The 72,089-nt window shown below is 46.2% G+C and overlaps 1 protein-coding gene across 1 annotated transcript; it reads right to left on the minus strand.

Moving 5' to 3' along the window:
- Positions 1 to 52,953: 52,953 nt before the first annotated feature.
- LOC147710207 (uncharacterized) lies at positions 52,954 to 54,553 on the minus strand. Its single transcript, XM_086919331.1, has 2 exons — positions 54,302 to 54,553; positions 52,954 to 53,940 (listed from the first exon to the last, which is right to left on the minus strand). Exons 1-2 carry the CDS (start codon positions 54,551 to 54,553, stop codon positions 52,954 to 52,956), a joined length of 1,239 nt encoding a protein of 412 aa, XP_086775457.1.
- Positions 54,554 to 72,089: the final 17,536 nt, after the last annotated feature.

Raw genomic sequence — 72,089 nt, forward strand, 5'->3', positions numbered from 1 at the left:
GGATGGGAAGTCCCAGGCAGCACGCGGGGCGAGGAAGGCGAGTCTCAGGGCCTCAAACAGCAATCCCCAGTCTCAGGCCCCCCACGCTGGTCAACAGAGATCCTGGCAAAAAAGGTATGGCAGCAATGTATCTCCTTCTAAACAGCGTCTAAATCCAGAGTCAAGGGGATGGCGGGCTGACAGCAATGGTGAGAGAGATCAGGTGGGGGTCACCACTGGGACAAGGTGCGGCAGCGATATATTGACGGGCAGTGAAGATAAGAATATAGGTTAGAGAATCAGCAACTCTGAAGACATTCCAACAATGGAGAGGCCGATACTTGGCCCTGGGAATTCCCAATTGCGTCCAGTGTTAATACCTGGAGCACCGACCCTGCACATCGTTTACATTTTCATTACTCAAGATCGTAGACCCTTGAACAGGGGCCGAACTTGGCTTCCTGAACTCCCTACAGTGCACCCATTGTACCTTTTGGAACGCCCCTTTCTGTAGCAATAATTCAGTATCGCAAGGAGACTCGCCTTATTTGAGCCCTGATGAAGTTCTCCAAGGGAGAACGAAACACTTTGGCTGAGTGTTATGTTCCCATTTCGTGAGAATTATTCAATTGGAAATAAAGACTTCTTTGAAACTTTATAATGATTCTCTGAACTTCACCCGTGCTTCATTTAGGATCCGACCCACAGAGGCATCACTTGACGGCTGGTGTCGGGGCTTGTTTTGCAGGATCTATACTAAATTTGAAACAAGCGTGAAGTGCAGAATTAACAGTCCACCGTTCAACTGTGTCTCTTGAAGATAAGAATACAATTTATTTAAAGAGAGTAATTGCCCCACCCCTCACTATCCATTCACTGTGGCACGAGGAGTATATTCTAGGGCCTCATTAAATCAGAAAGGTCTCTGTGAAGGCCAACCTCATCTATATCGAGTCACCCATTCACATAATTGTAGATCCAAAGTGGATTCCTCCTAGCGGTTCAGCGCACACACTGCCCCCATTCATCGACCTGCCTGCATCTGCACACCCGGATGTATGACGTTACAACGCATACTATTACAACTACCTACCGTTACAACGCGACCATTACAACGCATACCATTACAACGCATAGCGCTTTGAGGTGCTGGATAGTGGTAAGTATAATTTACTATTCTAACTCCAGTCCCCGTGGACCCTAGGGAAGGTGTTGGATAGTAAATTATACTTATTCCCTATCCTAGAGCGCCCCCCAGCGCAATGCGTTGTAATGGTATGCGTTGTAAAAGTCGCGTTGTAATGGTAGTGCGGAGTAAAAGATGCGTTGTAACGGGTGTATACCGCACACCCAACCCCACAGCCAAGTTCCAAAGTGGTCGGTGCAAAGGACCTGGGTGCGGAAGACTCTTGCAGACTTCAAGGGCCTAAAGACATCTCTCCCATGGGGTTGACATGGAAATGCCCTGTCTCTTCCACTTTGATCCGTGCTGCCACCAGTGCAAGTCCCTTGCAGCAGAGTGAGAGGACAGTGATAATTGTATCCAAGAGGGTTGCAATTTGAGTCCCCTACTGACCTTAATGATCTGTGTGTCATATCATTGCACAAGAGGTTGACGGATCACTGAAATAATATCGACTACCAAAATATCGACTACCCAAAATATCGAGGAAAAAATATCTACAACCAAAATATCGAGTTTGTATGTACAAACAGGTAAGTACAAAAATATCGAGTACAAAATATCGTTTACAAAAATATCGTTGTAAAAAATATCGACTTTACTAAAAACAATGTTTAATTACATTAATATAAAAATTTAATTACTAAAATATAATTAACAATACTTAAAATAACTTTTAATAATTAAATAATTAATGAAAGTAAAAAAATAATATTTTTTTAATCATATTTCTTAAAACATATATATATATAGTAACAAAATTTAATTAAATAATAGGCAATATTGTATATGTACCCCAAAAACCCAAAAATGACCCTGAACCCTAAAAATACCCCTTTACCCAAAAACTAAAAACTGACCCTGAACCCTAAAAATACCCCTTTACCCAAAAACTGAAAACTGACCCTGAACCCTAAAAATACCCCTTTACCCAAAAACTAAAAACTGACCCTGAACCCTAAAAATACCCCTTTACCCAAAAACTAAAAACTGACCCTGAACCCTAAAAATACCCCTTTACCCAAAAACTAAAAACTGACCCTGAACCCTAAAAATACCCCTTTACCCAAAAACTAAAAACTGACCCTGAACCCTAAAAATACCCCTTTACCCAAAAACTAAAAACTGACCCTGAACCCTAAAAATACCCCTTTACCCAAAAACTAAAAACTGACCCTGAAACCTAAAAATACCCCTTTACCCAAAAACTGAAAACTGACCCTGAACCCTAAAAATACCCCTTTACCCAAAAACTAAAAACTGACCCTGAACCCTAAAAATACCCCTTTACCCAAAAACTGAAAACTGACCCTGAACCCTAAAAATACCATATATTATTTAATTACAAATTAATTAATTATTACTACCAATTAATAAATTTACATATTTAATTAATTATAATTAAATTACTTCCCACCCTATTCCCCTATAAACCCACAACCCGCTACAGAAAATACATTATTTTAATTTACATAATTAGAAATTAATCAATTAAATTAAATTAATTACCAATTAAATTTTAAATAATTAACATATATTATTTAATTACCAATTAATTAATTATTACTACCAATTAATGATTTTACATATTTAATTAATTATAATTAAATTACTTCCCACCCTATTCCCCTATAAACCCACAACCCGCTACAGAATAAAATTACACAATAATTAAAAAAATCATTAATTAAAAATAATTATAAAATTAAATGACACTTTTCACACATATTATAACATAAAAACACTATAAATAATTAAATATTATTTTAAAAACTATATTTTTTACTATCTACATTATATACTTGGATATTTTCACTGTCTATATTACTTACAGTCGATATTACTTCACTTACCTTAAAAACGATATTTTGGCTGTCGATATTCTGTCTAGTCGATATTTTGTCCAAACGATATTTAAAACTCGATATTCTGTCCAAACGATATTTTGGAGTCGATATTATGTCTGTGCACCGAGGTTGACAGTGAGTCACAAAACCAATAGCAACATCTCATTATTCTAAAATTGTTAGGTGTACACACACATCTCTCAACCCCCTTTAATACTGAACCGTAACACTCTTGCCCTTCTGAACTAGATGTCGATACATAACTCTGCCAATTCCCTCAATTCCAACATGCAGAGACCTCTGGAAACCCAGCCCTGGCAGCTCTACCAGTGTATTAGAATCCTGACATAAGTACCTCTCCTAATCACGTGATTGAGCCATCACAAAAGCTGCAGATGGGTGTTAAACGTCTTTACCATGACCAAGTGGTATGCCGATTCAGTGCAAGCCCAATCTGGGTCATCCCGTCTTGGTTTTGCCGCTGTTGGTAAGAATGTTGTGTCTGTGTGTGGAGACACCGGTTTACAAAATGCTTTGGGCTGTTTACAGTGAGGGAACAGTGGCGGTCATCCTGTGCCAGGGGGCAGCAGTCTGAGCCCTAGATGTTCGGTTGGCTTGTTATCCAGAGAAGGAAGTGGCCAACAGACTTAAAGTGGGTTTCAGTGATGGTTTTACATTGATATATCAAGGCCCGAGGCAACCGCGTTGGTCAGCGCCAGACAGTGGCGAAGAATAAACTAAGGAAAGAAGTGGCGGAAGAATGGATTGCAGGCCCATTGTGGACTGGTCAATGCCACGTTTGATGGTGGCCCTTTTGGGGGTAGTTGCAAAGACGACCCCAGGAGAATATTGTTTAATTCACCATTTATGGTGGCCAGAGGGGGCATCAGTGAATGTCTGCATTGCTCAGAAAGATGCAACAGTGCAGTATGCTGCAGTGGTTGATACTGTTACCTTTGGGCAGGAAAGGCAAAATCTGACATTAAGTCGACATTTCACATAATGTCAGTTCATATAGTATAGTTTTCTTTGCTGAGGATGTAATTTGAATTGGCAATATATGTAGACAGAGATTTGTCCATAGGATGTGCACCTTCTTACAATGGGGTTTGTCAAGAAGAACTGGTCGCAAACTGATTTCACGTTATCTGGATGAATTATTGTTTGTTGGGAAGGGAGGTTCAGGTAATGGCTAGCAGCAGAAAAGGCAGAGGGCCGAGTACTGCATTGATTTTTTTTAGAACTATTACAAAGAAGATGCAGGCGAGGTTGCAAGGAGACAAAGTGCAAGAGATTGTTTTATTGGTAGAAGAGGTTTGCAAAGAGCGGAAACTGGTGCTCCATTAGGCTAAATGTTTGTTGGAGCCTCTCAGTTTTGCATGCAGAGTGATCAGGGTTGGCAGAATGTTTTGTACAAGGTTGGGCTTTGCCATGTCAGGGGTGGATTTACCGCACCATAGAGGGTGAATGACAGTTACTCTGCGGGCAGATCTGCCTGTAAGCCAGCATGTTGTTTAGAATTAAAAGTAAGCATGTTTTTGCATAGGACGAGACAAATTGACATGCACAGTTTTTTTCTGAAAAAAAAGCCCTTGGTTGTGGCTTGTTCTGGGATAGCTGGCGGTGTGCAGAACAATTACTTTTTGACTGGCTGTTACTTTGGTGGTGTGTGTAGTGTGGATGATGATCAGAGGAGTAACATTCAACGTGGTTTGCAAATCAGTGCTTTAGTTGTTTAACAGAATTTGAAGGACTTGGGGGTTTTGCGGCTCTGGCGGAAGGTTATGTAGGGTTGTCTGCAGGGTTGTCTGCATTTCAATTTTGATTTTAGAGCAAAGCATGTCCCTGAAATGAGCAATACAAATAGGGGCCCCCTGGGGTAAATGTAGCGCAGACAAGCAGGGGAAAGTTAAGATCCAAATTCAAAAGAAAGAAGTCTGCCCTATATATTTCAATTTTGAGAGCCTTTAAATTGAAATATATAGGGCAGACTTCTTTCTTTTGAATTTGGACCTGAAATGAGCAATGGCATTGCTGACACTTTATCTTGTTTGCAGTGGAAGAGTTTTTAAAGTTTGGCTCTAGTAGAAGAAGAGATGACTGGGGCAATGAGCATGCTGGAACTTGTCGAACAAACTGTATCAGTAACTACTAGATGACACTACTACCAGGCTTGGTGGGTGTTTAAATATGGTCGAGGTAGGAAGAAAGAGGGTGATAAAGATCTAACAAGGACGTTATACATTTTCGATTATCGTAGATTGGCAGGGACTTATCAGCTGTTACCATTGCTGGGAACCAGGGAGGTTTGTCATTCGTGTTGAAGTTAGGGATATGACCCGTTAGCTGGGGAACTGGTGAGGCGAGTACTAGCGGGTTGGTCAAAAGGGAATGGAAGGAAATCTAAGTTATGGAACCGATTTCATTTCACTTGTTGATAAGGTTACTCTGGGTGTTGGGGTTTTACTGTTATGAGGATTTTGAAGTTGAAATATTTTAGTCTTTACCTATTATGGATGTTTTTATGGTCTGGATTGTTGGGCTATTATTATAAAATTATTTGATAAGTAAAGCTCCCCCCCTCCCTCAAGCGCCTTGAGACCCTCTGGGTGAGTAGTGCGCTATACAAATTTAAACTTGACTTGACTTGACTTGGCTCAGGGAACAGACCAGGTGTAAAAAGACAAGCGGTGGGGATGGAAGATATGTTTTTGAAAATATTGATTAGGCGTTACAAAACAGATCAGAGAGGGCTAAGGATGGGTTGTGTTAAAGACTGGGCTTGTGACAGAGGCAGGTAGACTTTTGACAATTTGTACAATTTCCAGATGTGTTTAGGAGATGAGGTTGTTTACTCTACTGATGGTGAGAGAGTGACTGGGGCAAATCTTTTGGGAATATTGATAAAATCACTGGTTGACTCGAGATTGAATGTAGGGGGCTTTGGCATGCGTTGTTTTCAGACTGGTGCTGTACCTGATGCGTCAAGGTTGGGACCTCAGACTGAGGACATAAAGAGGATTGGGAGATGACAGTCCAGGTGTTGTTAGAGGTACATACGAGGTTAGGACTTCAGACTGAGGACATAAAGGGGATTGAGAGATGACGGTCCATGTGTTGTGCAAAGTACATACGAGGGAGTAGGGCTATCTGGTTTTTCAGGCATGGTGGGTTTTGGTGATATCATTTTTAGGTCTCGCCTAGGGAGTGCACATGCGTTGCTCTAGGAGATGACCTTTAGAAATTGTTCAGCTCTTTTCAAGCACTCATGCTTGTGCTGGCATCCACCTTGCGGGAGCGAGCAGCGGCGCACATGCTAATTGAAAACAGATGACCTGCTCGCTCTCGTGGATACCAGCACAAGCACGAGTTCTTGGCTAGGCTTGTTTTCTCTTGGTGATGGTTTGTTAAAGAAGGCTGCCTTTGAACATTGCAGTGAGCCTTTGTTGTAGATGAAATGTGCACAAATCGCTTTTACATTTTGCAGTATGTCTATGTTTGTTTTACCCCTCCGCAATCCAGCGCTTTCCCTACTGTTGCATTCATTGGAGTGGGAATAGTAATTTTTACCCCTACGCTATCCAGCGTTTTCCCTACTGTTGCACTCACTGGAGTGAAAATAGTAAATTGTACCCCTAAGCTATCCAGTACTTTCCCTACTGTTGCACTCACTGGAGTGGGAATAGTAAATTTACATCTACGCTATCCAGCGTTTGCCTACTGTTGCACTCACTGGAGTGGGAATAGTATTTTTTACCCCTACTCTATCCAGCGCTTTCCCTACTGTTGCACCCACTGGAGTGGGAATAGTAATTTTACCCCTAGGCTATCCAGCACTTTCCCTACTTGTTGCACTCACTGGAGTGGGAATAGTAATTTTTACCCTCCCGCTATCCAATGTTTTAACTATTAATGTTTTTATTTTGTTACTAGCAGCCGGTCCCGACGTTGTTCGGGTATGAATTGCTGCCGGCCAGTAGTATATTGTTTTGTAGGATTTCGTTTTGATAGCATTTCTTATGTGACAGGCCTGTGAAACGCTCTGATTCACAGTCACTGCTGATGCACTTAAGAGTGCGCGTTCAGTAGTGTGTGAACTCGAGTTTCTCTACTTTATTTTTCCTTGCAATATTATATATTGCGCGAACTCGACAACATGGCATGAGCACAATTTACATTACAGAAGAACACATTCATTTGTGGTAGGCACGGGGAGACAAAGCGATTTGCCTGAAATCACATGATGTTGATCTGATGCCGAGATTCGAACGTAGCTCCCCAGCTCCAAAGTTCGCAATTCTAGAACTTGTGGCAGGAGGTGTGTCTAAAAGTGTATGTCGGTTCTGGCCATCAATGAGAGAGACCTGTACATTTTTCAAATCGGTGGTGAAAAAATGTGAGTATGTTACTGGAGATGTGGGCCGCCGTGCCACCAATGTACTTACCGAAGAAAGGTAAACACCGATTATTACGCAACTTTCTTTCCGCATACCATCACTCCACATACTTTCATTACGAAAGTACCATGACTCCGCAATGTCATTATAACGCATGGCATTACATTTTATATGCTTTTACCACGCATACATTTACAACGAAATTTGTTGTAAATGCATGAATGGTAAAAGCAGGTTTTTTTATATTTGGATAAGGTAAGTATGGGTATAGGGGTATGTGTTTTGGGGTACTGAGGTATATCTTTTGGGGTGTTTGGGTATTTTAAGGGTTCAGATATAGTTTTTGGTTATGGGGTACAGGGATAGTTTTAGGGTTTAGGGATAGGTATAGGTTTTGGGGTACAGGGGTATTTTTAGGGTTCAGGGCTAGGTTTGAGTTTTGTGGTATAGGGGTATTTTTAGGGTTCAGGGGTAGGTTTGGGTTTTGGGGTACAGGGGTATTTTAGGGTTCAGGGGTAGGTTTAGGTTTTGGGGTACAGGGTTATTTTTATGGTTGAGGGCTAGGTTTGGGTTTTGGGGTACAGGGGTATTTTTAGGGTTCAGGGGTAGGTTTGGGTTTTGGGCTACAGGGGTATTTTAAGGGTTCAGGGCTAGGTTTGGGTTTTGGGGTACAGGGGTATTTTTGGGTTCAGGGGTAGGTTTGGGTTTTGGGGTACAGGGATATTTTTAGGGTTCAGGGCTAGGTTTGGGTTTTGAGGTACAGGGGTATTTTTAGGGTTCAGGGGTAGGTTTGAGTTTTGAGGTACAGGGGTATTTATAGGTTTCAGGGCTAGGTTTGGGTTTTGGGGTACAGGGGTATTTTTAAGGTTTAGGGATAGGTTTGGGTTTTGGGGTACATGGTATATTTATAGGGTTAAGATGGGTTCGTGTTTAAGGGTGTTGGGGTATTTTAAGGAGTACGGGTGGGTTATGATTATGGGGTGCAGGGGTATTTAAAGGGAGCAGGGTGGACACACTGAGCTGGAATGTACAGAACCTGGGAAGAAAAAACAATGAAATATTGGGCACAATGCTCGCTTTTTTTCCCGTAATCCCGTGCCCCGCACATGCCCACGCTCCCAGCACACGCCCACAGCACACGATATGAGACATGGCATGAAGGGCGGAACGTACCACACGCCCCCAGCATTTGTCACGCCCCAGCACATGCCCACAGCACAATGCAGACACGCCCACAAGGGACTACTTTGCTGGCACGGTTCTTTTACCTTTTAAATGTATATGGTGGGCGTCTGCATAGCCTATGTCCTTCTGCTGCAACTGCCCTTTCCAACGCTGTATTGGGTGTTGTGATTGGTGCTGTGGTTCCTGAGATTACCCGCCTCAAAGGTTTGGGCTCTCTCTTTATTATATTAGTATAGATTAAATGTATGTATTTTTTTTAAATAGTTTAATGTTTTAATTAAATATAGAATATTTTATTTTAAATTATTTATGTTTTTATTTTATTTTTATATAATTAAAGTTTATAAATTAAATAAAGATAATAGTTAATAAAAAGCATTTAAGTAAATATATCTATACTAGCAGCCCGTCTCGACGTTGTCTGGGTATGAATTGCTGCCGGCCAGTAGTATATTGTTTTGTAGGATTTCGTTTTGATAGCATTTCTTATCTGTGACAGGCCTGTGAAATGCTCCGATTCACAGTGCACTGCTGATGCACTTAAGAGTGCGCGTTCAGTAGTGTGTGAACTTGAGTTTCCCTACTTTATTTTTCCTTGCAATATTATATAGCGCAAACTCAACAACATGGCATGAGCACAATTTACATTACAGAAGAACACATTCATTTGTGGCAGGCACGGGTATACAAAGCGATTTGCCTGGAATCACAGGATGTTGAGCTGATGCCGAGATTCAAACGTAGCTCCCCAGCTCTAAAGTTCGCAATTCTAGAACTTATGGCGGCAGGTGTGTCTAAAAGTGTATGTCGGTGCTGGCCATCAATGAGAGAGACCTGTACATTTTTCAAATCGGTGGTGAAAAAATATGAGTATGTTGCTGGAGATGTGGGCCGCCGTGCCACCAATTTACTAACCGGGGGAGGGTAAACACCCATTATTCCTCAACTTTCTTTCCACATACCATCACTCCGCATACTTTCATTTCAAAAGTACCATGACTCCGCAATGCCATTATAGCGCATGGCATTACATTTTATATGCTTTTACCACGCATACATTTAAAATGAAATTCGTTGTAAATGCATGAATGGTAAAAGCATGTTTTTTTTAATGTTTGGATAAGGTAAGTATGGGTATAGGGGTATATGTTTTGGGGTACTGAGGTATATGTTTTGGGGTGTTTGGGTATTTTAAGGGTTCAGATATAGTTTTGGGTTATGGGGTACAGGGGTAGTTTTAGGGTTTATGTATAGGTATGGGTTTTGGGGTACAGGGGTATTTTTAGGGTTCAGGGCTTTGGGGGTTTTGGGGTACAGGGGTATTTTAGGGTTCAGGGGTAGGTTTGGGTTTTGGGGTTCAGGGGTATTTTTAGGGCTCAGGGGTAGGTTTGGGTTTTGCGGTACAGGGGTATTTATAGGGTTCAGGGCTAGGTTTGGGTTTTGGGGTACAGGGTTATTTTTAAGGTTCAGGGCTAGGTTTGGGTTTTGGGGTACAGGGGTATTTTTAAGGTTCAGGGGTAGGTTTGGGTTTTGAAGTACAGGGGTATTTTAAGGGTTCAGGGCTAGGTTTGGGTTTTGGGGTACAGGGGTATTTTAGGGTTCAGGGGTAGGTTTGGGTTTTGGGGTACAGGGGTATTTTTAGGGTTCAGGGGTAGGTTTGGGTTTTGAGGTACATGGGTATTTATAGGGTTCAGGGCTAGGTTTGGGTTTTGGGGTACAGGGGTATTTTTAGGGTTTAGGGATATGTTTGGGTTTTGGGGTACAGGGTATATTTATAGGGTTAAGATGGGTTAGTGTTTAAGGGTGTTGGGTTATGATTATGGGGTGCAGGGGTATTTAAAGGGAGCAGGGTGGACAACCGGAGCTGGAATGTACAGAACCTGGGAAGAAAAAACAATGAAATATTGGGCACAACGTTCGCTTTTTTTCCCCTGTAATCCCGCACACGCCCACGCCCCTAGCACACGCCCACAGCACACGATATGAGACATGGCATGAAGGGCGGAACGTACCACACGCCCCCAGCGTTTGTCACGCCCACAGCACAACGCAGACACGCCCACAAGGGACTACTTTGCTGGCACGGTTCTTTCAACTTTTAAATGTATATGGTGGGCGTCTGCATAGCCTATGCCCTTCTGCTGCAACTGCCCTTTCCAACTCTGTATTTGTTGTTGTGATTGGTGCTGTGGTTCCTGAGATTACCCGCCTCAAAGGTTTGGGCTCTCTCTGTATTATATTAGTATGGATGTACACTTTTTTGTGTTTATATATTTATAAAATTAAGTTTATTTGTTATAATTAGCTAAAATATATATTACATTTAATTTGTTAATATTAATAATATTATTTAATTAATTTAATTTGTTATGTTATTTTTAAAAGTTGATATTTTTCCATCTATATTTGTCACATCGATATTTTTGAGTCGATATTATTGTACTTACCTGTTTAAGTATAGGGAGTCAACAATTTTGTTATCGATATTTTCACATCGATACTTTTTTTCATCGATATCTTTACTATCGATATTTTAACATGGATCCTTCTCAACAGCCCTCTCATGCATTCAGTCTTCTGTGCAAAACCAGGCACAAATTTATTATAAAACCCTGCCATGCCTAAGAATTTCATGAGCTCATCTTTGCTTCCAGGAAAGTCAAATTGAGAAATGGTGTCAACTAAGGATGGTTTTGGCTTAATACCCTACCCTGAGACCAAATGCCCCAAATACTCTATCTCGCTTACATCAAACTTACATTTGTCCAGTCTCAAGGTTAGACTTGCTTCTTGCAGCTTGAACAATACTTCGGACAACTTTTTGTCATGCTCTTGCAAGTCTGAACTATGAACTAGAACATCGTCTTGGTAAATTTTTATCCCTTCAACACCTTTCAGAACACTCTCCATCACCCTCTGAAACACTGAGGCTGCAGAGATTAACCCAAATGGCATCCTGAGAAATGTATAAGTTCCAAACGGGGAAATGAAGGCCATGAGATCTTGACATGAGGGATGAAGTCTGACTTGATGGTAAGCCGTGGTGAGATCCAATTTTGAAAAATGCTTAGCACCACCAAGAGAAGAGAGCATCTCTGAAATGTTTGGTAGAGGGAAATGATATGTAATTACAGATTTATTCAGTTCTCTCAAACCAATACACAATCTGGCCTCCCCATTAGCCTTATGGGCCATATCCACTGGAGAAAACCATTCTGTGGCTTCAACTTCTTGTATAATCCCATTCTTCAATAACTTGTCCAATTCCGTTCTCATCTTACCCTTCACCAACAATGGGACACTTCTAACTTTAGCTACTCTTGGTGCGATATCCGATTTCAATTTAATTAGGTGTATATAGTTTTTGGGACAGCTTAAATTGCTATAAAAAATGTAAGGACATTTTGTAGGCCAAGTCTCACCAGAAAGTAAAGTAAAGTTTTTATTGCACAATTATTTAAAATCATTGCAATATGCAAGAATACAAAAAGACGATAGTAAAAACATTTGAGGCTGTTGAAAACTAAAACAGTGAATGGGTGGGAAGGGAAAGTAAAAAGACAAGGAAAGTAAAAAAATCGATTACTTGCAGGGAATTAAATTCAGGCTTGCACAGAGGGAAAAGTCATAGAATTAATTTCGGTAATGAATTTGACAAAGCGGGTCGCCATTTGAGGCGAATCCCCCCTCATGCATTCCTCAAGTGCTTCTTGGCATGTCCTGATACCTAGAAGGAGCCAAATTGGTCTCAGCCAGAAAATTCTTTGTGGCCGCAATTGATGACAAATGCACAAAATATGAATTAGGTTTTCCTCTCCCCGTTTGCAAAACCGACATTGGGAGGAGGCTCCTATCTTATATCCTTGCCCAAACTTGTATGCTTTCAGCGGAATTAGGCCAAATCGAAATCTCATTAGCTGGTGTTTAATATACGGTTTCATTGCTGATGCAAGATAGGATGGAAGGGTTTTCGGAGCGTATAATTTGGCGGCCCAGGTGCCGTGAGAAAGCTTAAGTACCAGTTGTGTGTCCGATTGGTTTGAAAGGATTTTTGCTTGCTTGATTAAGAGATTTCCTTTCTTTTCGTTGGACAGAGAAGAAGACCATATGTCCCCCGCTTCGAGCAATTTGAGGCAGAACGTTAGGTATTTATTCCATGATGTAGCGGGGTTGTTGAGGACCAGCCATATACAGCTCTTTAGCGTATGAGAATTTGCTTGTTTCGCTTTTAATCAATATGTAACGAATCTTGCAGCCATAATCCAACGCATGGAGGATAGAGAGAATTGTTTCCGTATTTGGGCATGGGAAGTCGAATTTGGCAATCAAAAGACCCGGCGGTAACATGATGATTGCGCTCTATCAAGCCAGTTATTCAGTTTGTCCTTGAAGATGATTGCTCCAAAGGCAATTGTGGGCAGAAATTTTGCATTAATCAATTTTATTAATGGGACAAAATCCTGGGAATGTAGAGCGTTCTTTGTTCTCATAAAGACCCCCTCTAGACGGCGAGCCACTGTCAGCATCTCAGTTGTATGCACCGAGCATCTACCTTTGTGGTCAATCCAGACGCCTAGATATTTATATGTAGGGACAGTCTCCAGTTGTTTCCCCTCTATGAACCACAGGAGCTTTTTTGTGTTCGTAGGTGAGACTGCCATCGCCTTGGTTTTACCTACGTTTATCTCGAGCATATTGTTTTTACAATACTGGGCGAGAGAGTTGAACAGCCTTTGGAGGCCCACCTGAGTTTGGTCTAACAGAATCGTGTCATCCGCATACTGCAGAATTTGGATTTTCCTTTGGCCGATTCCTGGGGGGAAGGCTATTGATCCAGTTAACCATTCGGGAAGGTCAGCGAGGTACAGATTGAAAAGTAATGGTGCAAGAGTGCACCCTTGTTTAAGGCCTCTATTTGTATAAATTTTATTAGAGGTGGTCCATTTTGATGTTACTCTGACCTTTACCCATGTGTCCGTATGAAGGGCTATTAGCGCATTTAGTAGTGCCCGCGGAATTCCCCATTTTGACAGTTTTTCCCATAGTTTGGGACGGCTAACACTGTCGAATGCTTTGCGGAAATCAATAAATCCCATGTACAGGGATTTGCCTTTTGCAGCTATGGTAGTCTCCATCAGGTGGACTATCGAAATCAGATTGTCTTCAATGTGGCAGCCTTTTCGGAAGCCAGTTTGGCTGAGGGGGATTAGATTTTTCGATTCCGCCCATTTTGTAAGTTCTTTCAACAATATGCTTGCATAGGCTTTCCCGTCCACATCGAGTAGAGCTATCATCCGGTAGTTATCGGGATCGGAGCGCGAACCTTTTTTATGGAAAGGTACTAAGAGTGATCCTTGCCACGTATGCGGGATGGTACGTCCCAGTATTGCATCTTCAAATAGCGGAGTCAACAGCAAAGCCCATTTTTGTGCAGCAGCTTTAAAGACCTGCGTTGGGATTCCATTGGAGCCTGGAGCACCACCAGAGCGCATTTTCCTTATTACCGCAGCTATTTCTTCTGTTGCTATCTTGATAGGACAGGGCGTGTCTTCCTCCTCGACTTGCTGGTCTAGTGTTAGTTGAACGCCCCTACTGCCAATTGGTACGCCCAATGTTGTATACAGCTCTTTGACATACTTCTCCCAATCAGCAGGGGAGATATTAGTTGCAGTCGGAGGTTTGGCAGCTTTGGATGCCTCATTCACCCAATTCCAAAATTTCCTTTGATCCTTGGTTTTAATTATCTCGAAGGCTGCCGCCCAGTGAAGCTCTTCTTCCTGTCTTTGTAAGGCGAATCTGGCCTTCCTATAGACTTTTCTAGCCGCTGATATATCGCTCTTCAGAGATTTGTATTGGCTTTCGCTGTACGTATGGGCTCGTTGCAACTTATTTAGTTTACTCATTGAGAGAATTACAGCTTGTTTTTGCTCCAGCAAAGTAGTCGAAACCGGAAGCACCTGTGGAGGGCTACTTGTTATTTTTAATGCCAACTGGTCTCTGAATTTACTCAGTCTTGTTTCCCAGGAGAGACCTGCCAAATAGTCAGCCCCATCATGGCAATGTTCGGAAAGAAGATTATCAATCTCTGCTTCAAGTATTTCACAATTCTCCTCGGACCATCTCAGTTTTTTTACCTTCCAAAGGTTTGATTCCCATCCAATCAGGGGAATTATTGGGCGATGTTGAGGCCAAAGGGCGATGTTACATACTAGGATGGCATGATCGCTGTCTACAGATGGTGTTACCAAGAACTGGCGCACCAGATGAAAGGCGAGAAGAGATATCCAGATGTAATCTAGAGTAGCCATGCGGAAAGGGGATATATGAGTATAAGCTGCAGGATTATCGGTGGGAAGCCTTCCATTAAGAGCACGCAGACCAGATTGGTTTAGTTTTGTTGCAAGTCTCATTCCGCTAACTTCCTTCCGTTGGTATTGAGACTTTATCTCCGGAATTGCCCACTCTTCATTCCCTAGTGCTATTTGGAAGGATTGGGTTGGGTCCAGGTCCATTAGGTTGCAGTTGAAGTCTCCCATTATCAACCACAAATCATTTGGAAATAGAGCTTCCAGATCCTCTATTATGGGAATCAAAGTATTTAAAGTTGCCTCCCGGCGAATTTTTACAGGATGTAGATAGACGCAACCGAGGATGATATTTTGCCTTATTTTCCCCTTATCGTGGCTCTTGATCTCGATACTGAGAAAGATATAATCACCCTTCCCATTATAGAGTGTCACTAATTTTGCGTCCAGTGTAGTCTTTACGGCGATCAACACATCCCCGGATGCATGGCCACCTACTGCAGAAGGAATAGCAAAAGATTCGACTGCAGTGAAACAGTGGCTGTGCGTCCATTGGGGGAGTTGGGGCGTTGCCCCACTAGCCATGGACGACCGCCGCTGGTGCCAGCAACATGCATAATAAAAGATCAATTTAATAATTTTTGTTTAAAATAAATCCGAGCGCACAGCGCTACAGGGCCGGGACGAGCCCGACAGAATCGGGCATTGCGTATGGAAGTGGGCCGTGGGGGGCGGGGCTGCGGCAGAGAGTGAGTGACAGCGCACAGGCAGGCAGCCAGAGAGCGTAAGCAGCTGCAGAGGGGTCGGGGTGACTACGCATGTGACAGCCAGGAGTACTCATTATTGAGACTGGCCTGCGTATGCGTAGTACCTATTAGACCTCGCCCCCCCCCCCCCCCCCCCCCCCTGTAGCACTGAGAGACAATGGCAGGGACCCGGGACCTCGGTCTCAATATGGGCAGATTTTCTCCTGCTCGTAGTCCAATCCTGGCGCAGTGGCGCTGTTAAGCCTGCGCCAGGATTGGCTGAGTAGACAGCAGGGTCAGGATCATGGTGCCGCGCGTGGGTGTTTGCTGCTCGTTCAGTAATGGCCAATCACATATGGCTATATCAAGCCATGTTGAGGTGATTGGCTATTTCTGAAAGCTGCAGTGACGTGACCGCGTGTGAGCACCAGTGCCAACTGAAAGTCGAAGGAAGGTTCTAGAACTAATTAAGTCCAGACCAGTACTGAGAGACCAGTCGATCCAAGCGCGTGACGGTGACTGACTCCTGAGTCCTGACTCGTCGTCGTATATCGTATGGTAAATTAATGTAAGTAACGTTATTACAGTACTGTTGTAAATGCAGTTTTGAGTTTAGTCTTTTTTTACACCCTCTCCTGTCCGACCTGTCGCACTGCAGTGCAGGCCCATTTAGTAGAGATAGTGGGCCTCAGCTCAGCCCATCTGAAAGGGCACGAAGGAAACAAAGCACAAGTGTAAGGACGCGGGCAGAATGGGGTTTGACGCACAGGTGTGCCACAAAAAGCAGTAACATTGATTTATATCATATGGCTTCTTCTTATCTGTATTTTACGCGATTGCAAACTCCCCGTACAAACAAGCTACACAGGTCACTCACTGCTCCGCAACACCTGCCGTATCAGACCACATAAACATTTTACAACCCAACACAGACTCTTGTTATCTAAGACTCGTTGAGTTCAGAGTTTACAAACACAATGACACACGCGACACGCCTTTAAAAGACGGCCATTAAAATAGACTGTATAGCTTTATGACTGCCTTCAATAAGCTATTTGGGATGCCCCATTTGGACATTTTTTGGCGTGAGCGTACCTGAGGCACTCAATCAAATGCAAACTTAGGGTCTACAAAGAAGGCAAAAAGCTCAGTTGTTCTGTTTTGGACTTTTCTACTAAAAGTACAATAATGTCCCCATGTCGGCCCTAAACCTGGTTTGCATTTGAGGAGAAAAGCTTGTTGTCTTTTATATATGATTTGATATGCTCAAGTAAACAAGATGCGTAGAGCTTTGCCTCTACGTCTATTAGTACTATGAGCCTATAGATTGTTGGCATTGTCGGATATCCGCTTTTAAAAATTGTTTGAAAAATGCTACCTTTCCATGATTCTGGGATGCGATTCATGTGATATAGCTCATTAAAGAATTGTGTGAAATATGGGCCCAGTAGATTATGTTTAGTTTAAACAGAGTGTTGGGGATTCCATTTGAGCCTGCTGCGCCTTCTAATTTTAATTTATTTATGATTTTTGTCAACTGTTTTATATCCACCACTGGAAACAGATTTTTCTTACAGTGAGTTGTGTTAATGTTATCCCTTTTGTCTTCATCGCGACCTGTCTGTCTTACTAAAGCTAGACCTGTGCTCACTTTGGATTCTCCATCTACCCTGTCCCACTTCTCTTTCGTCTCTGGTTCTGCATACATTTAGCGAACATGTGTTTCTCATGTGGCTGCTTTAATCCCTGCTTTTTGTTGTCTGCCCGAATGACACTCCTTTTATTAAATGTCAACATTTTTTGCTGTTCGGTTGTTTGCTTGATATGAGAAGTGTGTCCCACAAGTCCGCTTGTTGTCTTGTTTTTACTTTCATACAGTTTTTCTTACATTGAGTTCTTCGTTTAAGTAGTCTGCTCTTCTATGGTCTTATCCCTTGTTTTAGCTGCTTTATGATTTTTCTGGATCTCACAATATATGCTTTTTTTTGATTTCGTAACTCACTGCTGTGCCAAGATTGCATTCCAGTTCCCCCATTGTGTTTTCCGCTGTGACTGCGCTTGAGTGCCAGATTTTTTGTTTGGGAATTTTTCCAATAACGCATTGTTTAATGAGTCCAATGCCTTTTGTCGTTCTCCTTCTAAATGCTTGTTTTCCTGATTTATTAGTTCATTTTTTAATAATTCAATGATTTCGGCACATAGATAAACCTTTAGTGATTATTCCAATGAGCACACCAATTAAATAATGTTATCACCTGGGTGGGCCAACAAGAAGATATGCATGTGCAAGGGCCGTTTTAAACATTTGGGGGTGAGTGAGATTGAGCTAGCTTACAAACTTATTGGAACATTGTGAAAGGCACAGCCTGGACCAAATTTTGCAAAGAAAGATGGCTACCCAAGTGGCCAATCAATGAACAAACCATTGTTTTTTTAACTCTTAACATGCCATAGGAAGGTGTGAGTACCTCAAGACACAACCTTGATGGACCCCTTCAATCTTTAGGAATCACTGTAAGATGAGGGTAGCACAGTGGCATCAAGCACAATGGTGGTATCTGTGAGATATGCTAGAATCTAAGGTCTCGCAGCATAGTCTACAGATAGTCACTTACTCAAGCCTGGACGAAGGGCCCCCTGAAGGTTGGGGGAATGCCCCTGAAGGGGTGGGAGCCCCCCTGTATCGCAATGACTTGTTACGCCCCTGAGGTAGTGTGCAAGTGTGTTCAGTGGAAAATGAGTACAAAGCTGTCCCCTGATTAACGATCTGGGTTCAATCCCGCGTCCCTATTACAATATACTACATACTACAGTGAGATGCTTAAGATGCTCTGAAGAGGAGGTTGGTGGCAAGGCCAGGAATGTAGAGGCAAGTGAGTTTATCTGGCTCAAGTTATCATGGATTTGGAAAGGTTCTTCAAGTTTCCTTTCCCTGTTTGAGAGAATACGTTGGAATGTCTGCAGTAAGTGTGAAATGGTCAAGTGGACACCCAGAGGATGATTAGCGTTGATAAGGGGCCTGGGGAACAAGATGTATCTGGGGCACGTGACAGTTTGGCTAGTAGAAGTGTTCATCCGTGGAAACTGTCTCTCGATTTTATGTACACTAATATCCCCGAGTACGGAATCACTGACACAATCTGATGCACCACCATTTCAATATAAAACTTAAAACTGGAGCACCCCGAGGAGAGCAGAATATTGTTTCTATTATGTTTTCAATCTAGAATTGATGGGCCTATAGTAGGTATATGAAAGTATGAGTGAGACGTGGGCTATAATAATCCGACACTAGGGCAGTGGAGTGTTTGGGTAAGGGTAACGTAACGTTGCCGCCTTGTGCCGTGGTCCGCGGAATAGCAAGTTTGCCATGGTCACGCTGCTTTGTTACGGCGTTCCAAAGAAGGGAGCGTGTTTCGCCAGCACTGGTGGGAATTGTGATAAGTAGAGTCTTTTGGCAGTGTAAGAAGCATGCACGAGGGGAACAATTGACTGGGCTCTACTGGGCTGTATGGGTGGAGAGTTGACACTGTTTAGCCTAAGTAAGAAGCTGCCACTAGTGGGCTGTGTGAGTACTCGTAAACAGTGTCAGAATGTGTACTAGTGTATACCATGAAGAGTTCTAGCAAGTGGGCAGTGTGAGAAGCCAGCATTGGTATGAGGTGTAAGGAACAAGCATTAGTTTGCAGCATGAGTTGCTGGCACTGGTGAACGGTGTGAAGGCCTGGCACTGGTGGGAAATGGGGTTAGATGGCAGTACTGAACAGCATGAAGAACTAACACTGGCAGAAAATGTGAGGAAGTTCCACTGGTTGGCACTAATATGCAGTGGGACGAGATTGTACTGGTCAGCAGTGCACATTCACGTTGGTGCAAAGTGTGAGAAGCTAACACTGGTCAGCATTACAAGAAGCTAGCTTTAGTTGGACATATGAGTAGCAGGCACTTGTGAGTAGTGTGGAAGCCACCACTAATAGACAGTGTGAGAAACAGCCACAGATGAGCAGTGTGAGAAAAATCCACCGATGGGCTGAATAAGCAGCAGGGAATTTTAGGCAAATTGCATAGGTAAGAGTGTTTACTGGTGGGAAATGTGAGTAGTTGGCAGTTTACAAAAATAACACTGGTGAGCAAAGTGAGGAGCAAACGTTAGACAGCAATTTAAGTTTAGGGCACTCATGAACAGGTGCCAAACAGGTGTTAGCATAAGGGGTGCAGTTTCTCTCTCTTCGCAATGTTTTCGCCCACCGTCTAAAGCATTTGAATTTTCCAGCACTCTTACCTGTGGCTTGTAAATAGATTTGGGCAGCCGCTATTCGAATTTGTCAGCCAGTATTTTCATTGGCATAGCCTACAGGTCGCGCCTTTGGGACCTTATAAATGTTTAGCCATGCAACACTTGTTGTTGCACCAAGGATATTGTTAATGTTTTTCCTAGAGAGAGATCAGAGTTTTGTGTAATGAAAGTTTTGACTCATGGAAAGGTAGCGGATAAGTTTAATGCGCCTGCTGCAAAGAACATGTACCTGATGCAGATCACAAAATGCTGTAAATAGGTCAGTGAGTCACTGCATTTCTCAGTTAAATCATTTTGTCACTTGCAGTTCGTAAGTAAAAATCCTAAAATACAACAGTGAACTATTGAAAACTGCAAGGTTAAAATTGTACTGTTATGTCCCCCCCACCCCCAGTCTTTGTTTGATTACCCTAATGTCTCAAAAATAATTTGTTGTATTTTTATTTCCTGCACCTGGTAAAGCCTGACAAGCTGAACCTTCACCTAACCTTTTGGGCAATTTTTGGAGAAAGAACAAGAGGCCCAACCTCCTTGCTGCTCTTTCATCCCGGCTATGACCCAGCAAACAACCGTGTTCAAGGTAAGGAAACTGATGATACTTTTTTGTAGCTTGGAGATAGGGCTATGTTTGTGGTCACTCACTCTACATGGTGGTTGGGGTGGGTGCACATTCTGAACATTGTACCCTGACTGGATGGAATTTAGTAATACTGAGCCTGCCCTTAGCCCTGTGCTTTGGGCAATAACGGTTGTTAAAGGCACTATCTATCCTTGCCTTGTTAAAGGCCCTCAAACTGTGTCTGTTTCAGTGCCACTATGGCACACAGAGGAAGCAGGCAGTCAGGCTGTATTTTTTTACCTATCCTGTTGTCCAAAGGGGAGCGTTATGTAGGAGAGTAGGGTCTGCTTTCCTATGGTCACCCCATTTCTTTGCTTTTTGCTTTACTGGTTTATGACTTAGAAAGGCTGTGGGCCTGCTAATCAGACCCACAGCACAGCTGTTCTCTCTCTAAATTCACACAATGTACTTTAGGTGCATTACCAATTGGGTATTGGGTCACTCTTGTGTGTCCCTGTATAGTGTACCATAGGTACCCAGGGCATAGGTGCACCCAAGGCCTACCAGGGGCTGGAGCATGTATTATGCCACCCCTGGCTGGCCATTCAAATGAGCTGTTGGAGCTATATCAGTTGCTGTCCTGCACAAGATATATGTATTTGTACTGAAATTTGATATTATTGCACCAAATCTTATACGTTGTACTTTGACTATTGACAGGCTTCTTTCATATTGGTACGGACAGCATCGGCAAGATGAATACGGTACAACAATTAATTACACGGTCATTCCATGCACGCCCACTAGAAGATAAACTACAGATAAAGAGGTTAGGACCTCATCGGCCTGACCTTCAACTCCAACAAGTTACCAAGGACAGAGGAAAATGTTACAATCGTACATTCTCAAAAACCTGGTACACAAAAGCTGATTGGCTTACAGGGTGCCCTTCAAAAAACAGACTGTTCTGCTTCCCCTGCTTGCTGTTTAATGGTGACTTTCCTTGGACAAAAGAAGGCGTGTTAGACTTGAAGCATCTGTCTGAAAAAATAAAGAAGCATGCACACACAAAAAAGCATATGGAAAACGTGACGAGACTGGGAATGTTAGCAGACGCACCGATTGAGCAGCACATCAGCGATGCATATCAACAAACAATACAGAAATACAATCAAACAGTTGATAGAAATAGACACATACTATCAAAAATAATTGATTGCATTCGTTTCTGTGGTGCTTTCGAACTGGCATTGCGAGGCCATGATGAATCGGAATGGTCCACAAATCCTGGAATATTCATGGGTCTTGTAGATTTAGTAGCAAGCATAGACAAGGAAATAGAATCACATTTAGCAAGTGCTACAGTCTTTAAGGGCACCTCTAAAACGATACAAAATGAACTCCTGGAGTGTATGCTAGAAATTATGAGAACAACCTAAAAAACCTATGGGTCTATCGTCTGAGAAACTTGTCAGGAATAGAGCTACTGGCTCAGCCACCGATTGGTAAGAGTTCTAGCTCAAGGCGTCATACAGAAGATGGTTAACCCTGTGTTAGCAAAGTGAATAGCTATATTGGATTCCCATCAATATCATGTATGTTCAATATTCTCATGTGGTCCTCCGTCCTTGGTCTTGTGTCTCTAGATCATTGAGACAAATGTAGTACCATACACGGACTCATAGTTAACACATGCCAACACTTGGACAACCATAAGAATCTGATCAGACGGGAAAGTGCAGTGCAGAAAGAAAAGTGCGTGAAATATTAAAATAGGATAGAGAATCTCATTCTAATTTTTATTCTGTCAAGACCTCTTCCTGACTAAAAACAAGGAGCAGCGCAAAACAATACTCCTGCAGTTTAACAAATATCTGCATAGGGGCCGACATGTTTCAGCCTTAACGGGAATTTGACCCTAGGCTTTCTTCAGGGCCTCTGTTCTCATAACAATGCGACTGCGAAAATAGTGTTGGTGCAAAACTCAAAAAAGAAAATATTACTGTGATATATTTTAAACAGTAAAGGATATAATTCTCCAAATACTGTAGCTTCACTCCTCCATGACACCTGGTAATTCTATTAGATCTGTAGAGGAAGAAACAAATAAAACACAGAGAAAACCATCTATAAGCGAAGGACCATTCCTGCACTTAATTGCCTTAGATATATGTCTAACTTAGATACATATAATCACTCACCCAGTGTGCCCGGGGAAGAGACCTCACCTCGTCCTGGACCTGGCTCAGGCGTAGTGAGACCCCGCTCTGAAAAAGGAAAGTATACTGGAACTGAATATAGGCTGCAGGACTAGTTAATCCTGTGCAATCCTACTTCCTACACGTACCAGTGAGTTTACTCCACTTTTCAACAAAATCTATGTTACTGGGATCCTCATCTCTGGGACATCACCCCACACACTCCCATCAACTACTCCTCTCATTAATCCTTTGGTAGTATGTCAAAGAGATCACTAGACACTAGCAGTGGTCAGTGTCTCTCTGTCCATCTATCTCTAAACTCGGTGTGCTGCAGTGGCTTCTAAAGACTAATGAAAGAGGCCCAATGTGGCTCCTTACCTGTCCGGCGTTGTCTCTGGCAATAGCTGAGACAGGGGGAGGCAAAGAACCGAACTACAGCCTTCCTTATTAGTGGTCACAGGATGGCCTGTCCACCAATCAGGTGTAGTAGCATGTCTCTGTCGCTGTCTCTCTATTTTGCTTCATAACTGAGCAATGTCTCAAATATCATGTAATTGCTTCTGTATTTTAGATCCTCGATATGTGTCTAAACGAGTCAAACAATAACAATAAGCGAATGATCGGCGATGAACCGCAATCGCGTGATCTCGCGATATTACTATGGACTACAGAATGACGTCATAGCGTCCGTTTTTGTAGTTTGATCAGGCGTGTTATTATTTTACCTCTGCTGTTCTTGAGTAGATAGCTCCGATCATGCTTGAATTATTGCACATTTCTAGCAGCGCATCAGAAACTCTCTACTATATCCATTCAAGTGTCTCGAGGGTTAAAAACCCGGTTCGTTATGGTCTAAATCGCGTCATGTCGCGTTTTAACCATAGACTCTAAAATAACATCATGTTGCTTATGATCCATTAGCAGACGTTTTAGTCCCTCCCAATGTCTCCGATGTTTCCAAGCTACAAGTAACAAAGGGACAAAAGGAACTGGAAGCCTAATGATCTTAGTCTCGGAATTATCGCGAGACCTGTAAGAACTACATGATGACGTCATCGCGACCTCTCCTGTAGTTCTATAATAGATACAATGTGGTCAAGGCTCCGAGCATGGTTGGGGGCCTGAGATTAACATGGGCACAAATCCTCTTTAGATAGGTGAATGATTACCCCTCGAGAGGAAAGTTACTTATTCCTTTATATTGTTTGTCCTTTGATCTCATGTATGCTGTTGGATCAGTGGGGACAGTGGAGGACATCCAAAGCACCTATGTAACATCACTCCATGTATCACAAATATGTGCACTGTGTGTCAACCCATCGTAAAATCAATGTTCTTATACATGAGACCATGACTTCTGTATACTGTGCATTCCCCACTCAGAAAACCAAGCGTCTCCTACAAAGAATGAAGAGGGAGTGCTAGTCCTGCTCACGTGCAATACCGATTGTATCTAAGAATCTTAGTATGGTACCTACTGTTGGAGTGTAAGAGTAGTCACCAGGTTCACTTCAGACTCAGCCAGGGGATGTCATCGTTGAGCCCCCGTGTATCTGTACATAGTTTAAAAACCCATTTTTGTTCCTTCCGGAAAAGAAAGTTTGTCACGTCTGTGACATATGATGGTATGAAGGGTTTCTCAAGTACGGTCCATGTGAAGTCTGTTTCTCCGTGATTCTTCACCAAGAAGTGTTGTGTCAACTTTGAGATGTTCTTCTTACATCGGAAAGTGCTTTTGTGCTCTAGCATGCGTGTCTTTACTTTCCTTGTTGTCATCCCTATGTATTTTTCATTGCAAGGACATGTGATTTGGTAGATTAAGTTCTCACTATTACAATTTGAAAATTGTCGCAGTTCCCATGGTCTGGTAGTACCAATGTCAATGCTGGTGACACTGCAGGTCAGGGCACACATCGAGCAAGTGCCACACGGGTGATGCCCTTTGATAGCAGGTAGGTCCCATGGGGTCCCTAGTTGTCTCTTAGCTTGTTCTCGAGGGCGAGTATGCACTAGACAGTCTCTCAAACTATTGGCTCTCTTGAACGCAAAAAGGGGATATTCAATCTTCTCTTTTCCACTATTGAGTATCCGCCAATGTCGTCTTATGATTTTCTGCACACTGTTGGACTTGGTGTTAAAGGTGCTGACCAGAGTTAACCGATCTTGAGAGAGTAGTAGAGGCTTCGAGTAATGCCTCCCTATTGTTGTTCGCCGCCCGTTTCCATGACCGCTTTATCAACTTCTTGGGGTAATGTCTATGTATCAGTTGCTGTGATAGAGCACTGGCATGAGTATTGAAAGTCTCTGTAGTGGAACAGTTTCGCCTGAGGCGCAAGAATTGACCCACAGGCAAGTTGTCCCGCAAAGATTTTGGATGTTGGCTTTCATATAGAAGAAGTGAATTCCTTGCCATGGGCTTACGGTAGAGTTCAGTTTCTAATCCAGTTTGTGTGGTGTAGATGGAGAGATCCAGGAATGCTATTCTATCTTTGCTGGTCTCGATGGTGAACCGCAAGAACTCATTTTGTGCGTTCAACCACTCATGAAATTGAAGCACTGTGTCAGTTCTACCTCTCCAGATTAGTAAAACATCATCAATATAGCGTTTCCACCACAATATTGATGCGAGGAAAGGATTTGATGCTGCCAACACTGTTTGTTCTTCAAATTTGTGGACATATAGATTCGCCAGCGATGGAGCAAAAATACTGCCCATGCTGGTCCCCGAGATCTGTAGGTATAGGGGCTCCTCAAATTTGAAAAAGTTCTCCTTCATAGCCATGGTAGCCAAGTCCATGATGAAGGGGACCGGGGTGATGGAGTCAATTTCAGACTCCCCCAGGATGGATCTGATGGTAGCTAGAGTCTCATCCTGGGGGATAGATGTATACAGAGACTCAACATCCAATGAAACCAACAGATCTGTTTCTTGGTTGAAATCTATGTCTGTTATTATTCTCAAGACGTCAGCTGTGTCCTTTAGATAAGTGGGCATAGTATGCACTATGGGACATAGAAAGTGATCCACGAATGCAGAGAGTGGCTCAAGGAGAGATCCCTGGCCTGAAATGATTGGTCTCCCTGGAGGTGGTCGCTGTGGCTTATGCACCTTGGGTAAGGTGTAGAAATAGGGCGTGATTGGTGCTTGTGCTTGAAGGAATTGTGCTTCTAGGGAGGTTACCCAACCCTCTGCCAATTCCTCTTCTACCAGTGATTTAATTTCACTGGTCAGTCTTGCCGTTGGATCTGAGGTTAGTACTTGGTATGCGGTCCTGTTGTTAAGTTGTTTCAGACATTCGGTCCTGTAACTTTCCACATCTTGTATTACGATGGAGCCCCCTTTATCTGCTGGCTTGATAATGATGGTTCGGTCTTGTGTCAAGGTTCGGAGAGCTTGTCTCTCTTGTCTTGATAGATTCTTGAAACCTTTAGTTTCATTAGACCAAATTTTCTCTATGTCATCCTTGACAGCCTGCTCGAATGTTAATACTTTTGATGGGATAGAGTGGATGGGAGGACAGAAGGTGGATTTTATCCTTAGGCCTGTATTCACTTCTTTTTCTTGATTGAGATCATCAGTGTATTTGTTCATAAAGAAGTAATGTAATTTCAATTTGCGAAAGAACTGGGCTAGTTCGGTTTGCAATAAAAAAGGGTCTCCCTCCTCAGTGAAGACAAAGCCCAAGCCTTTGTTCAAAATGTGCTCCTCTGTCTCCGTTAGGATCCGCTTGCTCAGGTTCACCACTAAACTCGATTCAGATGTGATGCCTATTCCTGTGCACCTCTCCTCTTCTGGCTCCTCGTGCCAGCATGAGGTCCCTCCGTCTCGTCCCAGTGTACTTGTGCTTGGCCTTGCGCTTGTGCTTGTCCGGGTCTTCCGGCTCACTGGTTAGAGGCGGCAGACCCGAGAGCAGAGGACAGCCCGGGACAAGGGTTCGATTCCCGGCGCGGCAGGTTTCTTGACCAGGGTCAGCGGACTCGATAATTCTCTCGCCTCGGTGCCCACTCTGATCAGCGATCACACTCGGCAACTCTGGGCATTAGCTTGCCTCATCTTCACTAACGGCCCCACCAGACCGCCGGGGATGCCTGGTCTCACCCTGGAGATACTCATTAAGGGACCATCTCTCAGGGAAGCCAGGAAGGGTTTCGCAGCGGTCGAAGCGCCTTGGGACCCTCCGGGTAAGTAGTGCGCTATATAAATGCCTATACATTTACATTTACATTTACACAGGACCGTCGGGGGCCAAACCGAAAAGCGGGTGGTTGGAATATTGAGGATAGCCCTGAAACTGTTGTTGGAAGGGCTGTTGGAAGCTGCCCGGTGGCCCCCATGGAGCAGGTGGCCACCACGGTTGTCCTGGCATCATCTGTGGTCCCGCAAAATTTTGATATCTTCCCGCTCTTCGTTGACCTCTACCTACAAATGGGGCGGGTGTTGTCCCTGGATCGCTGCCTGAATCTGAACTGGATCCTGAGTAATTGGACCCATACTTTCTGCCACTACGGTTGTAATCTGGTGCTTTGTAGTTGTCACTGGTGTATGGGTACACTCTGTCCATTTTAAATTTTGCCAAGTCTTTCTGAAATTTGTCCAACTTGGACTGGAGGATAGTATCTCCATAGTCCTTGATATTCTTATCTGATTCATCCTTCTGTTTCTTAAAAACAGATGCAGTAACTGTAGCCTTAATTTGTCCTTCCAGGACTTGTATTTCTATCAGGAATGTGTCTGCTACCCGCTTGGCTGTGCTGATGATTAGTATCAGCCAATCGCGGTTGCAGTTCATCGCCGATCATTCGCTTATTGTTATTGTTTGACTCGTTTAGACACATATCGAGGATCTAAAATACAGAAGCAATGACATGATATTTGAGACATTGCTCAGTTATAAGGCAAAATAGAGAGACAGCGACAGAGACATGCTACTACACCTGATTGGTGGACAGACCATCCTGTGACCACTAATAAGGAAGGCTGTAGTTCGGTTCTTTGCCTCCCCCTGTCTCAGCTATTGCCAGAGACAACGCCGGACAGGTAAGGAGCCACATTGGGCCTCTTTCATTAGTCTTTAGAAGCCACTGCAGCACACCGAGTTTAGAGATAGATGGACAGAGAGACACTGACCACTGCTAGTGTCTAGTGATCTCTTTGACATACTACCAAAGGATTAATGAGAGGAGTAGTTGATGGGAGTGTGTGGGGTGATGTCCCAGAGATTAGGATCCCAGTAACATAGATTTTGTTGAAAAGTGGAGTAAACTCACTGGTACGTGTAGGAAGTAGGATTGCACAGGATTAACTAGTCCTGCAGCCTATATTCAGTTCCAGTATACTTTCCTTTTTCAGAGCGGGGTCTCACTACGCCTGAGCCAGGTCCAGGACGAGGTGAGGTCTCTTCCCCGGGCACACTGGGTGAGTGATTATATGTATCTAAGTTAGACATATATCTAAGGCAATTAAGTGCAGGAATGGTCCTTCGCTTATAGATGGTTTTCTCTGTGTTTTATTTGTTTCTTCCTCTACAGATCTAATAGAATTACCAGGTGTCATGGAGGAGTGAAGCTACAGTATTTGGAGAATTATATCCTTTACTGTTTAAAATATATCACAGTAATATTTTCTTTTTTGAGTTTTGCACCAACACTATTTTCGCAGTCGCATTGTTATGAGAACAGAGGCCCTGAAGAAAACCTAGGGTCAAATTCCTGTTAAGGCTGAAACATGTCGGCCCCTATGCAGATATTTGTTAAACTGCAGGAGTATTGTTTTGCGCTGTTCCTTGTTTTTAGTCAGGAAGAGGTCTTGGCAGAATAAAAATTAGAATGAGATTCTCTATCCTATTTTAATATTTCACGCACTTTTCTTTCTTTCTGCACTTTCCCGTCTGATCAGATTCCTATGGTTGTCCAAGTGTTGGCATGTGTTAATTATGAGTCCGTATATGGTACTACATTTGTCTCAATGATCTATAAACACAAGACCAAGGACGGAGGACCACATGAGAATATTGACCATACATGATATTGATGGGAATCCAATATAGCTATTAACTTTGCTAACACAGGGTTAACCATCTTCTGTATGACGCCTTGAGCTAGAACTCTTACCAATCGGTGGCTGAGCCAGTAGCTCTATTCCTGACAAGTTTCTCAGACGATAGACCCATAGGTATTTTAGCTTGTTTGCATATTGGTATATGGGGGATATAACCTATGCAGGTCTTTAAATGTCCCTCAGGCCCTCCCCAATTTTGTGTGTTATATAAGAAATTATGAGAAGCCATATTGTCCAAGAGTTGCAAAACACAGACTTTGTGGCTATTCAGGCTGATGACACCACTGATGTGGCCACACAAACGCAGTCCGTATTAGTCTTTCGGTACCTGGACAATGGCTATAATGTTGTGGAGCGGTTTTATGGTTTCACTCATTTACAAAACTCCACTGCAGAAAGCATTACTGCTGCTATGCTGCATCAACTCAACTTTATTTTTCCAGAGGTGCATCAAAGAAAAAAACGTATTGCACAAAGCTATGATGGTGCGTCCGTAATGAGTGGAAGCCATGGTGGCGTACAGAAAAGAATTAGAGATGTCTACCCGTATGCTCATTATGTGCACTGTCATGCCCACCAACTTAATCTAATCATGCAACAGGCAGTATCGAAGATCTCAGAGACACAAATTTTCTTTCAGGATATAGGAGGCATGGCAGCATTCTTCTCACGTTCCCCAAAAAGAATGGAAGCACTTCAGGAGATTGTGGACAAAAGGGTTCCGAGGGGAGCCTCAACTCGTTGGAACTATAACATACGTACAGTCCAACTAATATTTCAATATAGGGAGGACCTTGTGAAATGTTTTGAAGCCATAGAAACCAATGAAACTTTGATTTCAAAAGTCACAGTGAAGCTCGTGGCTTTGCTAGAACATTAAAAGATAGAGAGTTTCAGTTCTTTCTATTTTTATTTGAAAAGATAATGTTAAATGTCGAGACTTTATACAATCAGTTACAAGGACAAGACATAGATACTGTCTTTGTGAAAAGATGTACCACGGACTTTGTCGCAAGCATAAACAAAGTGAGAGATGAGGTTGACAATTTAGACAGCCAACTGCCAGCGGCTTTAATTTTTTCAAACCACAGGAAAAACATCACCACTCTGGTCCGAAGGGCAAAAGAGATATGTGACATTGTAATTGTACATGCACAAGAGCGTTTTGCTTTCACAAAACATTTGGAGAGTGCCGCATTATTGGAAAGTAAATACTTTGCAAAATATAATGAATCCTTCCCTGAGCATGTCCTGCATGCGGCTGTGGAAGCTTATCCGATGCTCAACCAAGAGGACCTGAAAAGTGAGTTGACAGTAATGTACTCAATGCCTGTGTACCAGAAGGCCCAAGATGCCAGGTCTTTGCTGTCTTTAATTCATGAACTTAATATGGAAAAGACATTTACAGAGACAGTAGTTTTACTGAAAATAGTAATTACCACTCCTATGACCACCTCAGAGGCAGAACGATCTTTTTCCACCTTAAATAGGATTAAGACATTCCTGAGGAACACCATGCTTCAGGAAAGACTCAATGCATTGGCAATGCTCTCTATAGAGAGCAAGCTTGTTCAAAATATTGCTGACTTTAACATTCAAGTAATAGAAAAATTTGCTGCGCTTAAAGACAGACGTGCTGAATTTAGATACAAAAAGTAAATATGTTGAATGGTGATAGTTTGTGACCTGTTTAGTTGGTTCTTTTGTTTGCAGTTTAAATAAAAACAATCTGTGAGGTTCTCAGCATTGTATCTTGAAGTATGTTTTAAAGATCTGTGGTTATACTGAATAAGCAGCTACCTATGTTATATGACAGCTCTTTAATAATGTAATACCTGCACTTTCACAATTGCTTTATTAACCTTCCTGCTTCCTCAAATTTTCTTGAAAATGCGCCATTTTTTCCATTATTTTTTCAAAATTTTCTCAGGGGGAAATCCCCCCAAACCCTCCTTAGGGGGTTCGGGCACGCTCGCTACGCTCGCTCGCTACGGTGCAGTATGCTTACGAGTTTCTGCACCACCACTTTCAAATGTCACCAGCCGCCACTGTAGTGAAATCTTCCCAGATGGTATTCTCTAAGGCCCAAGTCTCTTGGTTCGCAAAGATGTCGTTTAACTCCTGGAGGTCCTTAATTGTGCGACACATTTTCTCTTTAGTTAGGCCCCTGATGTTCCACAAGCAAATATTTAAGCATCGAGCTGTGTCATACTTTGGTTTGCTTTCTGACTGGCTTGCCTGTGTACTACCCTAAGGCCTTGGAAAGCCAGGACCAATCATGGGATTTGTTTAATTTAAATATGCACTTGCGTGGGCCGCCTGCAGCTGTGGCGATTACTTGAAGTGGGGTGTCCATCCAGGGTGCAGCTTTTAATTCCTGTCTGGGGCCCCGTAGCATCGGCTGTTGCTGCTGTCTTCTCCCTTCCACATTTAAGTCAGAGCCCGTATTGTTGGGCAACGGGGTTTCAAGGATTTTTTTTAAGAAGGTCGGGTAGTTGAGGGACGTATAGGAACTGACTTGAATGCCCCATTCACTCATTTGTTTTGAGTTTTTAGCTAATATTGCCGCAGGCTCTGGGTTGGTAAAAGTTACCAGAGTTGACTCATTTTTTTGGCCCCAGGCTGGGTCAATAAAAGCCACTGTTTCAATGTCTGCTGAATTGATGTTTTCTAAGCCTGGCAAATTCTGGCAAAGTTTTAGAACATTTCCCCTGTTGAGGATGTCCCATTGACCCTGCGATTCATATTCTGGATAGAGTAATACTTTTTTATTCTGTCGCTGTAAAAGGCTAGGTTCCTGGATATTGGTAGTAGCTTTATGCAGTTGTGGCCGATTGGGGCTGCAAATAGGAGGATCTGTTTGGGGCTTTTCATTGACACGATGTTCTGAATTTTCTAGAACAGTTTGCTTTGAAGTCAAGGAGTGGGTACTTATTAACTGAGCGCTTGTAGCGGATTCTTGAGAGGAAGGTGTTTTATTATTAGGTCCGACCTCCTCTTGTGCGGCCCCTTTGTTGGTTTGACTTTCATCTTCTCTTAATGTTGGAGTTTCTGTGCTAGAGACTCTTTTTATTTGCCCCAGGCCTTCAGCAGTAGGCATGTTTATTCCGCTGGTAACGGCTGAAGAGTTTTTAATGGCAGGTTTAATGGACTTTTCACTTTGAGTCGGATGATTGCTACAAGGCATTTTCATATTGCTGTTAAGTTTAGGTGCTTTTTCCTCCTTTAGGTCTATAATTTTCTGTGTAGGATTTTGAATTGGTTTTGATTTTTCAACAATGCCTTTGTGGAGGTCCGATGATTCGTCTAGCTCCTCCACCTGGTTTGACAAGAGATTCCTCCCATTTGTTCCGAGCCATTGTAGTAGGGCAATGTTCTTTTTATTAGCTTTATTTAGTTTCTTCAGTTTTTTCTTATTTTTTCTCGACATCGTTGTTCCTTCCTTCAGGGCTTGCTTGGGCTCACTTAAGAGCATAGAAGAGTTTATTGTGGCAAAGGGCTGATCCGGAGGGAAACTTATTGCGGTATTTAATTGTTGCTGATCCTGGTTTGAGCTATTGTTATTATTACTGGGGCTGGCTAAGATGTTAAGAGTTGATGTAGATTTCAGTAGTGTTTCATGGATTTGGGGATTGGGCACGGGGCTAGTTTTCTGTTGAATTGAAGTGCATGCTTTCTGCGGTTTATTTTGTGGCCTTGTCCTTAAATCTTCAATGAGCTCGGACATTATTTCAGGCAGGGTCTCGAGTTTTTTTATCAGAGGCTCACAGATGCAGTTGGTGTGCGTATTGTTTGATTGTGGGGTGATGTTTGCTAGCAGTTCCTGATTTAAGTGTGCTGCGAAGGTGTGATTTTCACCCACGTTATTTTGGACCCTTCGGATCAGTGAGTTTAACTGTTCAAGTTTTGTGTCAATGCCCATTATAGAATCTGCTAGGATTTGGAGGATAGCTATCTGCGTCTCAAGTTTATCGGCATGCATATGGGCAGCAATAGCCATAGAATTCAGGGCCTGATTGGTGGCTGCAAGCAGCATTTCAACTTTAGATGTTCCTGGGCTTGCTTGAGGAGACCTTTGTATAGTATTTGCCGACTGGTAATTTTTTCCATTGGTGTACTTATAGGAAGGTTGCGAGTTGAGAAGTGAGTTTGTGAGATCTTTTTGAGAATTTTTATTAGAATCGTAGTTGAAACACTTGTCTTTGTCTTTGTTTACAGTTTTACTGTTGGTGAGGTTTGCCGACGAAACTTTGGGCAGTGCCTCAGATGAATCGATATTACTAAAAGGCATGGAATGGGTGGCTCCATTTGGAATTGGGGTGGATGTATGAGATAGGAAGAGAGGACTACATTTTTGGGTGTAGTCATTTGGCACGCCCTCTGTCATGTTTATCGTTTTTTCATGTGGTAGCACTTCTTGCTGAGATAGTATTTTTGGTGATTGATTCAGGGAGCAAGACGATGAAATCCAGATTATTGAATCGGCTGAATCGGCTGAGGAGGACGCCGTTGTTTTAACATTGACTTTCTCTTTTCCCCGCTGGGCAGATGTAGTTTCTTTATCAGGGTCATTTGCGATGGCGAGGCTATTAGCATGCGATGTAACAAAGACAACAGACGATGACATGGGTGATAGCACAAGTGATAACGCAAGTGGTGATTTAGTTATACTTGACTGCACCCAGTGTTCGTCTGGGATAAGGGGGGGAATGGGTAATAATGGGGAAGAGAGGGGAAGGCTGTCCTGCACGTTCGCTAGTTTGGTGCCGGGGACTAATGCAGTGGCTTGCCGATGAACGATTATTTCTGGGTAGAGAGACGTTAAATTAGAAGGATCAGACAAGTTTATAAATTGCTGCTGTAGTTTCATGGTCTTATTGCGTGCTAATTGGGGTGTTGTGCTGTTTCCTTGGCCAATCTTGTAGAAATGATCTCGAATATCAGTCATTCCGCTAATTTTCACTTTTGGTGTGTGCGGAAGGCGGGCCGTTAGCGCCGTTTGCGCAAAGCCTCTGCTGGGGCTGTTTTTGTCCTTTTTATCCTCGAGGATTCCCACTGGAGCGCTAAGAAGAATTTCTGAAGCCTCTTCCATTTGTTCCGCTTGCTTTGGGCAAAATCGAGAAGGAGATTGGCGACTGCAACCTGTCGCCTGAGGATACAGCAATTTTGATTTCTGGCGCTTGGCAGACTTGTGAGGACGGTGTGTTGGTTGCTGTTAGATGGGGACCTGGAGGGTCGGCCGAGGACAAGGGGAGAGGCCTCCGGAGAGGACCATCTCCAGCGATCGTACAGACAAGTAACTTCCCCCCACAGATGGACACCACACAAGGATGAGGTCAACACTCTTTATATACGATTCTTGAAGCAAGGATATCAGCGATACAGTGAGATCGGGACACGAGGGTCCACTCAATTCTAGTCTCTGGAAGGGAAAGGGGTAGCGGGACAGTCTTGGTACCGGTCTGGTACTGAGGTGGTACGATGGATAGCTCACAATCCTCGAGCTCGGAGTTCTGGAAGGTCGGGCCGCGGCAGTGCCAGCAGACTCGGATGTTAAGTCTCACTTGAGAAGGGCTGCGGCAGCGCCAGCCGGCAAGGACGATGATTCATACAAGGATGGGCCGCGGCAGCGCCAGCAGGTCCCGACGAAGATGCAGGTTGCGGAGGGCCGCGGCAGCGCCAGCAGGTCCCGACGAGGATGTAGGTTGCAGAGGGCCGCGGCAGCGCCAGCAGGTCCCGACGAGGATGTAGGTTGCAGAGGGCCGCGGCAGCGCCAGCAGGTCCCGACGAGGATGTAGGTTGCAGAGGGCAGCGGCAGCGCCAGCAGGTCCCGACGAGGATGTAGGTTGCAGAAAGCCGCGGCAGCGCCAGCAGGCAGGACGATGATTCACAAGGCAGGGCTGCGGCAGCGCCAGCAGTCCGTCAAGGATGAGTTCTTCTAGGTGTCTCTCGACTCCAGGATACAACTGCCTTCCTGCTCTGGAGCTGCCCCAGTTATAGGTCTGGCCTCCTTTGATGTCCGGACCCTCGCTCTTGGAGGTCGGGAGGTCCGGGATGAGGGAGTCCAGACACCCAGTAGGGGGGTGGAGCCAGCACCCGGGGAGGCTGGGGGCGATCGGCACCTGGCGGGGGAGAGCCATCGACACTCCTTTCTCCCATTGACCTGCCAAGTGGTCCGTTCACCTCCTGGGTGGATGGTGGTGCCTCGATGTCGGGGCCTGGCCGGGCCCAGGGTTGGGGTCGAGCTGAGGCCACGCGGCCTCGTGGTGCAGTGTCCAAGATGGCGGCTGGGCTGGGGCAATGCGGCTGATGATGGCCCGGGCCGGCCGATGTTGTGGTGTTCGGGGACAGGCGGCCCGTTGGTGACGGGTTGCGTGGTGCTTCTGTGGGTTGCCGGGGTGGTTTCTTCTGGTGGCACCGGGAGAGCCGGTGCTCGGATCTCATTATGCGGGGAGGACGCGACCCCTTCACGAGGCCTGTCCAACATGCGTCCCCCCCAGCTGAAGGTGGGGAGAGTCACCCATCTTCTTGGGTATTCTCCTCGTCGAGGCGGAAAAAGCGTGACAGGCCGTCCGCGTTGGCGTGGTCTTGGCCAGGGCGATGCTCCACAGTGAAGTCCATCCCCTGCAGGGAGATGGACCAATGCAACAGTTTGGGATTTTCCCCCCGCATCTGCATCAACCATCGCAGGGGTCTATGATCTGTTTGTACCCTGAAATGGGTGCCGAAGAGGTAGGGCCGGAGTTTCTTGAGGGCCCATACTACTGCGAAGGCCTCCCGCTCGATGGTGCTCCAGCGCTGCTCTCGGGCCAGCAGGCGTCGGCTGATGAAGGCCACTGGTTGATCGACTCCCTCGGTGTTGAGTTGAGAGGGTACTGCCCCAATGCCGTGATCTGAGGCGTCCATCTGGACGATGAATTCCCGGCTGTAGTCAGGGCCTGGAGCATGGGGGCGGTGCACATGGCGGCCTTCAACTTCTCGAAGGCCACTTGACAGTCCGGAGTCCAGTTGACGGTTGTGGGGTTTTTCTTGGAGGTGAGTTCTGTGAGGGGCCCCACAATGCTGCCATAGTCCTTCACAAACCGTCGGTAGTATCCGGTGAGCCCCAGGAAGGCTCGGACCTCGGTTTGGGTGACGGGTGGCTGCCAGGACTGGATGGCAGCGATCTTGAGCTGAAGGGGGGCCACCAGACCGCTCCCCACTTGGTGTCCGAGGTAGGTCATGGACCCTTGGCCGATCTGGCATTTGCTGGCCTTGATGGTAAGGCCGGCCTGCTGGAGGGCGTGCAGGACCTCTCGGAGGTGGTGAAGGTGGTCGGCCCAGTGGCGACTGTACACAGCGATATCGTCCAGGTAAGCCGCACTGAATTCTTCGAGGCCCGCCAATACCTGGTTCACGAGTCGTTGGAACGTAGCTGGAGCGTTTTTCATGCCGAATGGCATCACTTTGAAATGGTAGAGAAGGCGGATCGTTCCTGGGCTCTGGGGGTGAGGCCGATCTGCCAGTAGCCCGCTGTCAGATCGAAGATGCTCAGGTAGCGGGCAGCCCCCATACGGTCAACCAGTTCATCTGCCCGGGAAATGGGGTGAGCGTCGGTTCGGGTGACAACGTTCAGGCCCCGATAGTCTACACAGAATCGGAGTTCGGGGATGGCGCCTGGGGCGGCCGCTTTGGGGACCAGTACGACTGGGCTGGCCCAGGGGCTGTCGGATGGCTCGATCACTCCTAGTGCGAGCATTTTAGAGACTTCATCCTGGATGCAGGTGCGCACCCGATCCGGCACTCGGTACGCCCTGTGTCGAATAGGGGGACTATCCCCTGTGTCTACGTTGTGGAGGCACCAGGGGGTGACCCCCGGGGTGAGTGAGAACAGGTTCGCAAATTGCAGCAGGAGCGCCCGACAGTCTTGGCGTTGTTCTGGGGACAAGGCATCGGAGAGTCGGACCCCTTCCACCGAGCCATCTTTTTCACGGGTCCTCAGTAGGTCAGGGAGGGGCTCGGAGTCTTCTTCCGTCCCACTATCTGTGGTCATCAGTAGGCTGAGCTCCGAGCGTACGAAGTGTGGTTTGAGTCTGTTGGCGTGGAGGACCCGGAGGGGGTTCTGGGGGGACTCCATGTCTATTAGGTAGGTGACAGGACCCTTGCGCTCAATCACCTTGAAGGGCCCTGTCCATTTGTCCTGCAGGGCACAAGGTTCGACTGGAGACATCACCTATACTTGCTGACCGGGCTCGAACTCAATGGAAGAGGCATGTTGATCGTACCATTTCTTCATGTCCTCCTGACTGGCCTCAAGATTGGCTTTGGCGAGTTCCCTGAATCGCCGGGTCTGGTTGCGGAGGGTCAGGAGGTACTTATACACGTCCGGAGGGGTCTTCTGGGGGGCCATCTCCCATTCTTCTTTGACCAGGCTCAGGGGCCCCCGGACAGGGTGTCCGTACAGGAGCTCGAAGGGGCTGAAACCGAGGGATTTCTGGGGAACCTCTCTGTAGGCGAAGAGGAGGCACGGGAGCAGCACGTCCCATTGGCGACGCAGGGGTTCCTCCAGGCCCATGATCATTCCCTTGAGAGTGCGGTTAAACCGCTCGACCAGTCCGTTTCCTTGCGGGTGATAGGGGGTCGTGAAACGGTAGGTAACCCCGCACTGCTGCCAGAGAGATTTCATGTATTTGGAAATAAAGTTCGTGCCCCTGTCGCTGACGACTTCCCGGGGGAAGCCCACTCGAGAGAAGATCCCCATCAAGGCCCGGCCTACCACTGGGGCTGTGACGGTCCGGAGAGGAATGGCCTCGGGATAGCGGGTGCCCCTGTGCTGTTCGGGGGTCCAGGGGCCCCACAATGTCTATTCCCACCCGTTCGAACGGGGTGGTGACGACGGGGAATGGTTGCAAGGGTGCTTTGATTTTTCGGCCGCTCTTCCCGCTGGCCTGGCAGGTGGGGCAGGCCCGGCAGTGGTTGGAGACATCATTTCGCATTTTGGGCCAGTAAAAGTGTGTTACCAGGCGGTTGTATGTTTTGTCTTGTCCCAAGTGTCCAGCAAGGGGGACATCGTGTGCTAAGTTCAACAGGAAGTCTCTAAAACGGAGGGGCACCACCAGCACCCGGCTGACCCCCAACTCCGCAATTCTTTGCTCGCTGTAGAGTAGGTCATTGTCCCAATAGATCCAGTGTGCCCCTGCGGTGTCTCCCGCGCTCTGGGCGAGGGCTTGCTGCCGGAGTCCCTCGAGGGAGGGACAGGTCTTCTGTTCTTGCCGGAATTGCTCCTGGGTGGGTCCACCCTCTTGACGCCACTGGGCCAGTTCTGGGAGGTCCTGGAGCTGAGCGGGCCCTTCGTGGTTTTGCTCTGGGGGATCAGTACTGAGGGCGTCTCTCTCCGAGACGACCGGGGGAGGAGGTGCTGGCCATTCGGGTTCTTCGGGACGGGGAATGGCTCGGGCGGCCATGGACCGGGTCGTTACGCAGGCCCAGTCAGGGAGGCCCAACATCCCCAGGTGCTCTCTTCTCTCAACTGCTGCCCAGGGGGAACTTTCGAGGTCGTTTCCCAGGAGGCAGTCCACCGGGGCGTCATCGCGGACAGTCACCTTCAGCATACCGGACACTCCTCCCCATTCGAAGGGGACGCAGGCCATCCGACACAGGCTCTCTGAATTGTCAGCTGATCGGACGGGGCAAAGAACGTTTGGCAAGATCTGTTCCGGGGTTACCAGGTGACAGCGGACTGCCGTCACACTGGCCCCGGTGTCACGCAGGGCTTCGGCCTTGCGCCCATTGATGTTCACCCACTGGCTGTATTTTCTCGTGTTGGCGGGTAGGGGAGCCCGCGGAATCATGTCTCTTTCCCCTAGGCAGACCAGGGACATGGCGGCGGGTTCCCACTCGGGCTGTTCCTGGTCGTACTCTTCGTACTCTTCGGGTGCTTGCTCTTCTCCCAGGGCGGCGGCAGTGACCTGGCGGGGTATAGGACTCTGGTTCTTCGGGCAGTTAGGATCGTTGGCATAGTGGCCGGTCCGCTGGCACCGGTGGCAAGTAACGTTAGCTCATGACCCTGGACGCATCGGGGGGTTTCCCCTACCGGCCGGGGGCGGGGTGTTGCTGGCGGGAGCTGCCGGGACGGCGTCTCTGCCCCGACCCTGGCCTCCTCCTCCTCGGGGGCGATGGGGACCTTGGTTGGTTCTGTTTGGCTCACTGGTCCCGCCTCGGGCAACTCGAGTGCTTTCCCATCGGTCAGCTTCGGCGGCGAGCTGCCGAGGTTCAGTCAGTTTACTGTCGAGGAGGTGTTGCCTGAGCTCGATGAAGCAATTGTTGGAGAGGTGTTCCCACACAATGAGGTTAAAGAGTTGCTCGTAGGTGGTTACGTGGCTGCCCTTGATCCACCCCTCGAAGGCTCGGCTGAAATAGTTCACGTACTCCACCCAAGTTGTACCCGGGATCCATTTGCAGTCGTGGAACCGCTGGCGGTACATCTCGGGCGTGAGTCCGTATCGAGTGAGGAGGGCAGCCTTCATGTGGTCATAGGATGTCATCTGATGGTCCGGGAGCTGCAGCAGGGCGTCGCGCCCCTCATTAACGAACCTCCCCCATAACCCGGCTCCCAAGTCAATTCGATCAATCCGGTGGGAGGTCATGGCTATTTCGTAGGCCTTGAACCACTGCTGGATATCGTCGTTCCGATAGTATTCTTTGACGACATCCTTGGGGATGTGGACTTTTGGTTCTGCAGTGCCCGGAGTGTTCGGGCGCTCGGGCACCCCAAGATCTTTATTCTGTTTCCGAATCTCTATTTCTGCTAGCTTGCGCTCATGTTCGTAGGCCAGTTTTTTCTCTTCAAGCTCCCTCTGCCTTTGTTTCTCTTCCCGCTCCTCTCGGAGCCGCAAGTGTTCTAACGTGATCTTTTGTTCCGCCAATTTCAGCTCTCCGTCCAACCGAAGCCGTGCCAACTCTAATTCATGGAGTCTGCTTTTCTCTCGTTCTTGGATCTCCTCCAGGGAGAGACCCGCTCTCATTCCTTCTGTCGGAGGGGTGTTTGTTTCTGGCGCCTCGGTGTTTTGGTTTTGGGGTACGGCTGTACCCGTTTCTGCCCAAGATTCTAGGGCGTGCTTGAAGTCCTCTTTCGTGCTCAGTCCAGTGGTAGCAATGCCTAGTTCTATGCAAAATTGCTTTAACTCTCGGTGGTTGTACTCCTCTAGTTTCTCCATCTGGAATTTCTCTGTGGATCCGCTCTTTTTTGTTGTCATTGTGGTTGAGTCGTGGGGTGAGTTATTCTCTGTACGATTACGCGTTGGTTCGGATCACGCCGCTGGCCTCCAATGTTAGACGGGGACCTGGAGGGTCGGCCGAGGACAAGGGGAGAGGCTTCCGGAGAGGACCGTCTCCAGCGATTGTACAGACAAGTAACTTCCCCCCCACAGATGGACACCACACAAGGATGAGGTCAACACTCTTTATATATACGATTCTTGAAGCAAGGATATCAGCGATACAGTGAGATCGGGACACGAGGGTCCACTCAATTCTAGTCTCTGGAAGGGAAAGGGGTAGCGGGACAGTCTTGGTACCGGTCTGGTACTGAGGTGGTACGATGGATAGCTCACAATCCTCGAGCTCGGAGTTCTGGAAGGTCGGGCCGCGGCAGCGCCAGCAGACTTGGATGTTAAGTCTCACTTGAGAAGGGCCGCGGCAGCGCCAGCCAGCAAGGACGATGGTTCATACAAGGATGGGCCGCGGCAGCGCCAGCAGGTCCCGGCGAAGATGCAGGTTGCGGAGGGCCGCGGCAGCGCCAGCAGGTCCCGACGAGGATGTAAGTTGCAGAGGGCCGCGGCAACGCCAGCAGGTCCCGACGAGGATGTAGGTTGCAGAGGGCCGCGGCAGCGCCAGCAGGTCCCGACGAGGATGTAGGTTGCAGAGGGCCGCGGCAGCGCCAGCAGGTCCCGACGAGGATGTAGGTTGCAGAAAGCCGCGGCAGCGCCAGCAGGCAGGACGATGATTCACAAGGCAAGGCTGCGGCAGCGCCAGGAGTGCGTCAAGGATGAGTTCTTCTAGGTGTCTCTCGACTCCAGGATACAACTGCCTTCCTGCTCTGGAGCTGCCCCAGTTATAGGTCTGGCCTCCTTTGATGTCCGGACCCTCGCTCTTGGAGGTCGGGAGGTCCGGGATGAGGGAGTCCAGACACCCAGCAGGGGGGTGGAGCCAGCGCCCGGGGAGGCTGGGGGCGATCGGCACCTGGCGGGGGAGAGCCATCGACACTCCTTTCTCCCATTGACCTGCCAAGTGGTCCGTTCCCCTCCTGGGTGGATGGTGGTGCCTCGATGTCGGGGCCTGGCCGGGCCCAGGGTTGGGGTCGAGCTGAGGCCACGCGGCCTCGTGGTGCAGTGTCCAAGATGGCGGCTGGGCCGGGGCAACGCGGCTGATGGTGGCCCGGGCCCACGATGTTGTGGTGTTCGGGGACAGGCGCCCCGTTGGTGACGGGTTGCGTGGTACTTCTGTGGGTTGCCGGGGTGGTTTCTTCTGGTGGCACCGGGAGAGCCGGTGCTCGGATCTCATTATGCGGGGAGGACGCGGCCCCTTCACGAGGCCTGTCCAACAGTTGCAGTAGAAGGCAGCTCCTAGTGCGCATTTTAGTCGGAGCGTGGTTGAATTATATATAGGCGTCAGTCAGTCCAGCAGGATGGCTTCAAATGCAAGAGTTGTTGACAGCTTAAAACTTGACAGCTTAAAAAATGCAGGTTTAAGAGCAGGACCCCTCAGATTGGGAGGCTACTACCTTTATTAGAGTCAGCTAGAGAATACCAAAAGCTGATGCGAGAGTGAGCGGATCACACAGGGGGAGGCCACCGGCGAGATCAGACCTAGTGGGAACAGCCTGGCCTCCTACCCCGGGCTCTTACTTTACAGCTGCCTCTAACGGCAGCTGAGCTCACTATCTCTCACCAGTGCACCAGCGCCCCGGGGAGGCTTTTACCGGCGCGCAGCTTGTCAATGTGGCTAGCTGTCACAAGTCGCAGGTGCAATTCGCCAGTGCAAGTTTAAGTTTAAGTGCGTGAAGAAATACAGGTCGTCAATCTGTCAGGGTTCTTCGGCTCTTGGCTTGCAGGCTCTATCACCCTATCTTTGCATTGCTTTCGCTGTTTCAGTCAGCTGGTAGCGTGACTAACCTCTGATAGCGGGCTCGGCACTTCCAGCGTTGCTTCCAGCGGTAGTGGGAGAAATGAGGGGGGAGCGCAGTGGCATCAGCGCTAGCACAGCCTGCAGTGCCTGTCCCCTTGATTATGGCTCCTCACAAAAGGCTGCGACCATAGTAATCCATAGTAATCCGTACTATACTGAGTCCCGCAGCCTCGGGCAGTGACGGCAGCAAGCAGTAGTTGTGGCAGTACTTAGAGTCCGCTTTTGCCGCTTTTGCCTTTCTTTTAGTACGATTGTTGCTTTTCTCCCGCTCCGCTTTCTCTCTCGCCCGGGGGGGACAGCAGCAGAAGCAGCAGCGGCCGCGTCCGGCGACGGCGGCGGTTCTGCTTTTTCCCCGCTTTATCTATCGCCCGGGGGGACAGCAGGAGCAGTGGGAGCCGATGCGTCCGATGGCGACGGCGCTTCTGGCGTTTCTGGCGTCCTCTGACAGATTCACGGCTCACAGGCGCCCTCTAGCGGCAAAACCAATCAACGTGGCTATGGTAACGTTGATTGGTTCTCACCAGAAGATACAGTCTCAATGATAGGTAACTCCCTGAAAACACAGAGGAAGACTCATTTGGATCTAAGTAAACATGTATGTCCCGCTGATGACTCCACCTAATGAGAGAATCACCCTTCATCAAGACATACATCTTCCCTGTAACAACTCTTCCTTTAAAATCAATGGTACTCCAAAAGTAACCTAGTAAATCAATAATTTGACCACCATAACCTCTTGGTATGATGTCAGGTTTAACCAGTTCAACATTACCAGAAAGGCATTTCTCTTAAAATATTTTTGGTATGAGAGTGATTCTGCCACCTGAATCGAAAAGCATTTGAACCAAATTATCGTTGACTAAAATATGTTCCAAAGGTCCCTCAACAGTATGATCTCTAACTTGAGAAACAATTACTTCCTGATCATCATGATCATAAATGTTAATTTCCCTAACCTTTTTCTGATCTTTGCCAGATCTGCAACACTTAGTAAAATTACCATTTTTTTTTTACAAAGAGAACACACAGCTTTCCACCCTGGACAATTTGTAAAGTTTGCCATGTGACCTGAATTACCGAATCTGAAACACTTACCCTGGAAGGCATTAAAATTAATGTTAGGACTTGGAACTTTCGTTGAACTAGAGATACTGGGAGAAACAGTTTTGTGACTCTTGTCAGTGATCTGGATCCTGGCTTCTTTAACAGATTCATTCTCGCTCTTGACGACATGAGAATCTTTCCAAATGGCTTGAATACGTGCTTTAGAGTGTTCGTGCATTTTTAAAATAGTAATTACCTCTTGAAGAGGAGGATTATCCTTTTGCCAAAGGCTTTCCCTTGCCTTATCTAGGGCACAACCCAGCATCAACTGATCTCTCAACCTTTCATCTAAGCTATTGCCAAAAGAACAAATACATGCTAGTTTGAGCAAAGCTGTAATGTATTGTTCAACAGATTCCTCATGCCTCTGCATTCTCTTCCCAAAGTGATAACGTTCTAAAATCATGCTCACCTTGGGAAGATAATGTAAATCCATCTTCTTTATACAAATCTCATACTCATTTAATGAGGAGGATTCATTATCAGGGAGATCCGGGAGGTGTTCTTGCCCTTCGGACCCTAGGGAATGTAAAAAAATGGAAGTTTTCCTTTCTGCACTCAACGAAGTGCCGCAAACCCTGGCATAGTTCTCAAAAAACATTTTTCATTTTAGCCAGGGTATTGTAGGATTGCCAGGTGCAGACAAAAAGAACTGCAGTGGAGTGACATTCTGCATGACTAACTAAGTTGGGATGTAAGTTGCAATGAAGCTGTGCCAAACAGAGAAAAGAGATGTGCAAACAAGCTGTGCAGATCAGCGTGTAATTATGTAATTAACCTGCACTTGGGCTGTGCAGATCAGTGTGTACAAATGTAATTAAACTCTAATGAATTGAACAAATGTGCGCAAAATGTTGATCTGTGCAGATCAGTGCAAAAATGATAACATAAATCTGCGCTGGAGCTGTGCAGATCAGCGTGTTATGAACTTGTAGTGGAGCTGTGCAGATCTGCATGAATAAATGAAATTGACACCTGCACTGAAGCTGTGCAGATCAGCGAGTGAGTGAAAAATAACTCACTTACCAAGATCTTTGCCGGAGGAGATCTGAATTCAAAATTTGCAAACATACGTGACAAGAATTTTCAATTCTATTAAGGACTAGGAGGCGAGGATTATGCTTTCTCATTTCTTTAATGAAATGCTCAGCAGCCAATTAAAATAACCAAAAACTACATTTCCCATGAACACTAGGGAATGACCATAGAGACTGTAGTATAAAAGGTCCCAACATTAGTCCTTCTTCCTCTTTCTTTGTGGAGGAAACAGTTCAAGTCCAAAATGCAATCCCATGTATATCAACAATAACAACTCCAAACACGCCGCAGAAATCCAAAGGATCTGGAAGCAGGCAGTAGAAGAACACTGGGTCCGTGAACCAGGAGAAAGATGAAACTCTGGAGGGAGTTGGCCAACTTTACTTCGGATCTGAACCTGAAAGAGACACATAGCTGTAACATCCAAATAATTCAAGAGAGTCAAATGCAATCCAGGGGAGGAAAGAACAAGGAATAAGAGATTTGCAATAGCATCAAAACAGATTACAGTACATAACAATGCAAATCAAGTACAATGGGTGGGATAATCCTCGCCTCCTAGTCCTTAATAGAATTGAAAATTCTTGTCACGTATGTTTGCAAATTTTGAATTCTATGTCAGGACAGGAGGCTCCGATTATGCTTGTTCAAAGCTGATCCACCACCACAGAAGCAATACTATCAATTGGTTTGTAATAAAACGTTTTGAAAACTGAATCAGAAGACCAATCTGCGGCTTTCATAATTTCAAAAAGCGTGACACCCATGGAAAAGGCTTTAGAAGCCATTGCTCCACGTGCAGAATGTGCACCAAACACAGACACATCAATGCCCGCCTCGGACATAAGCCAACGCACCCAGCGCGTCAGAGTAGCTGGAGTGACAGGGCGAAATGGTTTCTGTAAGGCAATTAACAATTGACCCTGCATGTCTGAACGTAAAGAAGCAGTACTTACCTCATAATCCTTAAGACACTGCACAACACAAAGGTTGGGATGAGCGGGAAAAGACGGATAAGTAATGAAAGTAGTATTAGACTTAGTCCGTCTAGAAAGACGAAAAGTAACACCCTCAGGTGTGAAACTGCGACCCGCAAGATCCAATGCGCGGACATCCGATACACGTTCACAAGATACAAGGCACAACAACATGGTCAACTTAGCAGACAATTGTTTACGGGACAACAACAGATTGGAAGGCCAGGCCTCCAAGAACCGCAGGACAATGGAAACATCCCATAAAGAGACATACTTAGGAGTGGGAGGCTTCAAGAGACGAATACCTTTAAGCAATTTGGAAATGAAGGGGTGCTCACCAGCAGGCTTGCCATCAATCTGGATGTGGCCAGCTGAAATAGCGGAACGAAAATTATTGACTGTCCTATAAGCCAAACCTGAAGAGGCCAGGGACGCCAAAAAGTTAATGATCAAACAGATATCCGCTGAAACGGGATCAACTTCCCGTTGAGCACACCAATCACACCACCGCTTCCAAGCACCTTTGTATCGTTTGTGAGTATTGGGAGACCATGCCTCACTAATGAATTTGGAAGCGTCGCTAGAAATGCCCGGGATTGTCCAGCGATCCCCGAGATCTGCCACGCCAGCAGCTGAAGAGAGCCTGACAGAATTAGGGGATGCGGATCTTCGAGAGGATCCAGTAAAAGATTCCACTTCTGGGGAAGAAGGAGAGGTGGCTCGCAACACATTTCCAGGAGAACCTGGAACCACGCTTGAGCCCTCCAGAGCGGAGCAATCAGAATCAGATCCGCTCTAAACCGTTTGGTGTAAGCCAGAACTCTGGGGAGCATCATGAATGGGGGAAACGCATAGCATAGAGTCGATGGCCACTGCTGAAGAAAAGCATCCGTGGCCAGGGCTAGCGGATCCGGTCTCCAACTGTAAAATTGTGGGAGTTGTGTGTTGAGGCGAGAGGCAAACAGATCTATGTGACACTGGCCCCAACGCCGAAGAATGGAACGGAACACTCGAGGGTGAAGCCTCCAGTCGCTGAAATCCCGAAGATGTCTGGAGTGCCAATCTGCAATTTGATTGTTGCGACCCGGAAGATACTCCGCAATAACAGTGATCATCTGCTGCAGGCAAAAATGCCAAAAATCCTTGGCTATCTCCGCCAACACCTTGGACGAGTCCCGCCCAGCTTGTTGACATAGCGGACTGCGGACACGTTGCCCATCCGGAGAAGAATGCAGCAACTGGTTTGAAGGGGAGAGAAACACTTGATCGCAAAAGAACCCGCCAGGAGTTCCAGACAGTTTATGTGGAGAGACAACTCCTGAGGGGACCAACGACCCCCCATCGAGACAGGTCCGCAACGGGCTCCCCAACCCCAACGACTGGCATCGGATTCTATCACTAGTTCCGGCGACGCACCGAATAGGGCTCCACCATTCCAGGCCTCCATGTGGTCTAGCCACCATTGCATCTCCCACCTCGCTTCCTCCGTAAGAGGAATCTGGTACGAGTACCTGAGGCCTTTTCGGAGATGTTGGATTTTCAGCCGTTGCATTGCCCTGTAATGCAGAGGGCCTGGAAAGATCGCCTGAATGGAAGACGCCAACAGGCCTACTACACATGCCAACGATCTCAATGACACAGTCTGTCTGGAAATAACAGATGTCAATTCCCTCTTGATGTAATGAATCTTTTGGCCGGGCAAGAGAAGCTGGCAAGCAACCGAGTCTATCTGGAAACCCAGAAAATCTATAGATTGAGTTGGAGTCAAAACCGATTTCGGAATGTTGATCAGAAAACCGAGAGATTGCAAAAGACCGATGGACCACTCCAGATGTTGCAGAAGTCTGAGCGGACAATCCGCCATAAGGAGAATATCGTCCAGATAAATATTCAGCCTGACCCCCCGAGATCGCAGATGTTCCACAACCGGTCTCAGTAGTTTCGTGAAGCACCATGGTGCCGACGAAAGGCCGAACGGGAGACCCTGATACTCGTACCAAACTCCCTGCCACTGAAACTGGAGAAACCGACGATGGGGTCTGAAGATCGGTATCGATAGATACGCGTCCTTGAGATCCAGGCGGACCATCCAGTCCCCTTCGCGCAGGAGATCTCGCAAGAGATGGATGCCCTCCATCTTGAAGTGCCGGTAGACCACCCCTCCGTTGAAGTCTTTCAGGTTGAGAACCAGGCGAGACCCGCCTCCTTTCTTCTCGACCAGAAAGACTGAGCTGGCAAACCCCGTCGGATGAGGGTCGGTTTGAAGAATCTCCCCTTTTTGGAGAAGAACGTTTATTTCCTCGGAGAGGCAAGCTTGATCTTGAAGGGAAAAACTTAAACAAGGGGGAGGACGGGTCTGATGCATAGGGTGATAGCACTCTATCTTGAACCCCTGTACGGTTTCTAGCACCCATGCATCGCTGGAGATCATGCGCCAGTTTTTTCGAGAAAACACTGTATTCGTCCCCCCAACATCACATTGCAAGCATGAATCAGGCTCACCTGCAGAGTTGGAGTCCTGGTAGTGTCCTTGCTGTCCTCCGGAACGACCTTTTCCATATTGTCCCTTCCCCTTGCGGGAGGGATAGAAGTTTGCTCTGGTGGAGTATCCTGAGTCGTATGCTCCTCCACGATGAGAGGTGTGACCTCGTTGGGACTGGTGAGTGGAACCACGGCCGAACGAGCGTCCCCGATGTCGTCCGGCCTTGGCAAAAACCGGACGCGTAGCCCGGCGTAATGACGCCTGCGCCTTGTCGATGCCACTGAAGGTGGAAACAAACTTTGTAAGCTCCTTTAAGAAAGGCTGTCCAAATAAGAAACCTTGTGCTTCAGGACCAGACTCAGAAGTCGCTAGCTCCGATAGTTTTGGATCCAATTTCAAAAGAATCGACCTGAGTCGTTCAGCAGACACAGCACAATTGGCGTTACCCAATTGGCAGATCGCCCTTTGTGCCCATTCAATCAATTCGTCCGGGTCCACAAGGGCTGAGGCCTCCTTCGCCTGGAACCCCAGATCCAGAATCTTGGTTAGAGGCCCAAGCATGTCCAGCATCTTGTCTTGGCAAGACCGCCAAGACCTGTCAAGGCCCTTTATCGGGTCCTTAGCATAAGTAGGTGACCATCATGGGGTCGACCTCCGGCGTCTCAGCCAAATGATCAGCGAGGTCAGGCCTCGGGCATTCAGAACGGAGTCTAGCATGAACAGAAGCCTCAAAGGGTTGACAAATGTGTGCCTGAATATAGGCGGCAACAGCAGGCGAGGGCAACCAGGAAGATGAATTTGGATGTAGGATATCCGCGGGCTCAAAATTGAGCACAGGAGGACGTTCAGGAGCGTCCACAAAATGCTCTTTGCAGACACGCTTTTTGGGCGGGGGTGAATTATGGTCTGAAGATGTTGAGGAATGAGCATTGTCAGAATCGTCGGTATCCCGAGGTGCAGAAGCTCTGGAAGGCGCAGCCGCCAAGGTCTTAGCCAGTTTCTGGAAATCAGACTTATGGGGATTAACAGGAGACTTCGTGGATTTCTTAGTCGCAGGCAGCCATCCTTGCTGTTGCGCATACATATTTAAATGACGCTCCAGAGGATTAATTGCACGCACCAGTGCTTTATTAACAGACTGTTGGACTCCCTTGTCCAATTCCTTCACTAAATTATGCTCCAAAGAGCCTTCATCCTCCTCCCCATAATAGTAGTCATCATCTGCGTCATAGTATTCTGCCATTATACACAAGTGTAATAATTAGGGCCCACAAGATGACTACAGGAATATAGAGTGTCAAAAACACAATGCAAGGGGGAGTGTGAGAACCCCACAGCAGGCTTACAAAAGAGCAGGCACAAACCAGCTCTAAATGAAAATAAAACGTGGAGGGAGCAAAGCCTGCACAGCAAAATACACTCTAGGCAGCGCCTATGCAATAAAGTATCAACCGAAGCCCTCACAGGACTCCAGTGTCACACGGGGTTAAATTGGAACAGGCTGTGGGCATGGGCGTTGAAGAATGACCTCGTCACTCAACCGGTGTCTGTGAGGAAATAATACAGGAGCCGGAATAAAGCAGCACGCATGCGCGACTGCCGCCTGACACAATACCCGGCTCGAGAGCGCTCGCGCTCTCTGTGCGAGTCGGAAACCCCTGCTCCCGCTCCACAAGGTCCGCAGGCAACAAGCAGGCGCCCGGACACATAAACGGAGGTGCACACACGCTCCGAGACCAATATGCCGAACGGGCAAACGAAACCGAAACTGCACAATAGTCGGGAGAGCCCCAATGAAATGCGAATGCAGCGCGCTACGTGAATGCCAAAATACAAGCAAGAAATACCAAGGGCACAGCAAGCAATCAGCAAAAGTAAGCAAATATAGATAAAGCACTTAACTGGCTGCGGAGCAGCAAAGAAAGAGGAAGAAGGACTAATGTTGGGACCTTTTATACTATAGTCTCTATGGTCATTCCCTAGTGTTCATGGGAAATGTAGTTTTTGGTTATTTTTATTGGCTGCTGAGCATTTCATTAAAGAAATGAGAAAGCATAATCGGAGCCTCCTGTCCTGACATAGAATGTATGCGTCAGTTAGCAAATCGAAAGACACCGCTGTTGAAAAGATCCGCACTCCAGCTGTGCAGATCAGCGTGAACGTTGTGAAGAGGTACGCGATGGACTTGAACACGTCGAGAAAGCAGTTAGGCTGCCAAGGAAACGTGACGAGATTAGCACTCAAGCTGTGCAGATCAGCGTGAACGTTGTGAAGAGATAAGTGCGGACTGAACAGTCTGCGGCGAGACTGCATTGAGGTTGTGAAGGGAACGAGACGTCTTTACGTTGCTCATAAACTCCCAGTTAACAAAATGTCTGTTGCGCGAGCTAATGCACAACGTGATGTCTACATGTTGAAGTTTTATTTTTATTTTTTATTTATAAGTTTTCCAATATTCATAATTAACCATGTTTACATACATCATCAAGTCAATTATATGTGACACATTATACAGTGACAAGTGTATTCAGCACAGCACTGGGATAATTAATCCACATTGTATCCATTTTAGCATTACTACAAAAATGTAATGCTGGCCAATGTTGGTTTGGCCCTCCCCTGATTGAAGAATTGCTGGCCCCGGCCCCTGGGTCGTCCCCAGGGACGGCCTCTGCCTCGTGGCTCTATCCATGGATCCTGTTCTAAAAAATCTGTTTGATATTCTTGTTGGGTAGTGCCACTTGTGCCTGGGTGATCACTCTCGGACCCACTGCTTACCGAAGAGTTCGAGAAAGTATTATACCTTCTGTATCCTCCCCGGCCCCTAGTGGAGTATCTTCCCTGAGATTCCTGATTGTAATAGCCCTCCGCTAGGTAGGGGTAAACTGTCTTTTTATCAAAGAATTTCAGATCCTTGGCGAGCTTGTCTAATTTGGTAGACTGGGTGTATGTATCAAATCCTTAAGTGTTTATTGGATTATCTTTTCATTTATACTTCCCTCTTTCACTTGAGCACTAACTTTTGCGCTTTTCTACTGCACCTGGCATCATTCTCCTTATTTCTTGTTTTTAACAGTATGTATAAAAAAGTGTGAAATAAATAGCAAATCTATATTGCCTTATATTACTTTGCCTTTATAAATTATTTGTTTGGGTACCATCAACAGGTATAGACACACATTTGGCTTTCTGTATGTTTTCTTCTCCTTTTATTTTTCAGGATTAAGTCATGTTAAATAACTCATAAATAACAATGAGTATTGCACTTAAATGTGTTGAGTAAATTGTGTCCTGGACCACTTTGTTGGATCTCCTTAGCAGCACCACCACCAAGCCCCCGCGACCAGGTTTGTATCCTGTCTCTGGAGCCCCCCAGTGTGGTCTGATTTAGAGGCCCCACCAGTTCCCCCAGCCGAAATCCACTATAAAATGCTAAGGTGAACGCAGCGCCAAACAGGATGCTCTCATAATCAGATGAGCACACTGACCGTAGCACTCCCAGAATGTCCCCTAAGATTTTAAGTTCTAAGGGCCTTCTCCAATCTTTCTTAACACCTTCCAGCCTAGCCCTTCCTGACAAAGCTCTCCTTACCACGAAAGCCGCGCCAGGGTCGCACTGACCTGTCAGTTTGGCAAAGAAACCTATTGCCGTCACATGTGCCCTAGCATAAGAAGCTGGCCTCCCCTGTTCTCTCAGGGCTAGCAAAAAGTTGCAGAGCGCCCCTGTTGAAAAAAGTGCCGCCTGGCTGGTGTGCTTAGCAAATGTCCTGTTTGCTTGAAAGTGTTGATAGTAAGTCCTTCTAGTGCGCTCACTCAAAGAGTCTTCCACTAGCCCAGCTAGACCGGGGCTCCAATCCTCCACAGAGATGTCGGGAAAACAGACATCTGTTCCTCTGCCTGCGGGTGATACCTTCGAAAATCCTGTAACTTGGAGCGAGACAAAGCATCAGCAGCCATATTCTCCACACCTGGAATATGTGCTGCTCTAAAGAGCAGATTGAGCTTTAAACAAGCCAGGACTAAATGCTTTAACAACCTCAAAACATGTTTGAAAGTAGCTCCCTGCCTATTAATAGCTTCTACCAGAGCCATGTTGTCTGACCAAAAAATTACTGACTTGTTCTTGAAGACCTCGGCCCGGACTTCTACTGCCACCACAATTGGGAATAATTCTAAAAAGGCTATGTTTTTTGTCAAGCCCCTCTCGTGCCAAGATGATGGCCAGTCACCCCTGCACCATTGAGAGCCCAAAACTGCTCCAAAACCAATGCTTCCTGCTAAATCCGTGACCAGTCCCAAGTCTGTGCTAGATATAGTTAGTTCAGGTCAAATCACCTTACCATTGAATTCCTCCAGGAAGCTACGCCAAATCCTCAGGTCCTCCCTCACCTCAGCTTTTAATCGGACGTGATGGTGTTTCTGTGTCAAGCCTACCATAGCGCGCGCGATTGACCTTGAAAATGGGCGCCCCATTGGAATAATTCTCAGGGCAAAATTCAACTGGCCCACTAAAACCTGTAGTTGATGCAGCGTGACTTTGGGACCTGCCAGAGCAGAATCTATTGCTTGCGAGAAGGCCTGTACTTTGTCTGCTGGCAATCTGCATTCTCCCTCTACTGTGTCTATTTCAATGCCCAAGAAAGACATGCTAGTTGCTAGCCCCACCATCTTACCGGGGGCTAACGGTACTCCCAGTTCCTCAAACATCTCAACTAGCTTGCCCAAGGCTTGCCCACACTTACTTGATGCTGGGGGACCCATGATCATGAAATCATCTAGGTAGTGTACCATGTCCTTGCGCCCTGTTCTGAAAACAAAAACCCACTGTAGCATGGAGCTGAACATCTCAAAGTACTTACATGAAACCGCACAGCCCATTGGCATACACCTGTCATAGTAAAATTGGGAGTCTAGCTGGAAACCTAGTAAATGGTAATCCTCGGGATGTACTGGGAAGAGCCTGAAAGCTGACTCAATGTCAGTCTTAGCCATAACAGCCTTGGGCCCTAGATCGCGCAGGCTCTGGAGTGATGAGTCAAAGAAAGAATACGTAACCGAGCACAGGGACTGGTTAATAGCATCATTCACTGACGCCCCCCTTGGCGCTGACAAGTTGTGAATCATCCTGAACTGGCTAGGCTCCTTCTTAGGCACCACGCCCAGAGGTGAACAGACAAGTCCTGGTAAAGGGGGAGCGGAGAATGGGCCAGCCACCCGCCCCAGAACCCTCTCGTTTCCTACCGTTTGTGAAACTACTATGGAGGCCTACATGCTGACAAAAGATTTTTGCAATAGTCCACTGGGGTTACCCCGTGAGCTGGAATGCGGAAACCTGCAGAAAACCCCTCAAATAAAGTCCTGGCTGCCTTCCTGTCAGGGTACTGATTTAGCCAGAAAATCAGCCTCCCCCAAATCCACTGGTGTGGGTAACTTACTGCTGGGGAGGGAGCTTAGTCTCTCTCCCTTTCTCTTTGGATTTCTTAATGCATTTGAACTCGGGTTGGGAAGGGTGGCCACAGTATGCACATGCATGTTTGAACTTACATGCTCCTGGGGGCCAGGTGCACGTCTTCCGGTTAAAGGCCCAACAGGTCCCCCTTTTGTCCCCAGCGCCCCCTTGGGAAGTCCGAAAGGGCTGCTTCATGGGTGCTTTATTATTGACACTCTCTAACCAAACCTTTACTTCTGTCTGGTCCCAACCCATGTCAGGATCATCGACTTTGGCCCATCTAAAGTCCCTATCGTAATCCAACCAGGCCCCCCCAACATACCTTGTTTGTGCTTTCAAAATCTTATTGGCATAACATATCAAGGGTACAGCCAATTTCGGCTTCTTCTCTAACATTACAATGGAAAATACATTGAAACCAAACAACCAATTAGGAATGGATTCCTCTACCCTTGGTTTCCTATCTCCAAAAGAGCCTTCCTTACCTTCCTTCTCTTTAGACTCTACATCTCTTCTTTTAGGTCTAATCAGGGAAAATATATCCACAAATTCTCCCTTCCCAATTTTTTCCTTTGTTTCTGGCGTAACATGCGCTGCCAACTTACCACGCTTGGATAACACGGACTCATGGCCACCAATTGGTGCGCACCCCTTATCTATTCCTTTGCCTCCGGACTCCACTACCTTACCTGCAGAGGGCACTGCTGTCGATGGTTGCGTGGGGGCCGCTTGACCCACCGCCAGGGGTGGCGTGTACAAATCCTTCTCATGCGCTTTGCCTAAGAGGGCCACCTGCTTACTCAATTCACCTAACAACCCCCGGTGCCTGTAGATGAGACCCAAGGTGCTACCTTCACGCTGATTCCTGGCGTGCCTAATTTTGCCAAAAGTGTTGCCACCGTGGACCGTATGGTAGCTGTGGCAGCGTGCCCACCCTCCAATGCTGGCCCAGGTTGCCCCCCTCTGGTACTATGGGGGTAGGGGGATTAGGAGCAGGCGCTAAGGCCATTAAAGCACCTCAAATCTCTGCCAAAAATGCGCCCACGTCATCCCACCCTTCCGCTGATGGCACGCTGACTGGCTGAGGGGGACTCAAATTAGGTTGGGGGTTGCTGGGCACCGGCACAGCTGGAACAGGTGCGGGCACGACGGGGACTGTACTGGACACTGGTGCTGCCAGTATCACAGGTATGGGAACTATATTTGGGAGCACCAGTGGCGCATGAAGCCATGAATCAGGCAAGCTAGGGACTGGCGCCGCAGGGGCACTAGGCCCAGGCATTACTGGGGAAAGAGGTGCGGGGGGAGAGCCCTCTGGAAACTTGCTCACCCTCCCCTTCTTATTCACCCTGGGCTTCTTAACTAGGGGAGGAAAAGCTGCTTTAAGCTGGACTATGGTTCGACGCGATTGTGCCCCCGGGATTGGCTCAGATACCTCCTCGCTATCTGACACTGGCGCCTCATCCCCTTGTTCCTCCTCACTACTATCATCCTCCCTGCCCAATTTTGCGAGCACCAGCTTCAACAGCTGTGCAATTTCTGACTCCCCTTCTTTCTGTTTCTGGTTGCGCTTGGGTGACATTATGAACCCTTTTATGAAAAAATGACTGGTACCTTTGCTTGGTTGTTCCAACCAATTTAATGCAGCCTAGACCAATTAATGTAGCCCCTTATTCGTTCAGTCCTTAGCAATCAATGAAGCTTTATAAAACTGACGGCCCACCAGCCCTCCCAATCACTTTGTGTGTCTGCTCATACTTGCACCTTCGGCCCCCGTGTGCAAAATGGGTCAGTTCTCTTTCAATCCGACACCCAGGCGGCTGGAAAACACTGCGCAGAAGCAGGAAACCCCAAATCTGGAATTACAAAGGGGCGCTCTCCCAACTATGGTGCTGCACCCCTGCCGCAAATGCGCTCACGCCAAAAAGACCGATACTTCAAAGCAAGGCAAGCCGGAGTGCCCGATGCGTGGCCAATCCTGCAGAATAGCCCGCGAGTACCCCGTGAGTCCAGCAAAACAACGGTCGTGATCAATCAGGGAAGCGCGCTTCCCACAAGCGAGGCTGTGCTGCTACTACCCACAATACACCACAGACAAACCGAATAAGTCCACCCCTCCCGCTACGCGCCACACCAGATGAAGCACCGCACGTCCCCGAGCCCTGGCCTACCGCCCAAACTATCGAGTGGCGAGGTCTCCGGAGAATGTGTATGGGGGGGGGCACTATCTTTAAAACAGCCCAGCCAGCACCACTCTCATCCGCCCCAGCTTACGCACACACAGATCAAGCACTTGCCCGTCCCTAAACGTCGGACTCCAGCTCAACAAACCAGGAATCCAACCCCCTCAGACAATCCTCGGGCCAACTAAGGGCGGTCATTTACCCGGACTCAACCACATGGACGTGGAACGCACACAAATCCTTCCCCGCAAACACGCTTGCCCCCAGCGCCCCAACACCTCACCTCAAACACTGTTACGCCCAAGCCGCAATGCTACAGACGCCTCGAAGGGTCCCGACGCCCGATGACCAAGGCCCAATAATACCACGCGGTCACGAGGTCGAAGACGGAAGCCCTGGAGAAGATTTGAAAGAAAGCCCCGTTCAGGTGGGTGTCCAGCGCAGAGGGTGAGCAGAGGTGTACCTGGGGCTAAATCGCCCCCTTGGCTCTGCCACCCCTCCTGAGGTTCCCGCCGGAAGCCCGTCATTCGCTGACCCGCAAGGACTTCATGTCCAGTAGCCAACCGGCTACTGGACAAACTATGGGGGTGTGGCGGGGAGCCGGGAGGCCGGGCCCTAAGGGCGAGCTTGTCTAGGTCTCGCGCTTTGCAGTAGTTGTAATGTTTCGAGTGAAGGGGGTTTGTTTGGGTATGAGGGATAATGTTCCTGTACAGCTGCGCGCAGCCTATGATAAACAAACTACTCACAAATGACAAGTCATCCAGTGTTTTAAAATTTACATTAGGGTACATGTTGCCCATCACTGGGATACCTATTTGGGTCAGTAACTCCATGCTTCCTTTCTCTTGAGTAACTAATAGGTCTGGGTGTTGTTCCAGAGGTAGGCTTGGAGCATACATTGGAGTCTTGTTGGTGAGGTGAGCAATGCGTGTCGATGCCAGGGATGTGGTCTGTACTGTATTCATTTAGTTTTTGGATGAGTGGGGTCTCCTATGTGGCAATGTATTTGCCAAATTTATAGGGTGAGCATCATTGTCTTCTACTGAGAGATGCGGAATGTAATGCACTGAGTGAAACCAGCAGCAGGCATATTGCGCTTGCGCACATAGATAGTAGAGGTATAGATCAGGGACTGTGAATCCCCCGGCTGCGTAAGGCAGGGTCAGTGTTTGGAGACTTGTTCTTGCCTGCTTTCTAGCCCATATGAGTCTTGACACGTTGGCACATAGACAATTGAATATTGGTGTGGGGGGGTATGGGAATGTTAGTAAAAAGATAAAGAAACAGGCAGGATCACCATTTTAACAAGTGAGATTCTGTCCGCCAGAGGTAAGGGCAGTGTGATCCATCGGTCAATCTGCTTTTCTATTTTATCAATCGCAGTGCCATAGTTACTTTGACGTATGAGTTCAGAGTCTCGATGTATCCAGATGCCTAGATATTTAATGGGTTCCTCCTGCCATATTCATGGGAAGTCCATCTGTGGTGAGGTCGTGATTGCAGTTAGCCGTATCACTGGTGATTTGGCCCAGTTAATTTGAAGACCTGATTGTCGACCAAATTTTATGTATTCTCTGATTAGTGGTGATAAATTTACATTAGGCCAATGGGACGCAGTGTGAATTTCAGGGCCGTATGTGTGTACTGTTGGCGGACTTTGCAAGCTAAGGGTTCAAGAGCAATTGCAAACAGTAAGGGGGACAGTGGGCACCCCTGTCGCATCCCGTGTATCTGTATAACATCTGATATGTGCCTATTCACTTTGATGCGTGCAGATGGCTTAGTGTATAGTAATTTGATCCCATTTGTCAGTAATGGAGGGAGCCCAATTCCCTGTAAAATAGTGAAGAAGTAGACCCATTCAATTGAATCAATGGCCTTGGCAGCAACAAGAAGGACCACCACGGCCTCCAACTTGGGATTTAGCTGATGCAATAGAGCAAAGATAGTACGGAGGTTGTGTGTTGTGGATCTAGTCGGTATAAAACCACATTTGTCAGGCAGGACAATAGTTGTCATGAGAGGTTGTAAGCGGGTTGCGATCTTCACATTAAAGTTGAGCAGGAAACAAGAGTCAGGCATCCACTAAAATGCTGGAGAGAATGTCGGGCAGCACGAAATGGACACTCTGCCAAGAGTCCACAAACATCAGGGAAACACATTGTCGCAATGGCACAGAGAGGAACTGCAGCCCTCGAGGGCATCAGCAAACTGAAGGAGAGGATCATGCAGGATACAATGAACACTCCCATCTACCGCATTGCCTCCACTGTTTTCTTGTCTAATGCTTTGTCTATATTTGTGGTGTTTTTAGGAGTTTTTATGATGTTGTCCTGTAAATAGTCTATCACTCCTTTACAATCAAGAGTAATGTATATGAACTTTAAGGGGAAAAAAAACAAACAATTTACCCACAAAATAAATATTTGATCAATAACATTTACAGACATTTTCTCTCTATCTGGTGATCAGTCCCTTCTATGTGGGTGGTCTCTATTGTGTTTTGGTCAGTCACCTAATTTTATCATATTTTCTCTGTTGTCTAACTTAGCTATAGACCTTTTCCAAAACTACAATGAACACTCCGACCAGAGTCCGCAAACGACAGAGACCCTCCTTGTTGAAAGAAGACAAATTCTTCGATGAAATCAGGTTTAGCAACCAGCAAGAGTCATCACAGCTCCAATCTTGATAATTCCATAAGACAGGTAAGACTGAATCCGTTGGCAGCATGAAGATAAGCAGAATCTTGAAATGTTGTTTTTGATTCTTGATAGAAAAAAAAATGTTGAGTTGAGGTTTCTTCAATATGGATGACACAGGTTTTCACTCATCGCCAAAATGGGGTGTGGAGTGCCACTCAGAAAGAATGAGGACGCTCAAAGGTCTTGCATTTGCTTTTTTTTTTAACATTTTTTATTAGCAGCACAGGAAAGAAATGTAATCAAAAACACACATATCAAGAAGTTAACAATGAGAAAAAGAAGAAGAAAAGGAAAAAAGAATTTCAGATCATGGACAGGATAAACATATCATAATAAATGAATTATCATTAGACCCAGACACATAAAGTGTAATTCATGTTGCAGGCAAATATTATAAATCGATATTCATGTGCTAAGTAGGCCTTGTGTAAGTATTCGATTCAGCAAATAACAGACCCCCAAATCTTATCAAATTTAACCAAGGCCTTATTGCCTCTAATCCTAGCCAGAGTAGATTCCATACAGTGAATCTCATTAAGTAATGACCACCATTCCATGAAGTGTGGGGGTGTAGGGTAAATCCAAGCGCGGGCGATTATAAGTTTTGCGCATGATAGCATGATTGTAATTATAGACTTATGTGGAGTGTTCGCGATATTAACATCAAGCAGAACTAAAGCCGGATCCAGGGAAAATGTACATCCTAATTTTAATTTCATTACATTCTCAACCGATGTCCAGAATTCAGATATCTTAGGGCAAGTATACAACATATGCACCAAGTCTGCCGCAGCCAACGAACATTTAGGGCATTTAGTTCTATCAGTATAGCTACTGTTAGAAGCCCATTTAGAAATTCTTTCAGGGGTATGATAAAGCATGCAAGTTGTCTTAAATTGTTGCAATCTTAAACTTGAGGAAAGAACGACTTTATGGATATTGCCCAAAGATCTGTTGATAGCTGCTGAACTAATATTACTCCCTAGCATCCTATTCCATTTCTCCACCAAGATACTACAATCACTAACTCTGTATGTAATAAAACGTTTATAACAGTGACTTATTAGGGACTTATTCTTTTGAGAATACAGGCTCTCCCAGATAACAGTGGGCTCTGAGATACTCTGAAGCTGCATTTTTCGAGTCAGGAAATCATATATTTGCATATACTTGTATCGCATGGTATCAGTAACATTATATAGTGTTTTAAGGCTCTCAAAGCTCAACAGCCCTTGTGCGCCATATAAGTCTCCGAGTGTTTTTATTCCATGCGCTCGCCATATATTGGCAGCTCCATCGTTAAATATCCCGGGTAAACCCGGATTTCCCCATAAAATTAAATTAGGGTGAAAGAAAGTCAAATTACAAAAAGCCTGTATATTGCTCCAGGTTTTTACCAAATCTCTTGCGGTCTTGAACCATACTCTTTTAAAATAATTAGGGTCGTTGATCCTCCAAAGAAAAAACTTAGCATCCTTATCGAACATAAACGTTAAAAAGTATGGTTGATTGTCTGATCCTTCCGAATTAATTAAGTATCTCATACGTCCAACATAAGCGGACCAAAAGTATAATTTAAAATCCGGAAAGTTCAGCCCTCCTGCTTCTATAGTCCCTTTTAAAAGAGTCATAGATCTGCGGGCTTTATGATATCCCCCATATAAAACTACTGAAGATACCTTCCAGGTTTCTAAAGAATAAGTTACCTAAAGTCAAAGGAATAGAGCGGAATAAGTAAAGGAATTTTGGTAGTATTATCATACGTATCAGATTAATTCTGCCTATGATATTTAAGGGTAGTTTATGCCATTTTTTTAATAAAGCTTTAGTAGTTTTAACTAATTCATCATAATTTATTTTCGTTATATTCTTGACTTGAGCAGTGATCCTAACCCCTAGATAGGTGGCCGTTTGACATAATCCAATAATTGCACTCCCCGGTTTGTAGTTGCCAATTATTTGGGTTTTATTTATGTTTAATTTATATCCGGATACGTCCCCGAATCTGGTAGCTTCTACCTTAATACCTTGCATAGCTTTTACGATATCAGTTGAGTAGATAGCAATATCGTCAGCATAAGCTGTGATTTTTAGTGTATGCGGGCCAAATTTAAAAGGAATGATATCAGATTGAAGTTGTAGTGCTTGGAGAAATGGCTCTATTGATAATGCAAATAAAAGAGGTGATAAGGGACACCCTTGGCGAGTTCCACGAGTAATAAAAAAAAGGAGCCGACGTCAAGCCAGCATAGTTGATTGTGGCTTTAGGCTTATCATATAAAGATTGTGCCCAATTCAGGAATTTACCCCCGAAACCAAACCCACCCATGACTAGCCACAAGTACTCCCACCCCACTCGGTCAAATGCCTTTTCTGCGTCTAACATGATCATACCGAGTGGGGAGGTTTCCTTTTCCGCTATATCAAAGGCAGTTACCGCCATAGTGATGTGTGCTGTAGTATCCCTGTCTATGACAAACCCATGTTGGTGTGGGCTGACTATTTTGGGTATAAAAGGTGCTAGACGGATGGCCAGCACCTTTGCAAAAATTTTAGCGTCTGCATTAATTAAAGAGATAGGGCGATAAGAGCAGCAATCATCCGGTGGTTTGCCTTTTTTTTAAAAAAAAACTAATTTTACCCTATTCCAGGAGTTCGGGGCTTTCCTACTATCCCCTATGAAATTGATAACTTGAAAAAAGAGTGGTATAAGTTCCTCAGCACACAGCTTGTATATTTCCACTGGGATAGTGTCCTCACCGGACGCCTTCCCAGATGGCAAAGAGAAAATTGCTTGTCTAATCTCAAGCTGACTAATTTGAGCAGAGAGTGAGTCCATCCCAAGGGAATTAGGTCTAACGAGGAAGTGATCCAGATAATTCTGGATAGATGTTGCTGAAGGGAAAATCTCAGGAGTATATAATTTTTTATAGAATGTTACAAATTCTTCTAGTATTTGCAGTGGTTGATCGATTATAGTGTCATTAATGCCCTTCAGATTTTTAATCAAGGTATTAGCTTTCTCCTCAGCTATTTTAAAAGCTAGTAGTTTCCCAACTTTATCTCCACTTTCATATTGTGTGATTTGATTTTTATGCAGTTTTATGCTGCTTTTTTCCCAGAAGGTGGTTTTAATGGCTGACTTAAGTTGTCCCAGACACAGTTCTAATTCAGTTGTGCTAATGGTCCGTAGGCGAAGGGCATCTGCCAATAATAACTCTGCTGATAGAATGTCATTTACCAAGGTTATGTCTTTCTTGCGGTTTTCTGAGTTCTGATGAAGAAGAAATTTCTGAGTAAACCCACGTATGCTTGCCTTGCAAGAGTCCCATACCATAAGACATGTAGTAGAATCAAGATTAAACTTAATAAAATCAGAGATGTGCACCTTCAGTTGTGAAATAAATAGAGTATTAGAAAATAAATGCCTAGGGAAGGAGAAATGTCGAGGTGCTGTGTATTTCTGTTCAATATCAAATGATAGTAATATTGGGTTGTGATCAGAATTAATTCTAGGACAGAGTTCGATGGTACTAGTACTTGCTATTCTATTAGAAGCCCAGACCATGTCAATGCGGGAACAGAGCCGATGAGGAGCCGAATAATATGTGTAGCCGGGCGCAGTTGGAAAGGCATGACGCCAAACGTCTTTTAAATTATGCAAACGCCCTAGCTCGAGAATGGCGGCCCACGTTCTCCGCATTCGTTGAAAGGAATTAACCCTTGTAGTGTCAATCTGATAATTCATTATGCAATTAAAGTCCCCCATGATAAACAATTTTCCTGACCATTGCAACAGTTCCATATTCAGTTGATCAAATACGTACGCCTCATCAAAATTTGACCCGTAGACAACACAAAATACCAGTTTACTTTTTTCAATAGTTAATTGGGCTATGGCCCACCTCCCATTCTTATCACAGGCAGTTTTGTTAACTTCTATTCTAAGCCGTTTATCCCCAAGGATGGCAACCCCCCTTATTGAAGCATTAAACTTGGAACAGGTTAGCACCTCTAAGCCCAAATGACTCAAGATTTTTTTATCTTTATAGGCTACATGTGTTTCTGATATAAATACAAAATTGGGTTTATACAGGGCTAGTTCTTCCCGTACCAAATGCCTTTTCTTTTTACTATTTAAACCTGCAACATTCCAAACTAAGCATTTTACTCGAGACATTTAACAAAAAAAGAAAACCTCAAATACATCCTGTCGTTATGTGTAGTTAAAACAAGTAATAAACTTATCTCTAGTTGTTTAAGATACCTTTCCTCCTGTGCTATTTTTTCCAAACAAAACCCCCCTCCCCCCAAACATTCCTGACCCCCCTCCCCTCCTACCCCTTCCCTCCTCCTGAGACAGGGTACCCCTCCCTAATATACTAACCCAACTACCGCTGTGCTGGCAGCAAAAGAGACGGAGCTGCGGCCGCAAGGATCCAGCTGTATAATGTTACCAACTCCAGACCATGTATATTATCTAACTGTATCTTTCATCACTATATAGTAATATATTCAGATTCAGCTGCTGATTCTCTTAATTAATGCCCCAATCTAATCACACTAACCAATACGTGACTTAATTCAGTCTAATTTTGATTGATGATCAAAGATTATTTCATTGTTTATTTTCCGATTTCCATTGATCCATTATTTGCTCTACCTCCCTTTCTTCCATACAGTAAAATGAACGTCCGTTTTTTAGAACCTTTAGCTTAGCTGGTTCTTGCAAGTAAGCCTGACCTCCCAGCTCCTTGATGGGGTCAATGTATTGTCGAAGTTTCCATCGACGATCCATCGTGAGTTTACTTAGATCCGATCGTACGAAGAACGTGACTAAGTCACTAGTAACCGGGGTGTTTGGTCTTGCTTTTGATGAGACTGCTTGGCGGAGAAGAAAATTACCAAAAAAAATCAAGATAGGGTGCGGGTACTGACTGTTTTTATTTCTTTGGGTCAGAGGGAGTCGGTGGGCACGTTGTATCTGTGAGTCCCAGTCACAGTCTGATAACTCTGGGAAAGCTTTCTGAAACAAGTGAACAATGTATGTTCTTGGATCGGCTCCTTCGACCCCTTCCGCAATGCCGAATACACGTAGATTTTGTCTTCGTTGCCGATTTTCTAGATCTTCGAGTTTGACTTGCATTTGGCAGATCCGAGCCTCATGCTTGTTCACTGTTATTTCAGAGCGGGTTGTTTTTTCCTCTGTTAAGACGACCCTTTGTTGTAGTTCTTCCATCTCTTGAGATATAGCCCCTAATTTCTGAGACATTTCATGTAGCGTTGATTGAGTCTTATTACTGTCATCCCGCATCTGCTGGTAGTGGGATTGCGCTTCACGTTTCTGTTCATTAAGCAGTTGCAGGATCATTTGAAATGACGAGGAAACCTCCCCGTGAAGATTACAATCAGTGGATGCTTCATTTCGAAATATATTTGAGGGGGGTATATCATTAGTGTAGTCTACCCCAGTTAAGCCATGACTGGCGGTTGTAACTGAAGCTGGTTCAGGTATTCCGGATATTCCAGATACCAAGCTGGGGATGGAGATCACCCCCGGTGTTAACATTTGGGAGGTAGGAAGAGGAGAAGACAGAGCGCCCATTGTTTCCGCCGTAGCAATCACACTATCAGTTTCTTTCATCAATGCCACCACAGAAGTAATCTCATCTGCAGGGCAGTTTGTCTCCCCTGAAATAGCAGCTGCACCGGAGAGACTGACCTCAGACGGCTTTGATGCCAAAGATTTAGCCTGTGCCCATTTCCTTATAGGGCTACTCTCTGCTATTGCTTTTGTTGTAGTAGTTTTAGTTTTGCATGTAATCTTTTTAGTCTTATTCTTATTTTTACCTTTTCCTTTCCTTATGCCGTTCAGAAATTCCTTAGCTGAGCACGGAGGTGTGTTATTACCAAGTTCAGGGTAATCAATATAATCCTCATCCGTTTCAGTATCTTCCAAGTGTCCAGTCAGATGCTCAAACAGGAGCTCAGCCGGTCTAAGCTGTTCAGTTTCAGCTACTCTTGCCACATCTTTTATGGTCTCCTCTCCTACAGCTGACAACTGCCCTACCGGCGTTACCATCTCTTCTCCGTCAGCTGTTTCTTTATCGCCGGAATCTTCCAATATCACTACCGCTGATATAGAAGCCGACATAGGTGGGAAAGAGTCGGCGTTTGCTTTGGCATTAGCGTTAATATTAATGTCCACGAGAGCCTCTAGATGAGTCGCTGGTTGAGCCTGTACAGAGCCTTTTAGTGATATTGTATTTGCACCGTTCAAGGTGGTGTTGAGTGCACTCTCTAAGACAGTATCTGAGACAATAACTATATTATTATTCTCCCCCTTTGTTTGATTCGCTATGGGTTTGCCCTGTGTCCCAAGAGAGATATTTGGTGTTGTTGTAGAATCATTAGAGAGTACATTTGATGCATTCTTATCAAGTACCGCAATGGGTTTAACAGGAGTTGGCAGAGTTTGTAAAGCTGGTAAACAGTTGAGTGGCTTACCGACGTTTGGTGCAGGTTTCTCCAGTTTACCTGGTTTCTTTCCACCATCGGGGATTTTTGCCTCAAACGTCTCCATGACAGTTCCTACAGCTACTGTTGCAGATATAGGATTGCTCTCCAATCCTGTAGTCCCCACCGTCTGTTTCGTGGTACGTGTAATCCTGGTGGTCGTTGGGGGCATAGGTGCCATAGCAAGTCTCTCTGAAGCAGTTACAGATCCAAAGCCTGAGCCTAAGCTTAACCCCCAGTGAGTCTGCAGATTAAATAAACCAAACGCCGTCCAGCCCCTTGATGTTATAGGGGAGATGTGTCGAAATCGGATGGTCCTAAGTATTGCCTTTACTCGGATTTCAATCAGCCACAGACGCCACATCCAGCCCTCGCTGTTTAGAAATCCGCTTTTGTGTGCCTCGGCCCCCTCTTGCAGCCCCCACAGTCTCCCACGAGGCAGTTTTACCGATTCTCCTTTGTGTCCGTGTCCTAAGGCTCACTCGGCTCTCAATCAGCCTCTCTCTGCTCTCTGCTCAGAGCCTCCTCGTTTGCCTCAGCTGCTTGCTTCCCTTGGAGCCTAGGAGCCTCCGCCTTCGTCCCAGAGAACAGGTGAGCTGCCCCTGCCGCACCTCAGCTAGTTTCAGTATTTTTAAATAAAAAATATTTTGGGTGTTTTATTGCTCAGGAGCTTGTCGTCACCACCCTTCGCCCCGTGATACCTCCGCTGATTTCAGTGCCTCGACTCAATTCCCGTAGATATTAGGATTCTGCTGCCACTGCTCCCCGTTCACACGCCACACGCCGCCGCCAGAACCGCCAGAGCCGTAGCCGTGATCGCCCATGCGATGCAATCACCATCAGCCGTCAGCCGGCACAAACAGCTGATACGGGCTGAGCTCACTTTTGTTTCTTCTTCTTTAGTTTAGTCGGACATTTCAGTCAAAATAAATCATTCCGGTTAGATCTTTCGAGTCTGTTTCAGGTTCGTTCGCTCAGGAAAGAGAGTTTTTTTTTCTTCAACCGTAGCCATTCACGGTCAAACGTAGCCTGACATAACCAGACCCTCGCAGTAGCCGCTCTCTGTACTGGCGGCGTCTGTCAGTCCGCCATCGCTCCTCCCCCCCCGCATTTGCTTGCTTTTTTTCAAGTTAGATCCATAGAAACCTCATCCTCTGAGTTGAAGCTGCAACTGACTCAACTTCAAACCTTAACATTCTTAGCATCAGACCATTCTACAATGGAACAACAGACCATTGGTAACAAAAAGGAACTTGGTTAACTAACGAATACCACATCACCTCCTCTTTCCCAATAACAGAACAATAGCAACAAAAGAAAGAACGAAATGAAAGAAATAGATCCAAAAAAAATAACCATTAAGAAACACAGAGCCATATGTCGGTAATTTGGAAATACTGATTCCTAAATACTGAATTTTACCGAATCTGTATTAAGAAATCGGTATTTCCGATGTACATAAAAAATCGGTAATTTTTACCGATTGGTAAAAATCTGAAAAATGTTACCAAATCCTCAATACCGATCAGTAAATACCAAATCCGTAGTTACCGAATCGCAAAATATTACCGAATCGGCAAATACCAAATCGGAAATTCAAAACACCAGCAACTGAGGAATCAGCCAATCCTGTGCATCCACCACCCCTCCCAACCAGGAAGTGGCAACACCCATGCAGGTGCACTCAATCAGAACCTTCTGGAGAGGCTGGGAGAGCGGAGGAGAGCAACTGAGCCATTGGGTGGACTTTTGCTGCAAAACTTGCACAATGGCTAGACAGGACACAGAAAGAGTAGGAGGTAAAAGTAAGAGGAAGATAAAATTCAGCGCAAGGGAACTGCAGTTGCTGGTTGAGGAGGTGGTAAAACAACATACCGAATTGTTTGGGAAGCAGTTCTTGCAAGTGGCTGAGTCCGAAAAACGTAAGATCTGGCTGGGAATTCAGGCACAGGTGAATGCCGTAGGAGTGACCCCCCGGGACATTGAAGTGCTTAAGAAAAGGTGGTATGACATCCGGAGCATCACCAAAAAGAAGATGGCGGCGATCAAAAAACAAGCAAGCCTGACAGGAGGAGGAAGGTACAGACCACCTGCCCTGACTGAACTTGAGCAGCTTGTGGAGTCTACCATGGAGCCAGAAAAAGACTGAGAATCGGGGATGCAGACAGCGCAGCCAGAGCTGCTACCAAACAAGGTAAGAAGCATGCACCTCATTGAGCACCCCCCCTTCCCTATCCCCAATCCCCAATTAGGCTGTGTGAATCCCACTCCAGTACTGGTTTTTGTAAAGATCAGCAATGCATTATAGGAGATGTAGTCATTGAAACCCCTATCATGACAGTAATCACACTGAACAACAAGGCATGTGACACACATCAGTGTTAAGCAAGCAGAGGATATTGAGATAGTGTGCCAGAAATGTAAATTTATTATAGCTATGCAGGGCTGCCGGACTACTGAGCTAATGTACAATTTCTGTCCACAGGCGAGACATCGCGCAGGTCTGATCAGAACAAGGCAGGAAGGTCACCCTGGAAGGAAAGAGCAGAGGAGGCCAGTGCAAGAGCAGGGCACACCACATCACCACCACCGGCATCACCAGAACTGCCAGCTTCGCCACCACGCCAGCGTCACCACCACTACCAGCGTCACCACTACTGTTAGCGTCACCACTACTGCCAGTGTCACCATCACTGCCGGCGTCACCACTACTGGTAGCCTCACCACCACTGCCAGCCTCACCAGCAGCAACACCACCTTCAGTGGTAAGACCAAGGAGGCATACTGTTGCCACGCTCCACTAAATGGAGTCGTCTTCAGAAGACACAAGGGGGGAACATCAACTGTGCCAGTGGAGGGCAGTAATGCTGGTTTGCAGTCCACCTCTGAGGGAGCACACACAGGTACCAGACGCCGCAGGGCCCGGGAAAGCAGTCCACCTCCCCAGGGTGAGGAGCAAGGTGTCTTTTCAGGGCTGGAGGCAAACATGGTGAAGGTGCAGCGCCTGCAAGACAAAGCAGTTCAGTCAGTACAGCGGCAAATAAAGCACCTCAACAACAGCATGGGGAACATTGAGAAGGGCATCACCACTATGACCTCCATGCTGGCTGAGGGCATGAAGGGGATGACTGAGGGCATGCGGGACATGTCCCAGTCCGTGATGCTGCTGTGCAGCAAACTGGATGAGGGCAGGGTTGCACGGCGCAGGGAAGAGGCAAAAAATGAAACACCATACAAAGGCAGTGAACCGCCTAGCAACTGCCACTTCACTGCTCTGCAGGCGCTCCGTGGCCATGCAGGAGGGGCTGGCTCACTGCAGCCGTGACGTCTCTAGGGGGCTGGTCAAGGTCACAACTGCATTAGAAGTGCTGCTGACAACTCAGTCTGCCACTGTAATGATCCAGACGTTGTTTCCACAGGAGTGCCAGGAACTGCCGACAAGCCCAACCCTTCCCCCCTGCACCTATTGCATCTATCAAGCACTAGAACGCAATGGTATTATGGAGGGAAAGGAGGGAATAAAACAAGGAAAGGCGGGGAAGAAAACAGGACTCTTTGGGCTGGTATCCCTCAGGGTGTAGACTGACGCTAAAAGGAATGGGTTAGGTTAATGCAATGTAACAATAATCAGATAACAAAACATGAACCTCTATGCTGTGTCTTACCTATAAAATAGTGATCCTTTTGTATTTCGGTAATTTGAATACGTCGCAAAACTGATTCAGCTGGTAGGTGGGGATGTGATGTCTTACCTACAACAATACATTACTGTTACCTCTTGATAGCTATAGGCAGTTTATATTGACAATACACAGTATTCTCTTACCAAGCTGTACTATTAGTAGGGACCAAGACTGTCCAGATGTAGGGCAATGCAAATGATATATGTCTCATCTGAAATATAGCAATTCTCATATAAGACCTCAATATCTAAATATAGGGTAATGATAATAAAAGGGCGCTAATAGCGCTTTACCCGTTCTTCTTGCCCATGCTCTGTGACGGTTGCCAGTCTCCGATAATCACCCGTGAGTCCAAAAGAAATAAATAACAAAATGCAAAAGGATAACAGTCCTGATGGACCACAACTCCCACAATGCCTCAGGACAGTCCCAGGCCAGTGCTCCCCAAGGCCGGCCGGCCGGCCGGCGGAACAAAGAAATGTCCGGCCGATGGGCGGAACCGCAAATACACAAGCCCAGGACCCCCTCGGTTATGGTAAGAAGTTAGCCGACTCAGGAAGGAAGAAGTCTTTGAACCTGGTTCCGTCCCCAATGCAGGTGATAAATGGACGAACCACTAGGACTCAAAACAGCATAGGGATTCAGGGGCTGTGAAGGGAGTGAAGAAAATGGGCGAATGAATAGGCAGCCGAGGACCGAGTAAACGGCAGCCGGCTAATATATCAGGATCAGGAACGGGCTTCCGCAAACTAAAAGAGTCTGAACGGGAACGGCTCCGAAACAACCGGAAACGGCTTCAAAGGACGTGACGTGACTACACGGAAACACAGAAATGCTAGAACGCGAAGCAAAGCACTTATGGGAGGTCAGGCTTTTGACTCTAGCCCGTTCCCTTCCCGCATGCGTGTCTAAATGGACATCGCGATCCGATCGGAGGACTGGCAGGCGTGGTAGCCACTACTGGTGCCAGGAAACAACCAGTCGTGGTAGCATTACCTCCCCCCCCCCATCACAGACACCTGGAGGAGCAGCAGAAGGCATGGGGCTGGCACTGGATCCACAGCCAGTGAAGACAGTCAGCTGATGGCATCCAGCAGTGTTGTGCGTGGCTGTAGACGCTGATGCAGCCCACACTTTTTGCAATTATTTGGGTGAAGTAACCCATGACATCATCTTGGGGTTGTCACAATTTGAACTGGCTGGTTGAGCCCTTTGTGTAGTGGGGTAGTGCCCTATTATTAAAACTATGTCATTTACACATAACAACTGGCTGTGTCTCCTTACTTACTTAAAAATAGTTGCGTGTGATCTCTGCCCGTCTTTGTCTCCCATCTGGTGCTGGCGCCACTCCTGCTGCGTTGGGCTCTGGCTGTGCAAATTCATCATCATCGTCCTCAGAGTCAGTCAATTCAACTTCTGTTCCTTCCTTAGTGGCAAGGTTGTGAAGCATAGCACAAGTTGCAATGATTTTGCAGCAAATGGTGGGTGTGTACTGACAGGCTCCTCCGCTTTTGTGGAGGCAGCAGACCCCAGACCCCGCTTTTCAAGAGTCCAAACATGCGCTCCACAACATTGCGTGTTGATTTGTGTGCCACATTGTATCGTCTCTCACTCTGGGTTGATGGGTTTAGGTAGGGTGTAAGGATAAATGACCACATGGCATATGCCCTATCGCCTAGGTGAGAAAGAGTGTGCTAATAATTACAAACACCAAAACACTTTCATCTGCAGTATCTATCAGGGTGTGTCCCAGTGATTTACCTAGCAGGTATCCTTCTTCAAATTCTCCCGCAGCCAGGCGTGTGTAGATCCCACTGTTCTGGAAGTTGTATGAGTCGTGGGTGCTCCCAGGAAATTTGGCCACGATATCGGTTATTATGTTGGCAGCAGCGCAGATTACCTGCACATTTATGGAGTGGGGGGACTTTCTGTTCCTGTAGATATACTCAGTGTCTGCAGGTGGGCAGATTGGAATGTGTGTGCCATCAATATACCCTATGACATGCGGGAACTGTGCCATTTGTTAAAAGTCTTTCTTGGTTTTCAGCAGTTCCGCCTGTGTGTTTGGGAAGCTAATGTAGTGATGCATTCTTTGCATCATGGCATCCAGGAACTTCCTAAAGAAATGGGAGAGGCAACTCTGAGACACCCCGCAGCTATCACCCCCTGGTAACTGGCAGATGCAAGTAGGTGTAGGCTACAGAGCACCTGCACATGTGGTGGTATGGCGTGCGCCCTTGGTGTTGGGTGCTCCAGGAGTGGGTGCAGGTTCCTTATCAAGTCCAGGATGGTGTGGGGGTGTAGCATGTACCTCTCATGGATCTCAGCCTCAGTCAGTTGGAAGAGTGCGATGCGCTGTCTGTAAATGTGCTCCTCCCGTCTCCAGATCCTAAATCCTGCTGCCTGTAGTCGTAGCCACCTTGCAATCACATAGAAAGCCGCTATAATTATCACACTGTTGCCTTCTGGGACAGCTTATATGCTCTGCAGCTGATTACCACCTGCTTTCAGTCAGTGTTAATTACCGACTCTTAAATACCGTATTTCATTAAATTCGGTATTACCGATTTTACCTACATCTCTTTTATCGTTTTTACCATTTCCTATTTACCGATTCGGTAAATTACGAATCAGTAATTCCAATTCGGTAATCTAGAAATCGGTAATAAGGAATCGGTATTTACCAATTCGTAATCACCGAATCCTTCCCTACATCGTGCATGCCTATTTATCGGTCGGTAATGGTGACATTTACCGAATTTCACTGTTTCTGACTGATATTTGGGCCACCTACATATGGCCCACAATCTTGTAAAATAAAGAACACCACAAGGTACCCGAAATCCTTGGAGTTCCTTTTTTTGGCCAGCTGAGCTGTGCTCTCCCCAAACACCATTCTCCTAAGTTAAGAGCCTCGGGTCACAATCAACTGCGGCCTATCCATGAAGTCTCAGATCGGACTGGGAGTTTCTACCTGTTACTTTCAGCAGACTTCTTACTAAGGAAGCACTGGTGCAGGCAGTTCTTGCCCTAATTATCTCCGCAAACTCACTGTATTTCGGTCTGCCGTTATATTTGGTAAAAAGACTACAAATTGTGCAGCCTAGATGGCAACATACTTTCCCTCTTATAAGGAAGCTACATTGGCTCACCATATCACAACGCTGTGCCTTCAAAATCGGGTGCCTCATTTTCAAATCCATGCATGGCACCTACCCTAAATTTGTCTCCAAGCTTATTCAGAGACACATACCCATCCGCAATTTGCGCGCAGCCCACATAAACTTTTTGGTCACCCCGTCCTACAAATCAAAGCGGTTAGGTGGCAGCAGATTTGAGGTGATGCCCCCCCTCTTCTGGAACGCCTTACCTCTTGACATTAGATTCTGTATAGACCCACTGAGATTCAGGAGACTCCTTACGACATGTCTGTTCACTCAGGCATATGAATAACTCATCAGGACTTAGGCTACTCCTATATGTAGCACCAAGAAACCACCTGGTGTAAATGCGCTCTACAAATAATTTTAACATAACATAACGATGCACACAGAATCCTATTTGCAGAAGTGAGGGCGTTATTGAATCTTTCACATGCGTTATCCACATGAATGAGAAGGGAAGAGCAATATATAAAAATAAGCATCTGTATCGTCTATAGTTGTAGACAACATGATTCCTTCACGTTTCACTGACGCTTGTTACATATCTCAAGGCTTGTCAGCTCTCTGGTGCAGCCCTAGCCGTATACTCCTCTCCAGAAGTGACTGCAGATGTCAGGAATGCATTCCATCACTGCAAACCTTTCGTCATCTTCATGCACAGAGGCTTTAGACATTCGCATTGGCCATCCTGCTTCGTGCAGCCACTTGTAAAAAAGTATATTCCTTAGTAACAAGTCCGTATGTAAAGAATTGTTTCCAGCCGCTTTCTGCATGTTCATGACCCTATCTGCTGACCAAATCTACTGATGAGGTCGGGTTGGGGTGTTCCACGGAACAGATGTTCGAGGCACCGTTCAGCGTCGATAG

This window comes from Lissotriton vulgaris, chromosome 5 (assembly GCF_964263255.1).
Source record: "Lissotriton vulgaris chromosome 5, aLisVul1.2, whole genome shotgun sequence".
NCBI lineage: Eukaryota > Metazoa > Chordata > Amphibia > Caudata > Salamandridae > Lissotriton > Lissotriton vulgaris.

Coding starts and splice junctions, on each gene's coding strand:
- LOC147710207 (XM_086919331.1), bottom strand. CDS start 54,553: ATGTCACCCAAGCGCAACCAGAAACAGAAAGAAGGGGAGTCAGAAATT. Junction 53,941..54,301: donor GGGTGAATAAGAAGGGGAGG/GTGAGCAAGTTT, acceptor CTACCCCCATAG/TACCAGAGGGGGGCAACCTG.